The sequence below is a fragment of the Tiliqua scincoides genome, chromosome 5 (genome assembly GCF_035046505.1).
Source record: "Tiliqua scincoides isolate rTilSci1 chromosome 5, rTilSci1.hap2, whole genome shotgun sequence".
Classification (NCBI taxonomy): domain Eukaryota; kingdom Metazoa; phylum Chordata; class Lepidosauria; order Squamata; family Scincidae; genus Tiliqua; species Tiliqua scincoides.
Genome location: NC_089825.1, coordinates 134,041,544 through 134,103,066, shown reverse-complemented (window position 1 = coordinate 134,103,066; position 61,523 = coordinate 134,041,544). Strand labels below are relative to the sequence as shown.

General features: G+C 47.3%; 6 protein-coding genes and 7 non-coding genes across 15 annotated transcripts; 5 read left to right on the top strand and 8 right to left on the bottom strand.

Annotated features, from left to right (window-relative positions):
* Positions 1 to 924: 924 nt before the first annotated feature.
* Positions 925 to 13,310, top strand: LOC136653667 (vomeronasal type-2 receptor 26-like). The gene is made up of 5 exons (XM_066630553.1): positions 925 to 1,157; positions 2,549 to 2,840; positions 5,933 to 6,778; positions 10,107 to 10,233; positions 12,400 to 13,310. The coding sequence occupies exons 1-5, from the start codon at positions 925 to 927 to the stop codon at positions 13,308 to 13,310; spliced, it is 2,409 nt and encodes an 802-aa protein (XP_066486650.1).
* Positions 13,311 to 15,696: 2,386 nt separating this feature from the next.
* On the top strand, positions 15,697 to 15,768 carry TRNAM-CAU (transfer RNA methionine (anticodon CAU)). The gene has a single exon. It is a non-coding gene; the product is annotated as a tRNA-Met (tRNA).
* Positions 15,769 to 16,165: 397 nt separating this feature from the next.
* Positions 16,166 to 16,238, bottom strand: TRNAK-CUU (transfer RNA lysine (anticodon CUU)). Its single transcript has one exon. It is a non-coding gene; the product is annotated as a tRNA-Lys (tRNA).
* A 499-nt stretch (positions 16,239 to 16,737) lies between these two features.
* Positions 16,738 to 16,810, bottom strand: TRNAM-CAU (transfer RNA methionine (anticodon CAU)). Its single transcript has one exon. It is a non-coding gene; the product is annotated as a tRNA-Met (tRNA).
* Positions 16,811 to 18,697: 1,887 nt separating this feature from the next.
* Positions 18,698 to 19,087, bottom strand: LOC136651456 (histone H2A.J-like). The gene has a single exon (XM_066627854.1). The coding sequence runs from the start codon at positions 19,085 to 19,087 to the stop codon at positions 18,698 to 18,700; it is 390 nt and encodes a 129-aa protein (XP_066483951.1).
* Positions 19,088 to 19,452: 365 nt separating this feature from the next.
* On the top strand, positions 19,453 to 19,932 carry LOC136651590 (histone H2B 1/2/3/4/6-like). Its single transcript, XM_066628138.1, has one exon. It carries the CDS (start codon positions 19,473 to 19,475, stop codon positions 19,851 to 19,853), a length of 381 nt encoding a protein of 126 aa, XP_066484235.1. The 5' UTR covers positions 19,453 to 19,472; the 3' UTR covers positions 19,854 to 19,932.
* A 1,653-nt stretch (positions 19,933 to 21,585) lies between these two features.
* TRNAI-AAU (transfer RNA isoleucine (anticodon AAU)) lies at positions 21,586 to 21,659 on the bottom strand. The gene has a single exon. It is a non-coding gene; the product is annotated as a tRNA-Ile (tRNA).
* A 2,432-nt stretch (positions 21,660 to 24,091) lies between these two features.
* Positions 24,092 to 24,174, bottom strand: TRNAL-CAG (transfer RNA leucine (anticodon CAG)). The gene has a single exon. It is a non-coding gene; the product is annotated as a tRNA-Leu (tRNA).
* Positions 24,175 to 24,403: 229 nt separating this feature from the next.
* On the top strand, positions 24,404 to 24,476 carry TRNAK-UUU (transfer RNA lysine (anticodon UUU)). Its single transcript has one exon. It is a non-coding gene; the product is annotated as a tRNA-Lys (tRNA).
* A 1,026-nt stretch (positions 24,477 to 25,502) lies between these two features.
* TRNAM-CAU (transfer RNA methionine (anticodon CAU)) lies at positions 25,503 to 25,574 on the bottom strand. The gene has a single exon. It is a non-coding gene; the product is annotated as a tRNA-Met (tRNA).
* A 3,331-nt stretch (positions 25,575 to 28,905) lies between these two features.
* On the bottom strand, positions 28,906 to 31,171 carry ADAT3 (adenosine deaminase tRNA specific 3). Of its 3 annotated transcripts, none has more exons than XM_066630965.1 (2): positions 31,108 to 31,171; positions 28,906 to 29,967 (listed from the first exon to the last, which is right to left on the bottom strand). In XM_066630965.1, exon 2 carries the CDS (start codon positions 29,937 to 29,939, stop codon positions 28,908 to 28,910), a length of 1,032 nt encoding a protein of 343 aa, XP_066487062.1. In that variant the 5' UTR covers positions 29,940 to 29,967; positions 31,108 to 31,171; the 3' UTR covers positions 28,906 to 28,907. The 3 variants fall into 3 exon arrangements, with proteins under 3 accessions (XP_066487062.1, XP_066487060.1, XP_066487063.1); XM_066630963.1 differs by having other exon boundaries at positions 31,090 to 31,127; XM_066630966.1 differs by lacking the exon at positions 31,108 to 31,171 and adding an exon at positions 30,077 to 30,299.
* A 222-nt stretch (positions 31,172 to 31,393) lies between these two features.
* LOC136651620 (dnaJ homolog subfamily C member 3-like) lies at positions 31,394 to 46,593 on the top strand. Its single transcript, XM_066628189.1, has 12 exons — positions 31,394 to 31,566; positions 34,476 to 34,586; positions 35,839 to 35,963; positions 36,862 to 36,936; positions 37,096 to 37,239; positions 38,122 to 38,303; positions 39,490 to 39,609; positions 40,583 to 40,688; positions 41,565 to 41,685; positions 43,247 to 43,379; positions 44,456 to 44,604; positions 45,173 to 46,593. The coding sequence occupies exons 1-12, from the start codon at positions 31,410 to 31,412 to the stop codon at positions 45,313 to 45,315; spliced, it is 1,566 nt and encodes a 521-aa protein (XP_066484286.1). The 5' UTR covers positions 31,394 to 31,409; the 3' UTR covers positions 45,316 to 46,593.
* Positions 46,594 to 49,069: 2,476 nt separating this feature from the next.
* On the bottom strand, positions 49,070 to 56,781 carry CLDN15 (claudin 15). Its single transcript, XM_066628190.1, has 5 exons — positions 56,565 to 56,781; positions 52,331 to 52,495; positions 52,034 to 52,115; positions 50,696 to 50,806; positions 49,070 to 49,473 (listed from the first exon to the last, which is right to left on the bottom strand). The coding sequence occupies exons 1-5, from the start codon at positions 56,779 to 56,781 to the stop codon at positions 49,350 to 49,352; spliced, it is 699 nt and encodes a 232-aa protein (XP_066484287.1). The 3' UTR covers positions 49,070 to 49,349.
* Positions 56,782 to 61,523: the final 4,742 nt, after the last annotated feature.

The following is a 61,523-nucleotide window of genomic DNA, read 5'->3' as shown; positions in this document are numbered from 1 at the left end:
CTTCAAGGTGCTGACTTCAAAATTAGAAGTTAACTCCTGCAAAATGAGCAATTAACTTAATAAACATTTATTCTGCAAAACAACTTGCCAAGGTGAACCAGAATTTCACCTTGGTTTTAGGTTTTAGGGCATGTTTTAGGTTTTAGGGCATGTACTCAAATTAACATTATCTTGATACAGAGCACTGCTATCCTTGGCAATGGAATATCTCTAAATTACACACTTTAATTACAGGTTTGGTGAGATCTCAGCGAGGGAAAAAACTTGTTTTTTCCAACTGCTTTTTGGGACGTGGGCCACAGGCCGGGGATGGAGTGAACAGCCTCCCTGTAATTTCTCAAATCACTGTGATTGAGTTTACTTCTTGACAAGTCCCAAGGGGTTGTCCAGGAGGGTCCATCAGCTTCAATTCCAAAATAAGATTGTGCTTTCTGACTTGGGTCCTGGAACTAGAAAATGGGTGGGCTTGAGAAAAAGGAAAACATTGCCAGTCTCAGGTAACTACTACTCCTACACTTAGATAAAAACCCAGGTATGCAATACAAATCTCTCTGATTGTTTACTCCAAGGTAATTCCCTCTGAGTTCAATTGGGCTCACTCTCCAGTAATTGCGCACAGAATATGCCTGTATCCCTGATTAAAAAGACTTCAGGCAGCGGGACTGGAAATCTCTTGGTTTGAAGAACTGATGCTACTCAGAGTAGGCACAGCCCAGTGAGAGGGAGCAAAGTTCTAAGGGGAGCCTTATATCCTCTGACTGCAACTCTCGGATTTCAAAAACGAGGATTCATAAACTAGGATTCGGATCTCATATTGGCAGTTGCCATTCAAAGCAAGATGTCATGACTCCATCAACTCCAACAATGATGCCGTAGTAGACAAAAGAAAGGAACCTGTGTCCAGGTGGGAGAACTTGTATAAGGATGGCAGCAGGCTCCCTGTTGCTGCTGCTGCTGCTGCTATTGCCACCGCTGCCTCACTCTGTGAGCAGAGCAGCCACCAACAAGGGCACCATGAGTGAACCCATTCCCATTCCCCACAAGTTTTATCAGCCAGGAGACCTCATCATTGGCCAGATCACGACTCAGATGTACTTCATCTATAGCACGATTTCCTTCCATGAACACCCCACTCTGAATCGGCGTGAGGAGCCACTGTAAGGAGTCAATTTGCGTCGAGTGCCCACATGGTCAAATCATAGTGCATTTATGTGCACATACACAGGCGTTCTATAGGCTCAGCTCTCAACTTGTGGAAGCTACCAGTGGTGGAGAGACTTCCTGAATGAAAGATCTCTGGGCAGGAAGGGAAGAGAAGGGGGGCTTAGATCAGTGGCAGAGCACATATTTTGAATGAAAAAGGCTCCAGGTTCAACCCTTGGCACTTTAAGGTAGCACCAGGTAAGCCCAAAGGTATGACAAACCTTGGAGGGTCACTGACACCCAGCGGAGACAACACTGAACTAGAAGAGGCTCTTGTCCGAAGACAGCATTATAGAACCATGGCTTCAATCCTATACACCAGGGCTTGTGAACCACATGTAGCTGTTTTACATGCAGCTCTTTTCTACACATTATATGTGCAGCTCTTGAAAATATGTTGGCTGAGCTCCTTTTTGCATCCCAATTTATATTAAAAGTAAATAAGAAATTTTCCAGCTTTATAATTATTTACCTGGTATAAACTGAGAGTTCACAGGATTAAAACATAAGTGGAATGTTCATGGTGGGTAAACCTATTTAAGAATTTAAATGCTTCTTAAATATTGCAGCTCTCAAAAATTGAAGTTTATTGTAGGCGGCTCTTACTTTAAGTAAATTTGGCCACCCCCGGTATACACACTTTCTAGGGAGAAAGCCCAATTGAACAGGAGAGGCATCTCACCCATTCTTTACCTTTACCTTTGTCCTTCTTCCCTGACTTATTTCAGGTCCAGCTAAAATGTATGTAGCAATTGCATGCTTGGATCTCCCAAGGTTTAGATTTTTATTTAAAAGCAGCTGAAAGTGACCCTGCACAGGGCTGGAGGAATGGCACTGGGGAAGAGGGAAAGAGAGAGACCCACGTGTGACCCTCAGAAGAGCAAATAGCAGAATTGGGGATGATCTAGAACCGGAAAATGGTTAGAGGAAAGTTAAATACACGTACCTCAGTGCCGTGGCTTCAAGCCAATTTGGCAGGGGGGATGGAGACAGCAGTTCCTTTCAAAAGAAAATCAAAACATCAGCAGCAGTGACCACGCATGGGTGTAGTTCAGTGAGGATGTGGTTCAAGGAATGTGCAGTGAGGCTCTCCAACACCTTTGGGGCTCCCTCCTTCTTTACGAATTCCATCAAGTGCTCACTTCTCTGGAGCTCTCAATAACTGTGCATCACCCTAAGGTCGCAACTTTCAGAACGGTAGCCATGTTAACCTGTTCGTCAAGACAAGAACAAATACATTGTGATGCAAATGTTCACTGCATCTGATGAACACTTGTTATAGAATGTTGCATCTGACTAGCAAAAGCCCCATGCCCCAATAAATCTCTTGTCCCTTTTGTTGCAGGGCAGTGCCCAAAAACTACCAGCACCTCCTGGCCTTGGTATTTGCCATAAAGGAGATCAACGAAAACACCAAACTTTTACCAAACGCCTCGCTGGGCTTCCGCATCTATGACAGTTACGTCAGCGCGAGTATGACCCATCAGGCCATCTTGGCCTTGCTCTCCACACAGCAGAGGTTCACCCCCAACTACCAATGTGGAACCCAAAAGAATTTGATGGCCGTCGTCGGCGGGCTCCACTCAGACACCTCCCTCTGTGTGGCAAGCATCTTAAGCCTCTATCATGTGGCACAGGTGAGATGTGTTTGGAGAGCAGCTCTTTCACTCTCTTACTCTGGGTTGAACCCATGCGCAATTATGGGCTTGGTGTGTTTTTTTTAACTTTAAAAAAAACTTTAGCTGCCATGGGGGGATCCTGGTCTGGATCAGAACCATGATGTGGAAAGATGGGTTTTAACCCTCCTCCGTTTGACTGATTTTTTACTCTCTTGTCTTTAATCTTCTGTCTTGCCTGTTTAATATATTCTTGGAGTGCATTTTCATTCCAGCTTCTATCCTTTGGTGATTCTGCTTTGAAAACCAGAAAAATGGGGGTTTAAGGACCCAATCCAATCCAACCTTTCCAGTGCCGATGCAGCCGAAATGCAGCCTGAGTTAAGGGAACAAGCATTCCCTTCCCTTGAGGAAGCTTCTGTGGCTGCCTTCCTGCCACAGGACATGTCCCATTGGCATGACTGCTTCAGAGTTGGAAAGTTGGATAGGATTGGGCCCTAAGTGACCTTATAGAAACCTGATGATTTGCAGCGGCCCTGCCTCTTGCTGGGAGTCTGCTTGCTTCCAACAAACACTGCCACTAGAATCTCTTAGTTTATGGTATGTTCTTGATTTAAAATGGGTGTGCCCCATTTTTTATTCCAATGGGACTCCCAAAATGGCTTAGGCAACACAGTTCAACAGAAATCTTCCCTCTATACAGCGGTTCTCAAACTTTTAGCACTGGGACCCACTTTTTAGAATGTGAATCTGTCAGGACCCACCAGAAGTGATGTCATGACCAGAATTGACATCATAAATCAGGAAGAGTTTTGGCAATCCTAAACTGCAATCCTACTCACACTTACCCAGTAAAGACCCATTTACTATCATTGTTAAAAGCATATAAATAGTAGCATGTTAAAAGTACAGGTCTGTAACATTTCCCCAGATGCAATCACATGCCATGGTAGCATCAAGTCTAATATATTAAAAATAAAATTTTGAAATGAATGGGGACGCACCTGAAATTGACTCGCAACCCACCTAGTGGGTCCCAATCCACAGTCTGAGAAACACTGCTCTATAAAATAAGCAGAGTGATCAAACAAAAGAGAGGGTCATGCTGTAACACTGAAGGGCAGCTGAGCCAACATGAGCTTCATCTGCTTGCAAAGTGGGAGGCAATGAAACTTGAAGCATGGCCAGGCATGCATTACCGAAATGTGAAAGCAAAGAGAGGGACAAAGGAACAAGATTTATCCCAGAGTTTTTCAGTCTCGGGGTCTGGACCCCAGTGGAGTCTTGAAGCCTCAGTTGTGCGGTTGCCGCAACTTACAGGAATGACAAAGGTTGAAGATCATTAGACTAGAGCAGGGGCCTCCAAACTTTTTGAACAGAGGGCCGCATCAAATATCTGGCATGGTGTTGGGGACCGGAAAAAAAAAATTAAATATAAATTTATATAAATAAATTAGAGATGAAATGAGTGATTAAATGAATGAATGGGCTCATTCATTCCATCTCTCTGGCCCTTAGAACACCCTCCAGATGCAACCAGAGCATAGTTCCAGTCATGTTCAGCCAAGTGGGCCAGAGGCTTTCAGGGGACAAGAGCCTGGCTCCAGGCTGGATAGAGGCTCTCCATGGGCCGCATCTGGCCCCCAGGCCGGGGTTTGGAGACCCCTGGACTAGAGCATCACCAGGCCAAGAAGGAGGTTTCTAGTGTGGCCCTTCAGGTACGAAGAGACTGTGTGCCAGTCCTGCTCAGATTCTTAGCAATTGTGCTTTCACTAGTGCCAGTCTCCACTGGTGCAGTGGAGATGATAGTAGATGATGATGATGATGAGGATGATGATGAGGATGAGGATGACGGTGGTGGTGGAAGGGAGGGGGAGGGAAAAGATGACCCGGGCGGGCAATTTCATGCAGAATGTGTTCTATCTTTGTTCTATCAAAAGGTACAGCCAAAAAACCAGTAGGGGGCGGAATGATGGTACATCACCATGCCCACCACCTGGGGTGTTGCCCCACCCACCGGGTGACGTGAACCCTAGTGACGCCACTGACTCACAGCATGCTGGGGGAAGCTCTCCGCATGCCCACTTAGAGTGCCCCATGCTCTCCGCCCGCCTGCCTGCTCGGCTGCGCTGCTCCTGCAGGCTCTCCGACGGCAGGGCAGGTGCATGCTGGAGCCTCCGTGGGGCACAGACCTGTCCCTGGCTGTGCCCCACCCTGCCCCGGAGCCTTCCCGGAGCCCCTGGCTGGGAAGGAGACCCCTGCAGGGCAGCGGCACAGGGCAGATCCTGCCAATCCCCTCCAGTCCCCGCTGTGCCCAAGCAGCTGCCTGCTGCCATCCTGGCCACGCCTGCCCAGGAGTAAGCCCACTGGCCACAATGGCACTTGCTTCAGAGTAGACATGCAGGGGAGTGGGCTACAGGGCTGCGATCCTAGCCACGCTTACCCGGGAGTACGCCCCACTGACTGCAGTGGGTCTTGCTTCTGAGTAAGTATGCATGCTGGCTAAAGATATATTTTCTTTTGTCTGTTTTAATTCTCCCAACAGTCAATTTTAGTGGATGTCCCCTGGTTCTGATGTTGTGTGAGAGGGAAAAGAGCATCCCCCTGTCTACCTAGTCAGCAATGGGTGCCACCCCCCACTAATGAACTGCCTGGGGCAACCACTTCAGTGGGCCTTGTGTGTGTGTGTGTGTGTGTGTGTGTGTGTGTGTGTGTGTGTGTGTGTGTGTGAGAGAGAGAGAGAGAAGATTTAGACCACAAGGGAATGAGCAACAGTTTAATTGAAGTTAGCTTGAGAGGAGGTGGATTGGGGGAAGTGAGCTGCAGGAGATCCAGGCCATTGCTCTCTAGAAACCCAGTGCGGGGTGGATAATGATGTTGCCTCATGATGGGAGTCAGCTTCCTCTAAAACTTCTCTGCTTGTATATTTGTTAATAAACGGATAGTGCATAAGGCAGCAAAAGTCTCCGGTGCGCTCTCTATTTCAAGGAAACAAGCCCTGTAAAGAGCCCATCTCTGGAACTCCCTGCCACTCTGGAATGTGGGTTGAATACCCCACCACCACAATTCCTCCCCCCATAACTATGTCTCCAGATCTCTTCATTTCCTTTTAGCTGTCTTATGGGTCATTGTCTATCCCCGCGAGTGATAAAAAGGACTTCCCTTCCTTGTACCAGATGGTCCCGAATGAACTTCATCAGTGCTTTGGAATTGTCCCCTTGCTCCTGCACTTCAGATGGATGTGGGTTGGGCTCATCACCCTGGATGACGACAATGGAGAACACTTCTTGCAGGCTCTGTCGTCCATGCTGGTCCAGAATGGCATCTGTCCAGCCTTTGCTGAAAAGACCCCAAAACTAGCATTTCTATCTGACATTATTGGCTCTGTTTCTAAGTTGAACAGGATCTATTCAGTTCTTAACAACAGCCAGGCAAATGTATTTGTAGTCTATGGAGATCCCGAGGTTATGCTGGGATTGAGATGGATGCTAAAATTAAACGAGGCATCTCTTGGCAAAGTCTGGATTCTGACCACCCAGTGGAATTTGCAGAGCCTGACCTTCGAAAGAGCTATAAGCATCCAAGCCTTTGATGCTGCTCTTGCTTTCACGGTTCAGTCCCAGGAGCCTCCAGGCTTCCAGAAATTTCTGAAGATGGTTAATCCTTCCTGGGCAAGTGAAGACGGTTTTGTCAAGGACTTCTGGAAGCAGACATTTGACTGCTCCTTTCCAAATTCAAATGGGCACAAAAACACTCAGAGTCTTTGCACGAGTGAGGAGAAGCTGGAAAGCCTGCCTGCCACCTTCTTTGAGATGGCCATGACTGGCCACAGCTACAGCGTGTACAATGCTGCCTATGCTGTGGCACATGCTTTGCATTCCATGTACTTATTCAGATCCAAACATGGAGCGCCTACGAATGGGAGGAGATCAGAATCCCTGAATGTGGAACCATGGCAGGTAGTGATGGTAGTGGTGATTATTTGTGTACTTGTATTAAATCCTCCGTACACACAGTGGCATCACTTGGGGGGATGAGGGAAGTGAGGGCCGCACTGCGTGACTCACACGGGGCAACTCCACTACAGGTCCAAATATGTGTCAAGGTTTTTTTCTCCTTATACTTTGCTCTTGGAAAAAGGCTGAGAAATAACCCTGAGAAATAACCCAATAAAAGCTAATAGAACACCATGAGATACTCTCCCTTTAATACAGTGAACGGGGGGGGGGGGTGCAGTGAGAATTGAAACAAGCTTCTGAGCTGGACTATTTTCTCTTGTCATTTGCAGTTTATGAGCTACTACTAGGTGAGAACAGTGATGTCACTTCCTGCTTGATGATGTCACTTCCAGCCATGACATCACTTCCAGGTTGATGACATCACTTCCTGAACAGATCCTGAACAGATTGTCATTCTGCAGAGTAGATTCTGGTCTAAAAGTTGTGAGAACCACTGCTCTATTGTATCAAAATAGCCAAAATAACAGCAGGGACAGGGCAATGATTCGTTCACTACACCCACTGCCTAGGGCATTGCCCCGCCCACTGCATGGGAGGAGGTCCATTCAAGGGGCTGACATGCTAGCCTCCCACACCAGGTGAGGCAAGCCCTAGTGACACCACTGAGTACACGTGGTACCTTATGGTGTGACAAAACAAAATAGTTAAATTCCACCTTTGAAATTCCAGCTAATTTACAAGCTAAAGACAGCTTCCAACCACTGATGGTTTTTTAAAAGCCAATCTCTTGTTCTAAACAGAGTCAGTGACTTTCAACATTTTTCTTCTCATGGCACACTGACCTCTCTGGTCTCTCTGGTCTTTGGCTCTTGTGATGACACTTCCAGAAGACTCTTCTGGGTCCTGTGGCTCTGTTTCTAGGAGTCACAAAGTGCCGGCCCCACCGGCGGAGGAAGAGGGACAGACAATTTGCTACTACAGACAGTTGCCCTAAGAAACAGAAATGTAGAACCCAGAAGAGATTTTCAGCTCTTTTCAACTGCTGAGCTCCAAAGCCCCTTGGCACACCTGTGGATATTTCATGGCACACCAGTGTGCCACGGCGCATCGGTTGAAAATTGCTGGAGTATCACATTTTTTAAATGGAGGAGCCCCATCAAGAGTGGTAAGATGGCAGGGTGGGCAAAATGTGGCAGGGGGTAGAAGACCAGGGCAGAATTGGGGGAGGGCCAGAGGTATGTCAGAGGCAGGAGGGTGTTGCGCCCAGCATGTTGGACTAGCGCCAGATGCTATCCCAGAGCCAGCCAACATGCCCCCTTTGGTTCCTCGGACTTGCACAAGCTAAAGAGCTGGCGCAGGTCTGAGGAGACCCATTGGCGGTTGATGGGCTAATGGAAGAGTAAGGAAAGATATTTTTCCTCTCCCAGTTGCCCCCCCCTCCATAGTATTCAGTGCACCCTGTTTTGGCACGGCTGCATCCTATGGGAGGGAAAAGTACAGCATTGTGCTGTCAGTGCAACAACCCTTCAAGGTGAAGTGAGAGAAAGTGGGCAGCCCAATGTGGCCCTGTAAGCTTTGTGGTTGAGCAAAGATTTGGATTCAGCTCATCTCAGGATCGTTCCTCTTCCACTAGCCATCAGAGTCACCAGGATGAAATCTTACCCCTTCTCCATCTTACCCCTCCAAATTTTACTGGAAAAAATGTCATCTGTGGCAGCTTTCTCTCCCCACCCCCACACCCCACCCCACCCCATCCCTTGTTTTGGGGCTTACAGAGTGGAAAACATCAGTGGTCAGCTCTGTCATAACTCAGGGACTGCATTTTGGGGCCATTGCATCTTGATTAGGGGCTGTGGTTCAGGGATCTGGAAAATATTTTGTATGCCAAGGAGCCTGACTGCAACCCCTCTCATCTCTAACAGCCCGATCCTAACCAGCTCTGGCACAGCAGGGCCACAAGCCCTCCACTGTATTCAACGCTCATTAGGAGCAGGCTGGAGGTCTCCTTGGGGTAAGGGGATATTTTCTCTCTTACCCTGAGTAATGATCTAGCCAACCCACTGGGGCTGCTCAGATCTGTGCCAGCTAAATCACTCGCACAAGTTTGAGCAGTCCTGTGTCATGCCTGGCACTCAGATCATGCTGTAAGTTGGGAAAGATCTCTTACTTGAAGGCTTATTGCCAGCCAGTAGGCAAGATTGACCTGGATGGATTTGAGATAAGCAGATTCTTAAATCCTGGGTGAAAAAAGACAGCAGCTCCATCATGGATGGGTGTTTGCAAACCTCATTAGCAAGGTTCCAGCATTGTAGTGTTCATTTGCCCCTTTTCTCCCCAATTTCAACTTAGCTCAATGCCTTCTTAAGGAGCGGCACTTTCAACAACAGTGCTGGAGACAGAGGGTGTTTCAATGCAAAGAGAGAATTGGTAGCAGGATTGGACATCACCAACTGGGTCACCTTCCCAAATAACTCCTTGGTTAGACTCAAAGTTGGAAGGCTGGATTCTCAGGCCACTCCAGGCAAAGAGGTTACCATTGATGAAGACAATATCAAGTGGCATAGAAGCTTTACCCAGGTAAGGGCCAACAGACTATTTTGCAGTGATGCATGCTGGGCGAAGCCGCTTTTAAGAGTTTGCAGCAACTGAAGTGGTTGGAATGAGACTGTGGGCTGGAATTGACCCATAACCCCTTTCCAATGGATTTGCCTTAAAGCTATTACCAATCAAGGTCTGAGAGTGGACAAAATAATGTTGATGTACCTTAATAGACAGCAAATGTTTCTTCATGGGAGTTAGTTGTTAAAAAGGTGTCTGAGTGCAGCAGTTATTTTCAACCATGTGTTGTGGCACACTGGTGTGCCACAAATGGTCCACAGGTGTGCTGCAGAAGTTTGGGGAGGATCATATTTATTAGTAGAATCACTGAGAGATGTGAGCCCCCACCTCCAGACAGCAGCACAGGTTGTCTTGTCTTGTCAAAAAAAATGATGGACTGCCTTGACAATTCTAGCACCTTGTCAGTGTGCCATGAGACGAAAAAGACTGAAAATCACTGGGAGTACAGAGAGCTAAGATGTTTGGAGTGGGCAATGCCACCACATTCTCTCTCTCTCTCTCTCTCTCACACACACACACACACACACACACACAACACCACCACTACCACAACAACAACAACAACTTGGTCTTGAAACTCTCTGTTTAATCCACCCACCAGGCCTTCTACTGAAAGTGCACTGGTATACACTTCTACTGCTGCAAGTGTGCGTGTACAAATAAATCAGCATTATTGATTCATCATTTTTATCCTTCTGTTTCTGGGCAGGTCCCTCCCATCTCTCAGTGTAATGAAAACTGCCGCCCTGGCTATAGCAAAAAAAAGAAGGAGGGCCAGATGTTTTGCTGCTATGATTGTCTTAAGTGTCCAGAAGGGTTGATCTCAGATCAGACAGGTAGGAGCTGCTGGCAACAAACTGCCAAACAGCCATGTATATTTTCTAGCGTTGCTAAGAAGCGGAATAGGAAATTTCCTGTTATTTTTCTTTTCTTGATTTAATCTGGACTTGGTTATAAAAAAATCACTCTGCATTTGCAGGAAGTAAGAGATTTGAGGCGGAGAGACCAGAAATTTCTCTTGTTTGTCCCAATATTAGATCGCTCAGTTTGATTCAAAAGTGAATGTTCTTATATAGTCTGAATACATCCAAACTCTTCGGATCTATCTATTGCTACCCTGCCTTTCAGATTAAAATTGTCCATAGTTCTCAGGACCCACAAAAACCACTCCACAGAGGACTTTGTCTCTAAATACATGATGTCAGAACATGAGATCAGGCTCCTTCTGAACAGCAGGAACTAGTCTAAAATGGTGTCACAGTCAGAAAGCTAGAGATTTCCTCCATGCTGAATAGGTACCTCAAGAAAGTGAGCCAAGTCACACACGATGTACATTTGTCAGAAGATGAGGGCAAGCAGATTAGTTTGTGCCTGCACCAGTGGCATAACTAGAAGGGGTGCAAAGCACTAAGTTTTGCAGGGAGCCTCTCCGCCGCATGCAAGTGGCCCCTCCCCCTCCCCTTTGGAGACGTTCCATTCCATTCCAGGAGCAAAATGGAGCTCTCACAGCCCAGAATGACTCAGAAAGGGAGAGGGAAGGGCCGCTTGCACATGGTGGTGAGGTTCCCTGCAAAACCTAGTGAACTGCACCCCTGCTAGCTATGCCACTGGCCAGTGCAATGTAAACATGGCCAAACCAGGCTCCTGAGGGATCGGCACCAATACTCTGACTCTCTTCAACCTATGTTATAAGCAAAGGATCTGGCAAGAGAGATCCTTGTTTCCCCTCCTCCAAGTAAGTCAGCGCTGGGGGCGGCTGATTGATCAGCGACCCTTTCCCAAGTCTTCAGTCTCTGGTGGCTTCTAGCCTCCGTCATTCAGTCCTGGGAGCTGCCTCAAAACAGGCATGAGAGGGGAAGACAGAATGGGCATCGTTCAACCCCTGCTAATTGGGTAAGAGGCACTTTTTCAAGCGGGTGCTCCTATTTTTAGCAGGGGGAGAGTAACTGGCCCACCTCACCCCTCCTTCCGGAGGATGCAAAGGGGAGAAATGAACTGGGGAGGATTTGGATGGTAAATTAATTGAGTGAATCCAGACATGGGGTGATGGGGGTCCCTTTGAAGAGATGACTGAAGACTTCTAAGTTACTCTTAGCCTCAGTCTTCCCCATCTGTAAAATAGAGACAGCAGTACAGGGCGCTTTGTCTTCGCAGTGCTATAGCTTTTCAAGCCTTTTACAGGAGCACCCTCTGGCGGTGGAAATTGGAACTACAGTCTAGGATTTTCTCCACTTCCACCTCCCCTGACCACCTGGCTATGTTCTCCCTCCATCATTGCGTTGCCCTTGCTGAAGATGTGTGTGTGTGTGCCCACCCCAGTGGTTCCCAGTCTCTGCCCAGCAATCCCTCTCTTATTATTATTATTAACAGTATTTATATACCGCTTTTCAACTAAAGTTCACAAAGCGGTTTGCAGAGAAAAATCAAATAACTAAATGGCTCCCTGTCCCAAAAGGGCTCACAATCTAAAAAGATGCAAAAGAATACCAGCAGACAGCCACTAGAACAGACAGTGCTGGGGTGAGGTGGGCCAGTTACTCTCCCCCTGCTAAAAAAAGGAGCACCCGCTTGAAAAAGTGCCTCTTACCCAACTAGCAGGGGTTGAACGATGCCCATTCTGTCTTCCCCTCTCATGCCCGTGTTGAGGCAGCTCCTAGGACTGAATGATGGAGGCTAGAAGCCACCAGAGACTGAAGACTTGGGAAAGGGTCGCTGATCAATCAGCCGCCCCCAGCGCTGACTTACTTGGAGGAGGGGAAACACAGTCTCAATCAATGAATTGGAATGTAGTTTCCCCTTTTGGAGACCAGGTGGCAGACTGGCACACTCTGCAAACTCAATGTGCTGGTACAGTAGTTGGGTGGGGAAGGGGGAGAGAAGCAGGAGCAGAGACCAGAAGATAGATACTGTCCCTAGGAAATAGGGACAATTGTACATTTAGGGCAACTTCCCATAGATATTAACTAAAAATCTATAGACTTATACAATCTTTATCCTTTCAGACATGGAATTTTGTGTCAAATGCCCAGAAGATTGCTATCCACACAAGAACCAAGATCGATGCATCCCCAAAGTTATCAGCTATTTGTCTCTGGAAAATCCTTTCGGGACCAGCTTAGCCTTCTTCTCCATTTCTTTCACCCTGATCACAGCCTCAGTGCTTGGAATCTTCATAAAGCAAAAGGACACACCCATTGTGAAGGCCAACAACCAGAGCCTAACCTACATTCTCCTCTTTGCCCTTCTCTTTTGCTTCCTCTGCTCTTTGCTCTTCATTGGAAAACCTAAAAAAGTGACCTGCCTTCTCCGACAAACAGCTTTCAGCATCATCTTCTCGGTGGCCATTTCTTGTGTGTTGGCCAAGACCATCACTGTGGTGGTAGCTTTCATGGCCACCAACCCCGGGTCAGGGCTGAGGAAGTGGGTGGGGAAGAGGATGGCCAACTCCATTGTCCTTTCCTGCTCCCTGATCCAAGCAGGCATTTGTGGGGTGTGGCTGGCAACCTCTCCACCTTTTCCTGATTTGGACAAGAATTCCCTGGCCAGAGAAATTGTAGCAGAATGCAATGAAGGGTCAGTCATCCTGTTTTACTGTGTTCTGAGCTACCTGGGCTTCCTGGCCATTGTCAGCTTCACTGTCGCATTCTTGGCCAGGAAGTTACCTGACAGTTTCAATGAAGCCAAGTTCATCACCTTCAGCATGCTGGTCTTTTGTAGTGTGTGGCTGTCCTTTGTTCCAACCTATCTGAGCACCAAAGGAAAATATATGGTGGCTGTGGAGATCTTCTCCATTTTGGCCTCTAGTGCTGGCTTGCTGGGTTGCATATTTTTCCCCAAGTGTTACATCATCGTCCTGAGACCAGAACTGAATCACAGAGAGCAGCTGATGAGGGGAAAGAATCAAGGAAGTTAAGAGTGATTTCTGCTGTGTGGTCCTAAATTCTTCATGTGAGACAGACATTGGGAGGACGGTGAAGAAACCTACTGTTTAGGCACACCATTTCTCAGCTCAGGCCTCCCATTAACTGGGTGAAATGGTCCACCTCAGATGTCAGAGTGACCATTAAGGGTGGCAAATGGTCATGTATTTATTTGGTTTCCAATGTGTTTGACAATTAAAATCAATCAGATACAATAAAAGTTGTGTTTGTGCTCATAATGTTCACATCACTTTCATCCAACTCTATGATCTTAATTCAGGGTTGTCAAACTTGTTTCATACAGTGGACCAAATGCATTCATGATGACTACTGAGGGTCAGAAGTGATGTCATTAAACAGGAAGTGATGTCATTAAGCAGATTATGACCAGACATACTTTTTTCTCATTTAGGAACTCATTAGCTACAAATGACAGAAGAGAAAATATGCAAATCTTGAACATATTTTCAAGATTTGGGCGAGTACAATTATCATATGGGCTGCCCTTTCAGCAGTCACTCAGCAGCTGAGAGCCCAAGGGCCAGGCCCCCAGACCTTATGTTTGACACCCCTCTCTTAGTTCATATGCCTTGGGTTGCTCTCACAAGCTGCCCCAACCTACTCAACTGGTTTATTCCTTCTGTGCATTTTCAACAAAAGACCGTAACTGAATCTTCAGAAACACCACAATCAGTACTGTATTCTGACAATTGCAGTGGGATGTTTGGGCTTCCATTATTTTTCACATGATAAAGTGTGACCAAATCTGGCAGCATCTGTTAGGGGCTGGTGGAGAAATGGAGAAACTGGATCTATATGTAGTCGCTGATGGTGAGGCGAGCATCTTTGATGCCAGGGGCTTGCTCACTAGCTGGTGGGCCTTATACTGCTGTGGTCACAGTACAAGGGCTGCCCTTCCTGAAGTGTACCCCCAATAAAAACAAACCAAGCAGCACCAATGACTTCCCCCCAAAAAGGACTGAATAACTATTTGGGCCTAATGGAACACAAATCATTAATCCAACTACTTTGTTATAGATCTACACTAAGTGACGATCCAGGGGAAATACTTTTAGGGTCAAACTAGAATATACAGTGACCCAGAATATACAATGTGCCTCTTTGATTGGCTTGTTCCCTTCTTTTTTCATAGCAGGAGATCAGAATAGGGTGACACCTTGGGGGCAATTCAGGATCTTATGGTTGCTATGCCGCCAATCTCTGCTACCCCCACATTATTCTAAGTCATTTCTTCTCAACGTTGCATATACACAACAGGGATAGAATGTGTACACGTGTGGGCTGGGCAGGGCCTCTGAGAGGAATTTTAGCAGGGGGTGCAAAATTTCTTTTGGGCCCCTTTCAAAGGGGGAGGAGTGAAACAGAACAGGGGAGGGTGGTGATGGTTGAGCAGAATAGGGGCAGGTAGGGGCAAAGAAGGGTGAGGGAAGGGCAGAGGCAGCTGGAAGAGTCTTTGGAGCCCAGGTCTACTCACCCATGTGGCATCAGTAGTATCCCCAGTCATGTAGTGTCCCCAGCATCCTGTACAGACATGTCTGAGTAGAGGGGAAAATATCAGATCCCAGGAAATTTCTGGGCCCCCTCCTTTGGCTCCTGAGCCCCCCTTTTGACCCTGGGCCTGGGTACAAATTACCCCCTTTACCCCCCTATCCTAGGGCCTGGGCAGAAATGGGTTCATTAATATCTTCCATTGAAAGTTAACATAAAATCAGTTAGAAGGCATTGCTCATTTTCTTGATGAGCAGAAGCCAAACTGGTGGTCCACCATGGCTTTTTGACTTCTTTGGGGTTTTCATATCACAGTCCTCAAATACATATGCAAATGTGTATAAAAAGTGTATGAAAATATTTTCCAAGAGGGTGGAAGCAGAGAAAAACTTAAGAATATACTGTATGGCAGTGTTTCTCAAACTGTGGGTTGGGACCCACTAGGTGGGTCACAAGCCAATTCCAGGTGAGTCCCCATTCATTTCAATATTTTATTTTTAAAATAGTAGACTTGATGCTACTATGGTATGTGACTGCATTTGGGGAAATGCCAAGATCTTTCAACTAATGTCACAGATGCTTTTAACTTTTAACAGGCTGTTGTGTATATGCTTTAACAATGATAAGCAATGGGACTTATTCCTGGGTAAGTGTGGATAGGATTGCAGCCAAGGACTGTTAAAAATTTTCCAGCTTGATGATGTCACCTCTGGTCATGACATTACTTCCAATGGGTCCTGACAGATTCTCCCACTAAAAAGTGGGTCCCAGTGCTAAAAGTTTGGGAACCACTGTTTGTAGTTTGTCAAGAGGGCAAGCATCACACCTTATTGTCATTATAAGAAGAGATGCCAGGTTCCCTTTGCAGCTAGCAGAGTGGCGCAGCGGAAGCGTGCTGGGCCCATAACCCAGAGGTCGATGGATCGAAACCATCCTCTGCTAAAATGACAAGAGTGTCATTTTTAAAAGGAATTCCTATACATTCAACTGCATTTTTTTTCTCCCATTGAATTCACAGCTCTCCTTGCTTGGCTCCAGCTTTATTTTCCTGATGCAGTTCGAATTACCTCTCTCTCTCTCTCTGCCAGTTTAACCCATTTCTGCCCAGCCCACCACTGCACACATTTGATTCTGTTGCGTATATACAACGTTGGGCAGAAATGGCTTAACAGAAGTCACCAAATCTCTTACCGTTTTACAAGGAGCCCATCTGTTGCAGAACAAAAATCAAGAACAGGAATGGACAAACTCCAGGCTCTGGAATGCAACGTTTTCTGCTGGTTTTATCAAATCTTGATTGCATTGCTTTCATCTGCAAAAGCAATAAACAAAATTCATACGCCCAACGTGGGGCTCGAACCCACGACCCTGAGATTAAGAGTCTCATGCTCTACCGACTGAGCTAGCCGGGCTACTACGCACTTAGGCGGCACTAGTAAATGACAGAGGAAAGAGGAGTTCTGCTCAACAAGTTTAATGCTTCAGAATTAAATCTATGCCTTTATTTCACAGCCTTCTTTAGTCTTAGAACCTTTCAGAAGATATTTGTGCATTGGAACGGTGCACACTACAGACAGAGGTTGACATTTCCCCCAAAGCACTCCTGTTAAAAGACAGTGCATAGGGGATCCAGGGTTGCTCTACTCTGCAAAACAGAGCACTGGGTCCCCCCCTAGCAAAAAGTCAACAGAATATTGTAGGAGATCCAGGGCTGCTCTGCCCTATCAAACAGATCTGTGGGTCCCCCCCTAGTAAAAAGCCAACAGAATGTTGTAGGGGATTTCAAGGCTGCTCTGTCCTGTCAAACAAATCTGTAGGTCCCCCGTCTCATAGCAAAAGACCAACAATATTGTAGGTCACTAAAAAAAAAAAAAAGGAAAACTCTCAGTTTCAGTGATTCAAAAATGAACATGCCCTCTCTGAGGCTCGAACTCAGGACCTTCAGATTATGAGACTGACGCGCTGCCTACTGCGCTAAGAAGGCACATGGTAACGTTTTCCTACTGCCACCAAAAGTACACAAGTTACATAGTTTTTAAGTAGTTTGGAACTAAAAATGTTATTCTCCCCACCCAGGAGCTGAACATTTGGGGACATTCAATAATTCCCCCTAGCTGAGGAGATGGAGCTTCACTGCCTCCCCATCGCATGTAGCCCTGTCTAGACTTCGCCTTTGATTGCTAATGCTTTTGAAAAATTGCTTGAAACCCTTCCATGTTGAGCTACTCAACAAATTCCCTCTTCTATAAATTGGTTAAAGGTATAAGCATTTTGTCCTCCATTGTAGCAGGTGTCACCATTCGGTCTCTGTTGGGTATATGCAACGTTGAGCAGATATGGCTTAAGGTGATCTGCTCTTTTTGTTGGGGGGGTGGGGGGCTACCTAGAGGCTTTTGGGGTGGCCAGCTCTCCAGGACTGCCCCAGAGTCTGCAGGAGTCGGCATCCATCATTCAGGGGACCACTGAAGGCAACCTAGGGATTTCCAAAATTACAGCGTCTTTCGAGAAGATGGTGATCATCACCATCATCTCCAGGATCAGCTTAATTAAGAGTTGGCAACCTTATTAGATGCTTCATATTTTTACTTGTCAAGACCACCAGGGGGAGGGTGTCACGGGGGGGGGTCTCTACCCAATTAGGGGAACCAGTTAATTCAATCTTAAAAGAAAAAGAAAAAAATCCCGCTTAAAACCGTGGCAATTATGAACAAGGCGGATCAAAATGCTTGACTTGGAACTGAATGGTCCACATCCTTTTTTCAAAACTCCCGCGCCTTGAGGGGTTGACCAATCACACCATCGCCTCGCCCTCCCTGCTCTAGAGTAGACTCTCATGGAACCTACGGTGGCGGGAAGATTTCTGCGGTAGTTTCAATGCGACTTTTTGGAAGGAGGAGTCCTACTCAGAGTAGTTTTCATGACCATCGCTGTTAAGAGTCTCCATTTTACAAATACCTACAGAATTCAACTCTTAAAACTCTTCCAACCAGTGGAATAGCTAGATAGGGTGCAAAGCACTAAGTTTTGCAGGGAGCCTCACCGCAGCGTGCAAGCGGCCTCTGCCCCTTGAACGCTGCGGTGAGGCTCCCAGCAAAACTTAGTGCTTTGCACTCCCCTGGCTACGCCACTGCTTTCAACTACTTGACTCTTGTTACTAGAGGCATTTCAATTTCAGGATGTATTCCTCCTGAGAGGAGCCCCTGTGAGCTTGCAATTTAGTAACTCATGGGAAAATGTATCCTTAAGAGTAACTTATGTTACTCTTGGGAATACATTAACCCAGGCATAGCATCAGATACCGTGTGTCTAGAGAGCAGACTGCTCTGAAAGGAAAAACACGAGACCCCAACTCTGGAAACTGACCATGAAACTGAATCTGCAAGAGGCAGATTCCCCTCAAGAACGTAAGAGTCCCCTGGATCAGGCCATAGGTTCATCTAGCTCACCTTCTTGCATCTCAGTGACCCACCAAGTTCTACAGGGAGCACACAAGTCACAACCTGCGCCCTCCCCTGCATCTGGCACTCTGAGGTAGCCCACTTTTAAAATCAGGAGTTTGGCATACACCTACCAAAGACTTGCAACCCGCGATGGACTTTTCCTACAGAGAATTGTCTAATCCCCTTTTTAAAAAGAATCTAGGTGTGATGCCATCACCGCTTCCTGTGGCAGGGAGTTCCACTGACCAACACGATGAACTTTCTTTTGTCTGCCCTAACTCTCCCAGCACTTCTCATGCCCCTTCTTAGCTCGAAAAAGCATAACCTCAGCTCTTTCTTAAGAGATTGTGGGTGGCTCTTAAAAGAGCCTTTGGTTGCGGGGGGGGGGGGCCTACAGGGAAAGCCTTGCTCAGTCCAGTGCGAGAAGGCGCCTATTTCCCTTTGGCTTTGTGGCTTTCAGTCTTCTTGGGCAGCAGCACAGCCTGGATGTTGGGCAGGACGCCTCCCTGGGCGATGGTGACCTTGCCCAGCAGCTTGTTCAGCTCCTCGTCGTTGCGGATGGCCAGCTGCAGGTGGCGGGGGATGATCCTGGTCTTCTTGTTGTCCCGGGCGGCGTTGCCAGCCAGCTCCAGGATCTCAGCAGTCAGGTACTCCAGCACTGCGGCCAGGTAGACAGGCGCTCCAGCTCCAACACGCTCAGCATAGTTGCCCTTGCGCAGCAGGCGGTGCACGCGACCCACGGGGAACTGCAAACCTGCCCGGGAAGAGCGAGTCTTAGCCTTAGCCCGCACCTTGCCCCCTTGCTTCCCACGACCAGACATATCAAAACCCCAACAACAACTTAAGCCTCAATAGACTGAACCTTTACCAGACTTTATATACTTTCAGCTGGCATTGCAGGCTCGTGCTCTGATTGGCTGGCCTGGGCACATCCAATAAGCGCGTGGATCCTGAGTCTGGCCAATGGCACAAAGGATTCTGAGGGTAGCCAATGGGAGATGGACTGGGGTCGCCCACATTGGCCAATGCCAACGAGCACGAAAATTCCGTCCCGCTCAAAAAGTGCCTTTGTGACGTCAGTGCGGGTCCCAGCCAATTGGGAGCTGCGCAGCGGTTGCACCAGGGCTGTATAAAAAAGAGAGCTCTGCCCCGCACCCGCATTAGAAGTTACTTTTCGTTCTGTGGTTTAAGTCTGAGGGTTGGAGCATGCCTGAGCCTACCAAGTCAGCCCCTGTTCCCAAGAAGGGGTCGAAGAAGGCCATCACCAAGACCCAGAAGAAGGGCGACAAGAAGCGCAAGAAGAGCAGGAAGGAAAGCTACTCCATCTACGTCTACAAGGTGCTCAAACAGGTGCACCCGGACACCGGCATCTCCTCCAAGGCCATGAGCATCATGAACTCCTTCGTCAACGACATCTTCGAGCGCATCGCCGCTGAGGCCTCCCGCCTGGCGCACTACAACAAGCGCTCCACCATCACCTCCAGGGAGATCCAGACCGCAGTGCGCCTCCTGCTGCCTGGGGAGCTGGCCAAGCACGCCGTGTCCGAGGGCACCAAGGCCGTCACCAAGTACACCAGCTCCAAGTAACTTCTCTGCTGGAAGAAACTCTTCATGCAAAGCCCAAAGGCTCTTTTCAGAGCCACCCACCTTCTCACTGAAAGAGCTGCCCTCATTACTAAGAATCAGTAAATATACAGAGGCTGCAATCCCATGCACACTTTCCTGGAAGTAAGTCTTATTGAACGCAATGGATCTTGCTTATGAGTAGATATGCATAGGATTGTGGTGTCAGTTACATGTGGATGGTATTACAAAGTGAAACAGCAGCTGTGTGCATTTCTGAGCTGCTGTAACCTACAATTAAACTGACCAAATATAACTGATTCAAGGGCAAAAAGTAAACTGGAATCAAAGTCCATCTCACCCTGTTTTCTAGTACAGTTGTTTTCAAACCACTGGTGTGCTATGAATAGTCTGCAGGTGTACTGTGGGAGTTTGGGGGAGGGTCGTTTATTTGTAGGGCCATTGGGAGATGTGAGCCCCCCACCAACAGCAAGGTGCACCTTGACAATTTTAATGCCTTGTCAGTGTGCTGTGTGATGGAAAAAGTTGACAATCACTGCTATAATACGATTAAATAGTTACATATGCAGCCTGCTTGGAGGTAGGCTGTGCAGCATGGCCTTTCCCAGTTTGAAGAGACACTTGGCCAACAGTCTGAGGCTAAGAGGCAAAGAAGGAAGGCCTATAGCCAGGGAGACACACCAGGGACAGACTGCACTTGCTCCCGGTATGGAAGGGATTGTCACTCCCAAATTGGCCTTTTCAGCCACACTAGACGCTGTTCCAGAACCACAATTCAGAGCGTGATACCAGAGTCTTTCGAGACTGAAGGTTGCCAACAACAAGATACATATGATTAAATAGATACATACATGATGAAGGCAACTGCTTTTTTGTCACCCTAGCTAATACCCTAGCTATTAAGTTACCCCTGAACATTGTCTCTATCATTAGCAGTAACAAAGATCCATTAAGTGGTCTAGCCCCTTTTTATGTTTAAAATCTCTCTCTTGGGAAACAGAGTTCCAAACTTTAATTGCATGTTTAGTAAAGAGTGTGTTCTTTTCTTTGACTGTCCCCCACTCTGTTTGAATGGAACTGTGTTCTAGTGGGGTGGGAAATGAAGGGGGGGGGAGAATTCATGATCTGAAAATAAGAGCTGATTAGAAAAGACCAGATGTTTAAAGACATTCTGCTCAGTCTGAAAACTTTTTTGACATTTTTAATTATTTTTGCAGAGCTGTAAAAGCACAGATGGGGTGAAAAAAAATGCATAAATAGAGGAAGAGGTCTGTGATCCCTCCAAAGAAATGCCTAGTGAGCTCTCTGTATAATGAAAACCTTATCAGCTTTTGCCTATTCATATAAGGCACATTTTGGGGGGTTAGTAGAAAAATAACCTTGCCCTCTCTGATGTTCGAACTCAGGATCTTCAGATTGAGACTGACATGCTGCCTACTACGTGCACTAAGAAGCCATATAAACTGTTTTCTCTTTTCTTAATGAAAAGACTAACTATGAAGTTAGTTTTCTATGTTGAGATGCCTTCTTTATATTTCCAAGCAACAGGTTTGGGTGTAGGAGCCTCTACCTATGCCCAAAATGATAGATGAAATTCATAAGAGTCTCTCTTGAGAATTGGGTGAGAAAGAATTGTGCACTGACATGCAAAGAGGGTTTATCAACTATAAGAAATGCCCAGGAGCCCAGAGAGGGCTGACATGTACATTGTAAGAAACTCTCCAAAAACTATTGCTGGCCCGTACGGGGATCGAACCCGCGACCTTGGCGTTATTAGCACCACGCTCTAACCAACTGAGCTAACCGGCCAGTTGCTATTCAGTTTGTTAAAATTGCTGCTGAACGCAAGATAGATAATCAGCAATTCTCTCAGTGAACTCTAGATGGCACTATAACAGCTTTAATGAAACAGAAGAGAGAAGTCCTCATCATTTGGTTCAGCTCTTATGGTGGACCAGGGTGGGTCAATGGTAGAAAATCATATAGACATTTTGTACATGACTAAGAATTTTCACAATAGGAGAAAAACATTTGGAGCTGCAGGGCTACTTGCCATCCTCTCTCTCTGTCTCTCTCAGCTGGGCAGCCTTGTTGTTTGCCCCCAAAAGGAAGAAAGTTAAGAACATAAGACAAGCCCCACTGGATCAAGCCAAAGACCCATCTAGTCCAGCTTCCTGGATCTCACAGTGGCCCACCAGTTCATGGTGGAAAGTGTGGGGATGGTGTGTTGCAGGCCCAGCCATGAGGCCAGTTGAGACAGATTGCACCAGCAGCAGATTGCAAGGAGTCCAAAGGGGTGGATGGGTGACTCAGGGTTCTCTTCTCCCCAAATCTCCCATTGCCTTCCTGCAGCCAGATGCTTACTCAAGCCTCCAGGATCCCCTTTCCCTCTAGAAGGTGATCATCACCCTGTTTTCCTTGCATCTCATGAAGTTTCCTTAAAACGGGAAATGTAGGTCTTCCACCTTTATTTACAGGGACACGATCCATTTAAATAAACCCTGGAGTCTTGCACTTCCGGGTTTGACAAAACTGTGTGAAAAGCACAGCAAGGAGATTTCTTTGCTTTTTCCCATACAGTACAGATGGCTGCCACAGGCATCGGTCTGGGGCAGCCCTCCAGGTCACACTGCCCCTGTGGAGGTCACCTGTAATTATGATGCCTCTGGGTTCAGAGTGCCAGCTGGAATGTGTGGGTGGTCCAGATGTGGCCTGCAGGCCATAAATTGGGAACACCTCCTATAAGGCAAGGAACTCACAACATCATGCTCACACAGAAAGGGAATCTGTGTGATTTGGCCATCTTTCCTCCAGGTATCACTCTGTTATTTTCAGAGGAAACGAGTCAAACAGGACTCCAAATGTCAGGTTTATATAAGGAGTCACCCACTGAATGAGATGGAATTAAGCCAGTGTAGTAGACTTCCAAAATAAATATTTTGAACTGGAAGGAAGTGAAGAGGCTGCTTCCCCTCCCATTTTTGTTCTTATGCTCTTATTTTATTCCCATAAGAACTCTGTGGGTCACTAAGTTTGAAAGATAGTCTAGCACAGGGGTGGGCAAACATTTTGACAGAAGGGCCACATCCTCTCTCAGACATTGTGTCAGGGACTGGGGGGGGGAGGAAAGAAAGAATTTAGATTTCATTTGAATAACTTTACATAAATGAATACATTAGAGATGGAACTTATATGAATGAATGAATTTTACTGAGTTTATTTATAATACACATGAGAACGATAATACAGGCATGTAGAACCACATGAGAACTGTGAACTGTTTGCCATACACCTCTTGCACAGTGAAAACATATAGACCAAGCCAGAAATACATAGAGACATAAGTTGTCCAGAGGCAAGGGGGTGGGGAGTAAAATAATGCCCAGGAAATGTAGATAACACATGGAGACTATAAAAGGCCTTGCTCTAACTCAACCTGCAGCTCATGTCTGGTGGTCATGACTGGCAGTCATGGGCCAGTGCGGGCTCCAATAGTCTGTGACAGGCCAGAGGTTCATTAGAGACTGGAGACTCCCTGAAGGCTGGATTGGGGGACCCCAAGGGCCACAAAGGCCCACGGGCCAGGGTTTGCCCACCTCTAGTCTAGCACAGCGTTTCTCAAATTGTGGGTTGGGACCCACTAGGTGGGTCGTGAGCCAATTTCAGGTGGGTCGTGTAGCACCTAGCTCAGCCACCATTGAAAATACAGAGATGAACATACAGGGTACAGAGCTCCTGGGCAGGGCAGGCTCCCAGCAGGAGAGAAGCCTTGAAAAGGTGGGAAGATGTGGCACTGGAAAGGGGGTGTTCTGCTTTGACAGAGCAGCTGGAATGTTTGAATTGGGAGCTATGCAAAATAACAGCATGAGTGTGCTGTGTAATGGGACTTTAGGCTGATTGAAGCTTAGGTTTGAAGCCTAAATTGAGGATGTCACTTCCAGCCATGACATCACTTCCAGGTTAATGACATCACTTTGGGAGCGTCCCGAAATGTACTTCTAAAAAGCGGGTTCTGGTGCTAAAAAGTTTGAGAACTACTGGTCTAGCAAGCTTCACACCTCAGCCAGGAATTGCCCCCCTTCCCCACCTCTACTTCTCTTAAGATGATCAGACAGTGACTTGAAAATGAAGACACGTGTTTCTTGGCAATGTTAACCTTACTCAACAGTTATACTGTACACAATATTTTAAATGAAGGAACATATTCAAAATATATTTGAGAAATGGTACAAAACAAGTCTTGTCAGGAGTGGGATTCGAACCCACGCCTCCAGAGGAGACTGCGACCTGAACGCAGCGCCTTAGACCGCTCGGCCATCCTGACACTCAAGCATTTTTTCCCCCACTCATATAGCAGCAACTACCCAACTATTTTAGTCCTAGCCTAAAGGTTATTTTATGCCATTCAGGAAGCACTTTTATAGCTGAGCGACAGTTGCAGAGCACAAAGAGAATTTGCCTTTGCTTCAAAACCAAAGAGAAGAAGCAGGAAGACCCAAAGAGAGGCTTGCAGCTCTGAACTACACTGGATCAAGTGAACATAGTTTGCAAGAGCCCGGATAGCTCAGTCGGTAGAGCATCAGACTTTTAATCTGAGGGTCCAGGGTTCAAGTCCCTGTTCGGGCGGTACTCTTTTGCTTCTAATTTCCAAGACCAGACAAGCTTTTAAAGTTGCCGGAAGTGTTTGCCCTCAAGTCCTGGTACCCTTTCAGCTGCATCCCAAATTATGCGAATCATATATGGAGCAGAATCAACTGCTTGGGGGGCACTGCTCTTCCGCTAGCTGCTCCCTAGAGATGCCTGGGCTGCTGCAATCCTATGCACACCTACCTGGGAGTAAGCCTCATCGAACACAATGGCACTGACTTCTGAGTAGGCGTGCATAGGATTGGGCTGTGTGCCATCGGTTTGGAAGAGCTGCAGACTTGGGCTGCAATCCTATCCTCACTTACCTGGGAGTAAGCCCATTGACTATTATGGGGTTTACTTCTGAGTAGATATTCATAGGGTTGGGCTCTTGGTCCTTATGCATCAGGGACAGAGAAGGCATTGCAAACCAAGGATGCACTGAAAAAAAGTGACTGCAGGATTCACAGGGGCTGGGCATGTTTTTCATGGCAGGGACAGAAAATGAGTAAGTGTTGGGTGGCTCTGTGTGTGTGTGTGTGTGTGTGTGTAATTGTAGTGGAAATACTTCAGTGGAAGTTCATCATCTGTATGGTTCATCATATAAGCGTATATATACATACGCACACTATACTATATATACACACTAATTATATTCACACACACACACGACACTACACACACACTATACTATATATCTATATATATATGCACACGCACACTATACTATAATTATATACACACAGACACACTGTACTATCTATCTATACATACATACATATATATACATACACATATATAGATAGTAGAGTGTGTCTGTGTGTATAATTAGTGTGTATATATATATATAATATAGTGTGTGTGCGCATATACGTATACAGATATAGATATATGCAAAATTTGGGGTACAATTTAGAGGGTTCAAGGACTTGAGGGAAAATACTTAAGGTAACATATATATACACACACACACATATAAATTTTCTTCCCTCTAATCAACTTCATGTCAGTCAAGAAAAATGAAACTAGCAGAGGATGGTTTCGATCCATCGACCTCTGGGTTATGGGCCCAGCACGCTTCCGCTGCGCCACTCTGCTTCTTGGTTTAATGAGGTGCATTCCATGTCCAAATACCGAACGATGTCAGGGTTTGCATGGACTGCGTACATCATGCTAGACAGGAACCAGGCAATCTTCCGGCTCAGGAGGCAAGGATTTGGAAAGGACTTTGCCTAAGCCCCGAGGAACCTCCAATCTATTCGATATACCGTTTCTGAGATATAAGGTAGTGGTCAACTTTATTCTAACAATACCTGATTCGCAGCCCAATCCTATCCACACTTTCCTGGGAGTAAGCCGCATTGACTCTAATGGGACTTACTTCTGAGTAGACATGCATAGGATTGGGCAACTTGGCTGCAATCTTATGCACACTTTCCTGGGAGTAACCCCCACTGAACTCAATGGGACTTACTTCTGAGTAGACATGCATAGGCGTGGGCTCTTAGAGGAAGAACAGAAGTGATGTTTCAGAGGTTCAGAAGAGAGAGATGCTCTGCCTTTCACTGAGGGCAGTGTTTCCCAAAATGTAGGTCGAGAGCCAATTTCAGGTGGGTCCCCACTCATTTCAATATTTTATTTTTAATAGATTAGACTTGATGCTACCGCGGTCAGTGACCGTATTTGGTTCAACCCCATGAAGGACCTCCTCCTGTACCAGACCATACAGAATAAATTGCAAAATCATGCATACAGCCTAAATTCAGAGGCATCATTAGGGTTGCTGTCACTCCTATTAACTTTATTTATTTATTTATTTATTTATTTATTTATTTATTTATTTGAATCTATAACAGTACGTGTCACCCAACAAATCAGTAGCCAACAAAAGAAACCAGTGGCCAACTTGATGACACTCACACAGCTGAATAAGAGTTTTAGTGTTAGCTCTGATCCATGGAAATGAGAGCTGCCTCATCCTAACATTTGGTTCCCTGCTGTATCATAACACTTCATTGGCTTTTGGAACAATCAGTCTCATTGGTCAGTTTTGGGTTAAGCCATTTCTGCTCAATGTTGCAGATATGCAACAGGGATTAAAGGTGTATACCTGAAGGCTGGGCAGAAATAGCTTAAAGCAATCCTCTTTTTCTAACATAAGGCAGTTGTGTTTTCCTTTTCTGGATATTTGGTCATAATATTTGATAGAATACAGGTATTTCCACACGGTTTGTTTCATTGTATTCTGCATTAAATTCCACATCAAATAGCATATAAGATGATGGTATTAGTCAAAAATACTGAGAATTTCACATTTTTGGCCAGTAGTGGGGTCACACAACCCTAAGTGTGTCATGGTGCAGTCTGCACCCCCTGCACCCCCCCCAGCGATGCCACTGTTCCTGTGGGCGTTATCACAGAAACATAGAGTTCTGCCTGTGGAATGGAACTTCTCTGCTCCCCCGTTGCAGTCCCTTATTTACTGACTCATGCCTCTCCCCCAAAGGTTAAGGGACCCCTGGAGCAGTGTGGGCTGGGGTATCTGGGGTATGGTGGAGACTGTTGTAGCTGATGCATGTGACAGAAGTCTTTGTACACTGAGGGACCCCCCCCCCCCCCGTTGCTTGTATGAACAGAAGCAGCTTCTGGCCAGGACCCCCCTGGTCACCATAATTCCATATGTGCTAGGCCTGATCTAAACATGCAGTAATAGGAGATGATAGAATATCAGTGCAGTGCAGAATGGCCTCTACCACTGTAGGCTTGGCAGGTGTAGGGGCAATCACATTTTGTAAGGCTCTTCTTCAGGAAACACTCCCTGTAAGCAGAAAATGAGCACAGAAGGCCAAGCTTGGTTTAGAACTTCTCTGCCCAATGGGTTAATTACCTATTTGCAAGTTAGATTTTACTGGGGGGGAGGGGCTCATTTAAGAGAGGGATCTCTCATCTGAAGTTAGTCCACTTTACCATCTCAGCTCCTCCCCTCTGTAGGGTATGAAGCCCTGGTCTGAACTGCTGGCTTTCAAACTGTGCCTGGGTAACTTCAGAGGTTCCTCAATGAGAAGAGCATCGCTGAAGACCAAATTCTCCAAAGGACACTTTAAATCCACCCCAGCTGATCTTCCCCTCCATGGGCAGAGCTGTATGAAGTGCATACCTGGGACATTATCTTGGTGGCATTGGCAACTCAGCCAAGCCCTAGTAGAAGCCTGATCATCACCACTCCATGCAAGCCGAACAAGTATTGCAAATTCCTTGGAATGCACAGGGGGTTTCCCCACAGCTAAAGTTCCTGGGGGGAGGAGGGGAGGAATGGTGTTTCCTCTTTTTCTAGACATGAAACTGAGACTGGGCCACTGGACATGTGCAAAGCTCCATTGCTAGGGCCGAACTGCCAGGCTTCTTCATTATACTCACTGATGGACTACATCTCCTACAAATCCACCCTTGGAGTGGCGCAATATGGGGAACATGGGGAACTCCTCACATCTCTCTGAGCGAAAACAGACGACCGCAGGATTGCTATTTTAAGACATTCCTGGGCTCATTGCAGCCCAAAGCTCCTGGAACTTTTGGTGTCTGTTATGGGCGGATGCGGGAAGTGGCAAAGAGGGTCTATAGCTCTGTGCGAGAGCACATACTTTGCACATCAGAAGTCTCAAGTTCAACCCTGGCACCTCCAGGTAGATTGGCGGAAGCCCTGAAGCTGCTTCTAGTACTAGCCTGAATCGACAGATGGTCTGACTCAGCGTAAAGGTGGCTTCATGTTTTCTGTTAGTCACCTGAGGCTAGATTGGCTGGGGTGGTGGGGTATAAATCTGTTAGTGAATGACAGTTGTTTGAAGCAATTGTGCAAAACTTGTGATCCATCAAACTAAATACAGTTCATCACTCCTGTGTAGTGGCTTGCTAAAGATTCAATGCATCTCCTCTTTCTGCTGCCTTCCTGGAACTGAACCAAAATGGAGGACACAGTTTAGCCCACCACGATGACTGACTCATGATTGGAGCATAACTGAATCTATGGGCTCCTGCCAAGCAGCGACACTAAGCATCCCACTGCTCAACTGTAGTTCCAGAGGATTGTGGCATTCCTAAGCCTTGCTGTAAAGCTTACAAGGCAATCCTATCCTCACTTACCTGGGAGTAAGCCCCTTTGACACCAATGGGGCTTACTTCTGAATAGATATGCATAGAACTGGGCTCTATAGCCTACATCCCACACACTGCCCATTTGAACACAGTGGCAACATGGTCAGAGCTCTACCCATTGTTTATTTCCTACTATAAACCCATGCGGTTTCACTGATCAATTACAAGAGCACCAAATCATCAATGTAGTAGACACATGCCTGTTGTTCTTAAAATAATTTATTTAGAAAATAATAATTGTAAAAAGAAGCACATAAAAAAAGACTTCTGTCTTGCAGACTACTTGAGAGCTAAAATGGGTGTCAAGCTGTGGCACTGGTCCTCGAGAATGCCCCGGAACACCTCATAGCGGTGGTTAAGGTCTTTGCGGCTGTGGATGTGGTAGTTGGTTCCCAGGGCTCCATGAGAAGACTGCACCCCATAGAAGACCCTCTCAATGCGCGAGTGCACCAAGGCCATGGCACACATGGTGCAAGGTTCCCGTGTTAAGTACATGTCGTAGCCAGTGCAGATGTATGGCAGCCCATCACCCAAAGGGGAAGACTGAGCTGAACTGCTGTCCACCTGAAAGGAGCTGCAGGCAGGGTAATCCTGATAGCTGTAAGCTCCACCTCCCTGCCCATGGGCCACCAGATCAATGCAAACCATGGCAGCATGGAGGAGTGGGTGGACGCCATTCCTGCAGTCATGCCCCACTGCCAGCACTCTCCCAGTGGTGGAGTCAACCACTACAGCCCCGACTGGCTCCATTCCCTGCCTTGCCCCTTGCTTTGCGGCTTGGATGGCCACCTCCATGTGGCTCTGCATGGCAGCTTTCTCCAGGGGAGCGAAGAGACACCCACTCAAAGCCTGGCTGACACGTTTATTCTCATGGAAAGAGACAGGCCAGTGTGTGACAGCTTCCTCGTACTGAGCTCGAGTCAGGGGTGGGTAGACTGGCACTTGAGCCAAGAATGGCTCCCCCAAACCACACAGGCTCACTTGGCCATCAGGGAAAAGTTCAGTAAGAGACAGCAAAGGTCCTTGCTTTTGTTTGGGACCTGCAGGGCACAAGATAATCTCCAGCGGGTGCAGGCTGCTCACAGAAGCACAGGCTCGGACACGCTTCAGGTGTGGGTAGTCCCCCAGGGGGTAGACAGCAGAGACCTCCTTCACCAGTCGAGATGCCTCCTTCTTGTCCAGGACAGGTGCAGCGTAGACTGGCATTAACACAATGTTTTGCGATTCTCTCTCGGAAAGAACTGGCACCACTTGCCAAGTGAAGGCATCTTTCGGCTCCACCGTCTTCCGGCGTTTGCAACTTGGCTCCATTAGGCTAGATGCATCTCTGCCACTCTCTCTGAGAAACAGGAAGGGGAGAATCAGGATGATGAACATAAGATACAATGGTTGATTTCCACCTATTGGAAATACCACCAGATGTAACTGGTGATGACATCACCGCTTACCTCGGGGTTAGGAGGCAAGATGCAACGCAACAAACACCAGCTCAGGGCAGACGGGAGGGCTTTTTCAAGAGCACATCAAGCATGTGTTGAAGTTCTGCCTGCTGAGCCAAGTCTCCTACCTCAGTTTGTCACACTGTGTCAATGGTCCTGCTGCCAGGTGTTGGGTGACTGGGGCTGCCACACATACCACCGGACACCACCTCAAGCATTGCTGGTGGTATTCATGCCATCAGTTGAGAAATGCTGATATAGACAAACCCTACCCAAGGAGATTCCAATCTAAAGTTCACCAGTGGGGAGAGACAAGAGAGATAGGAGGAAAAAGATACTGGAGATGGTATACAAGGTGGACCTCTGCCATCACTTAACAGGCAGTAGGTGCTTGTGGCTACCTGTTAGGAAAGAGTGTAGGGTGTAGGGGAGGGAGAAAGACCTGCAGCTCTTCAAAGACAAGATGCACGTGCCCTCTACACATGCCCAGAGGCACCCCCTTCTTCATGTTTACACCACACAAGGTGGACCTCTGCCATCACTTCACAGGCACTGGGACCTTGTGGCTTCCTGGTGGGGTAGAAAGTGTACGGTGGGGGGAGGGAGAAGGACCCTCAAAGGTGAGCGAGATGCACATGCGCTCTGCACATGCCCAGAGGCACTCCCGTCTTTATGATTACACCACACAAGGTGGACCTCTGCCATCACTTCACAGGCACCGGGAGCCTGCAGCAGCTGCCCAGGGGAGCAGAGAGAGTGCAGGCTGCAGGGGAGGGAGAAGCGCCTGCAGAGGCGAGTGAAATGTAGGTGCACTCTGCACATGCCCAGAGGCACTCCTCTCTTTATGCTTACACCACCATAGGGGAGCTCTTGTGTAAGCACTTCCAATGCTCAAGCCCAGGCAGGTCTACTCAGAAGGAAGTCCCATGATGGTCAATGGGGCTTACTCCCAGGTAACTGTGGCCAGGCTGGCAGCTTCAGCCTGTTCCTTGCTTGCATCGCCCCCCGTGTTGGAGCCTCACCTGTCCTGGAGCCCTCACCTGCCCTAGCCGGGAATCCCGAGCTCCCCTCGCGCTGATTGGCTGTCGCAGTGCCCCGCCTCCGGGACGCGCAAGCCGATTGGCCGTCGCGTACTGCAAGCGGATTGGCCATCCGATACCGCACGCTGATTGGCTAACCTTTTCGCTCTCCGACGCGATTGGAACCCATAGAGCGTGAAAATCCCAGAGTGGTTTCGTGGCGGTGGGAGAGACAAAAGGAGACGGCTAGAGCGGCCGGAAGTATTTTCTCCCTCGCCGACCAGGAAGCGGAGGCGGAAGTGAGCTGTTCCGGAGCCTGGGACATGGAGTCCGGGCAGCAGCGGCAGCCGCTGTGGCGCGGCCTGGGGCTGCTGGGGCGAGGCGGCGACGGCAGCCCCGGGCTGGGCCCCGGCGCGTGCGAGAGGCGGTTGTTGTGGGTCGCGTCCTTGCTGTGCGTCCTGCTGGACCTGCAGTTGCCAGGTAACCATGGCAACCGGGAGGGGCCTCCGCCCCTCTTCCCCCTCCCCTCTGGGGCCCGCCCCTTGTCCTGGTCCTTCCCCTGCTCTCTCTGGGCCCCGCCCCTTGCAGCCAGGCTCCTCCCTCTTTCTCGTTCTCTCTCCTGCAGGCTCCTCCCACTCCAAGTTGTCTGAGGCCACGCCCCCTTCTGCCCTGTAGGATTCTTTCTCCTTTGCTCCTCTGGTTCAGCTGGAGCCCTCAGTGAGGTCCTTAGGCTTCTCCCCCTGGAGCTGTGCTGCTAGTCCTCAGTGAGGTCCTTAGGCTCCTCCCCTGGAGCCATGCTGCTTAGTCCTCAGTGAGATCCTTAGGCTCCTCCCCCTGGAGCCATGCTGCTAGTCCAGGGTTTTTCAAGCTGTGGGTCTGGACCCGCTAGGTGGGTAGTGAGCCAATTTCAGGTGTGTCCCCATTCATTTCAATATTTTATTTTTAATCTATTAGACTTGGGATGTGATTGCATTTGGGGAAATGTTACAGACCTGTACTTTTAACAAGCTACTGTGTATATTCTTTTAACAATGACAATCAGTGGGACTTACTCGTGGGTAAGTGTGGGTAGGATTGCAGCTTAGGATTGTTAAAAATTCTCCTGCTTGATGATGTCACTTATGGTCATGGCATCATGGGTCTGTGGGACCACCATCAAGTGGTCCAAAATCATGGGCATAAACATGGGTCCTAACAGATTCTTATTCTAAAAAGTGGGTCCTGGTGCTAAATGTGTGAGAACCACTTTCCTTGTCCTCAGTGAGGTCCTCAGGCTCCTCCCCCTTGTTTTAAGGGAGCTTAAAATCTACTTTTAATGTGTCACTTGGGCCATTTGTTTTCTAGTACCTGGTATGATAACTGCCCACCTTTTCAGCCTCAGTGGCTTCTCTCCCTGCCCCGCCCAACTGATCACCTGTCACATTCCCCCCCCCCCCTACAAAGAGGAGGATTGGTAGGAAAGGGCACCTGGTCAATGGCTGGAGCACCAAACTTTGTCCCTGACAGTGGAAATCCTTGCCACAGCACATGGTGATGGTGTCTGGCCTGGATGCTTTTAAAAGGGGATTGGACAGTCTGATGGAAGGTAGAGGGTGTTTGGCCCTATCATCTGTGGCACACCTTGCCACAGGATGTGGTGATGGCATCTGGTTTGGATGCTTTTAAAAGGGGATTGGACAGATTGATGGAGGGCGTTTACCCCTTTCATCTGTGGAACTCCTTGCCACTGGATGTGGTTATGGCGTCTGGCCTGGATGCCTTTGAAAGGGGATTGGACAGACGTCTAGAAGAAAACTCTATCACAGGGTATGTGTCATGATGACTGTATGCAGCTTCCTGGTTTCAGAAATGGGCTACCTCAGAATGCCATGTGCAAGGGAGGGTGTCAGAAAGCAGGTCTCTTGTTGTCTGATATGCCCGCTGAGGCATCTGGTGGGCCACTGTGAGTAACAGGAAACTGGACTAGATGGGCTTTGACCTGATCCAGCAGAGTGGTTCTTATGTTCTTAGGCCAGCAAGAGAACCTGATGAAAGTCAGATGTTTGTAACCAGGACAGGCAAGAGCATATTCCTGTGCAGCCAATTATCAATGTAGAGCAGCATTTCTCAAGGTTTGTCTTCTGCTGTACCACTTCACATGGTCCCTCTACTCAAAGGACCACTGGAAGTAACTGGTGATGAAATCACCGCCAGTTACTTCTGGGTTGGGAGGCCAGATGTGACTTGTCAAACACCAGTAAGAAGCTCAGGGTGAACAGGAGGGATTTTTCAAGTGCAGAAAAGCATGCTTTGGAGCTCTCCCCGCGGAGCCTCCTACCACTCTTTGTTGCGTCACATTCCTGGTCTGCTGCTGGGCGGCAGGTGTCCAGGGGTCACTTGAGTACCACCATACATCACCTCAAGCACTGCTGGTGGTACTGGCACCACTGGTTGAGACACATGGCTCTGAAACATTGTCTCTCAACGTTTGTCCTGCCATACCACTTCACATGGTCCACCTATTCAAAGTACCACCAGACATAACTTGCGATGACATCTTCCCCAGTTACTTCTGGGTTGGAAGGCCAGATGGGATGTGAAAAACACAAGTAAGAAGCTCAGGGTGGACTGGGGGGCTTTTTCCAGCATAGAAAAGCATGCTTTGGAGTTGTGCCCACTGAACTGAGTCTCCACCACTGTTTGTTGCGTCACATTCCTACTCTCACCATGAAGTGGCAGGTGTCCAGGGGTACCTATGAGTACTATCATAGGGTCCTATGATCTTATGAGTACCATCCTAGGAGTACTCGTGATCCTATGAGGATCCTATGATCCTATTGATCCTATGAGTACCATCAAACACTACCTCAAGTACCACTGGTGATAACTGTACTGCAACTTCAGAATGTGTTGCAGTAGTGATATATATGTTCTTAGAGCTCTGGGTCCCCCAGTACCCCAACACACTAACTGCACCATTACACTCATTTGAGAACTTTCATGGGTGCTTTGTTTTTAAAAAGATGCACGATTTAAATTGGATTAAATCAAACCTGGAGTTATTTGTTCTGTAGGCATACAAGCCAGAAAGGGTATCAGCGGATAACTATTGAATCGGCAACAACAAAAGTGATTACAAAGGCCAGTGCATAGAATCAGGAGAGGAAGCTGGCGATTCTTGCTGTGACAGGACTACAGTCATAAGTAGACCAAACAATTTGAATTTTCTGTATACTGCATCACCCTTGGCTCTTTCTTTAACTCTTCAAAGGGGGAGGGCACCAAGCCTGGTAAGATAGCAAGTGTTTGAATCAATCACTGGGAAAAGGTTGCATTTTGAAAATTTGTGCTCCTGTTCCTTTTTTCTATCTTAAAATTGGTTTTTTCTTGTCTTGACCTTTATTCTCCAGGTTTGTTGGCTGCTGGGCAAGCAGAGATCGATAATCACCTAGAAATGGGGCGAAAGCTCTTGGCAGCTGGACAGCTGGCTGAGGCACTTTCTCACTACCACTCAGCTGTAGGTAAGTCACCTAGATAGGGAAGGCACCTAAATCACTGGTATATTAGCTGATGGTGCTATGTTAAGCATTACAGCTTTGCGTAGTTTTCAGCTCATACACTGGGAACTCCAGGTCTCTTGCCAGATTTGTTATTTCTAGTATTTTAATAACATGGCAACCATCAGTCTATTTAATCAGAATAATCAATACCTCTTTTAATTGACCTAAAAGACACTCCCCAGTTAATCAGAGCTCGCTTGCTCGCGCTCTCTCTCTCTCTCTGAAAATGTTAATTATTTTTTAGTCCTCATAAAAATTGCTGGCAGGACCCATTTTCACTGTAGCACAAAAGGGGGTTCCTCTTCTGAAGTGGTGCGCATGTACATCGCAATGGACACCACCTAAAAACAAGGTGTTCTTCCCCCCTCCAAAGCTGCTATTTTGTCACTTGCAGATTTAACTGTACAATTTGATTAATCAACTGATTTCTTTCATCTGGTAAGAACCCTAAATCCTAGTCTGTATGAGAAATGAGTTCAGAGATTATCAGTTTCTCACTTTAACCCACCACAACCCTGTGAATCAAGACAGGCTGGTCATCCCGTCAGCGTCAAGACAAAACAGAGATTGGAATTCAGGACTCCCCAGTCCTAGTTTCATCCTATCCTCCCAAATCACACTGGTTCTACTGCTTTTGCGGCAACTGTTAAAAGTTCAAGACTGCCTTCCTTGTAAGTGTAGTCTGTGGCAAGTAATTATCATCGCCAGATGACCAGGCAGCTCTTGTAAACTGGGAGAAAGCTCGTGGTCCTCATTTTTTATGCTGTCAGAGTGTCACAAATGGCCAACAGAGAGAGGTGTGGACTAACAAGAGAACCAGGATGATGTTGTGGTTCTGAAGTTGGAAAATCCAAGTTGAAAACCCTGCTCAGCCATGAAGCTACCTTGGTGGCCTTGGGCCAGTCGCTATTTTTCAGCCTAACTTATCTCACAGGGTTGTTGTGAGTACAAAAGGAGGGTAGGAACTAAGTACACCATCCTGAGCTCCTTGGAGGAAGGGCAGAACACACATGTGGTAGATAAACAAAGAAGAATTTCTGTAGGCCATTTGTCTTTTGGAGGCTCATTTGCAAGGCTGGTAACAGCTGTAGTGGAAGAAAGAGGTACAGTTTCTTCCAGTATTGTCATGTAACCCTGCATAGTACAGCTGAAGTGTAAACATAAATGCAATTGTGTTTGCTCTGTTTTTGTCTGACTCATCTATATCTCTTAGAAATTGATCCCAAAAATTACCTAACTTACTACAAACGGGCAACCATCTACTTGGCCATGGGCAAGTTCAAATCAGCGCTTCCAGACCTCTCGAAGGCCATTGAACTCAAGCCGGATTTCCTGGCTGTAAGTCTTATTGTCTCTGTTTTCCTCCAAATCTGAGTTGAGCAGGAAGGTCTTCTGGGGGATTTGTGGTAGGGGACAGAGAAAGGGAATCAGACACTGTAGCTGCTAATTGCCCTGCAAAGAGCTCCGCTCCTGCAGTCTGCAAGCATGCATTAATACCACCCTGAGCTTTTTGGAGGAAGGGCGGTATAAAAATGTGAAATAAATGTTTGAGGGTTTGAGGGTTAATAAATGTTAGCCGCCCTGGGTCCCTTTAGGGAGAAGGGCGGGATATAAATAAAGTTTATTATTGAGGGTCGATAGAGTGGGGTTTTACAAAAGTGGGTCTCAGTGCTAAAAAGTTCTGGAACCACTGTGTTAGTGTGTTCATTGTGTGTGCACACAAGACTTCAAATATTATTTATAGTGTGACTTTTTACTTTTACAAGCCACAAAGTAGCATAAAGCAGTGAAAGCAATGTGTCTACATACACGATAAACACAGTACATTGCAAAGGAGCAATTGCTCACCCACAATTCCAGATATCCTCTGAAAGAACCATGTCTTAATCTGTCTTCTCAATCCTGCTAGTGATGGAGCCACGCAGGCTTGCACTTGAAAGCTGTTCAATGGAATAGGCACTGCCACCTGTCCTCTGTGTAGCCACCCACTCACTGCAGTTTCAGACAGCAGAGGGATATGGACTAGGACATCAGAAGATATGAAGAACTGATCCTTAAGAGATTCTGGTTGGAGCACATGGAAGGCTTAAAGGACCTTAACCAGCATTGTGCTCTGAAACCAACTTGGAGCCTCACTTTGTTGCTACATGGACAATTTATTCAGTTAGCTGGTGGTTGTTGCCCCAGAGCTGGGCTTTGCATGATCCTTGACCTAAAGAATATTTCTGCCTTGCAGGCCCGTCTGCAGCGAGGCAACATCCTCTTGAAACAAGGCAGCACAAAGGAGGCCAAGCAGGACTTTGAAGCTGTGGTAAGCAACATGCCCACATCTCAAAACTGGTAATGGCTGCATTAGCTGGTGACCCTCGCTACCTACTTCAGCATTTGCCCACATGGTCAGGATTTGGGATTCGCCCGTATCATACACACTGACCTAAACATTAAAAAAAAATGTCTTTAATTTCATCAGCTCAGAAGCAATCCGGATAACACAGAAGCCCAAAGCCAGCTTGCAAAGGTCACCGAGCTAGAATTTTCCATGCAAGAAGGCCGGACTGCCTTTCAGAGGAAAAACTACCTGGGAGCCATCAGTATTCTAGATCAAGCAATTGAGGTACCTTGTCTGTAACTTGTCCTTATTGCAGAAGTGAGCCCCTGAAGGCAGACATTTGCACTTGGTCCCAGGAGATCTGGCTTGAAGTTTTCAGTTAATCTTGACTGTGTCTTGGGACAAATCACTACCTGAGTCTGCCTGAGGACAGTTTCTACATTGTACTAGGACTGCAATATTGTATATAATAATCAGTTGGATTAATCCATTAAAAAGACATCCCTATTTGGGTGCATAAATTCTTTTTAATGGCAAGTGCTCAGGAAAAAATAGCTGAAGAGGCACTTCCCCTTCGATCCCACATAGAAGGGGATACTTCTTAGGGGGGCACCTGCCTCACTTAATAAGCAACTTACTGCCATTCATTCAATAAGAGCAGATTTGATTGATTGTCCTTGAATTGGGGGGAAGCCCCGCATTATCCTCACTGATGATGTACAGTAAAATCTGCCATTTCTGGTCTCTGCAAAGAGAAACTAGGTCAGTCACGACAACCTGACATGAAGTCATTAAGACAGCTGACTCTCTTGAAATAGGCCTGTGTCTCCTGAGGCAAATCAGGAAATGTTGCTTGTACCTTGGCTAAGATGACTGAGAGAGGAGAGAAGTTGGAGATAATTGTGAGAGTCCATAAGCAAGTGAAAGAAACCCCCTTTCTGGCATGCTTCTCTTCTTACTTCTCACTAGTGATTTTATGTGCAACAGAATGGGAAGAGAACTAACATTTTGGAGGGAGTTGATGGCTGGACTTTCCAATGAGCTGTTTGGGAGTGGCAGAGAGGTTAAAATAACTTTCACTCTGCCAGAATGGTGCAGACTAACTGCTGACCAAGGCCCTAAACTCGAATGGAATACCCTGCCCTCAACCCCATTGCTTTTCTTCAGATCTCCCCCTGGGACCCAGAAGCAAAGGAGCTGCGTTCCGAGTGCTACATTTTCCTCGGTGACTACAACAAGGCTATCCTGGACCTGAAACCCACCACGAAGCTGCGTAATGACAACCGGGCAGCTTTCCTGAAACTCAGCAAACTCTACTACAATCTGGGAGAGCATGAGGAGTCTTTAAAGTGAGTGAGTGCATTCATGCACAAGAATCTTAATAACGAAAAATATTTTAGTATAACGATCCGAAGTCTTTATCTCGTGTAGCTTTAAAGTGATGCAAACTGGAGCAGTTGAGGCCGGATTCTGCACAGAAACCCTGGTGTAGTGGTGGGCCCAAATAACTATAGTGCCTGAAGATGAGGGAGGGTGGAATTTGATTAGCTAAACTGAAGCCAGTCCTTGGAGTGGGGGAAGCACCTCCCAGCCCTTGTTCGAAACCCAGCACCCAAATGGTGTCTCCCCACCTCTTACATCAAAGTTGAGGCAGGCAAGATGGGGACAGGGCCAGTGGCATTAGGAGGATTCAAGAGATGTGAGGAGGACTTAGTGGCAGGAGTTGGCCTGCTGCACACTCATTCTTCCCTCCCCTCTCCGCTCTGTACTCTTTTCATTGTCTTTTCCTGGTAGTCTTGGGCTTTCAGGCACATGGGAAGGCTAAGAACCCAATCCTGTGGTCCACGCCACGCCTCCGCGGCGCAGACCACAGTCGCCAATGTGCTGTAAGGCATGTTTGTGGGGCTTACCGCCGGGCTCCCGCCGGAGCTGGCTCAGCTCCAGCCGGTGCTGAGCCAGCGTGCAGCGGGCACCCGCATTCCGTGGCTCGGCAGTCTCTGACCGCCGGGCTGCAGAATGGGAAATGAGGGTGTGGTCGGGGGCGTGGGGGAGGCATTCCGGGGAGGGGGGAGGCGTGGTCAGGGGCGTGGGCGGGCGTTCCCAGGTGCGGAGGAGAGGCGGGTCCGAGAAGCCGAGCTCCACAGGATCCAGGGCGCTCGGGTAGGGCTGCTCACCCTACACGAGCGCCTTTGCTTTAGCGGCGACCATACAGTTGCCGCTAAAGTGAGTAGTCCCATTCCTGAAGTGAGTAGCCCCTTACTCGGGGGAAGGGGACGAATTTCCCCTTCTCCCGAGGAGCCTCCCGTGGTAGTGTGGGAGGCTCTGGATTCAATGGGGGCCCTTTGTGGAGCAGCCGGGTCCCGCAGTTCCGGGAAGCTCAGGATTGGGCTGTAACTCAGTGATTAAATTTAGGGTGTCTTTGGGTGTGTTGCTTCATCCCAGTGTTAGTTCCCTCTTCCTGCCAGCTGCATCTTTGTTGTAGGCCCTCTCCTCCCACAGCTAGACTTTCTCTAATCTCTCTCTCTCTCTCTGCAGCCATGTCCGTGAATGCCTGAAGCTAGACCAGGATGACAAGGACTGCTTTTCCCACTACAAGCAAGTGAAAAAGCTGGCCAAGCAGCTGGAGTCTGCTGAGGAGCACATCAAAGCTCAAAGGTGATGTGTCTGTGGAGTCCCCTTCCTGACTGGTTCTTTGCAAGGGGATACAAGGCTGAAGAGGCAGTTTTTGCTAAATATCCTCTGCATAAAACATTGATTTTAGCGTACATGCAACAAAGAACCTGCAACCAATATAAACCATGTGAGTTAACCCAATTTGCTTCCTATAATTTATTCTGCTACTGTGAGGAGGGGCTCAGCTTTCTATAAGACAGCAAAGATCATCCTCCTCTGAGGTTTCATCAGGCATTGCACCCAGTTGTCTTCGCAGCACTAAAGGCTCAAACATGTAAGCTGAGGTTCTTGGGGAATAAATGTTAAAAATTGTGAATTGCACAATTTAGAAGCCAAAGCTACCTGAAAAGTGGTATCTCGGAAAGGTAAGAATTGCTTTTCTGGACCAGATGCCTCTGGGAAGCCTGGAAGCAGGACTGGTTGGCAAGAAACCCCCTCTCCTGATGTTGCCTTCCAGCAACTGGTATTCAGAGGTTCCATCATCGGCAAGATCCGTCCTTGGCAGAACAGAAATGCTTTAACAAGTTAATAGTCTAACCTTCTTCCCATTGTGTGAAGTATTGTCCACGTTCTCTCCTGAATCTACTACGCATCAGTTTTGTTGAGATTATCTCCCCCGCCCCTCACAAATTCTGTTATGGGAGAAGTAGGAGGATCACACCTTCCCCATATTTTTCATAAGTTATCATGTCTATATTTGTATCATGTCTATAATTGTCTCTTGTTCTGTAGGAAGATACTACCTGCATCCATATTAATTTCTGCTCTTGAGTGTTCTGCTTTTGGAATACATACACCCCTTTTCCTCTTCCAGCTAGACCACAAAATCAGACTGGTGTGATCTGTGGCTTGTGGTGCTTGTTCTCCCTTCCCAGCACAGGTGCTTTTCAGAGTCTCAGTTTTCAGCTAGTTCTATTTTTTTGCCAAGGTTTCTTCTTCTTGTATCCGGCGACAGGTATGAAGATGCCATTGAGAAGTATAAAGCAGTCATGAAAACAGAGCCCAATGTGGAGGTCTTCGCTACAAAGGCAAAAGGACGCATCTGCCACTGCTTATCTAAGGTGAGCCAGGATTGTCTAGCTAGCTTTGAGAGATGGGTTGAGAGGAAACCAATTTAGCTATGCAAAAGGCCATGAACAATTAAGTTTGGCAAGCTGTATATCCTGTTGAGATTTCTTTAAGACTGAAAACCACCCAAGGTGCTATGTGATATCAGATTTAGAATGGCAAGACCCTGTGCACAAGTTTGCTATCTAAATAGACACCAAAGTAAAAAGGCAGCCAGGGAAGTGGTGTATGGAAAGACAGAGGACGAAAGGCATTAAAATCGGTGCACATTAGGAGCAGCCTTGGAGACCAAAAATGCCTTGGGCTGCTTCTTAAAAAGTGGAAGGGATTAATTTATGCCTATATGAATCCATGAATGGCCATGAATCCCAAAAATAAGGGACTCCCAAAGGAAATGGATGAAGGCAGGAAGCAAATGTAATTCTTTCCATTAAAATTAATGAAACAGTGGTAGGATAGGCTTGTGTTTCATGTTGCAGCATTAAAAGCTTGCCAGATCATGAGCGTATTTTAGCAACCTCCACTTTAAAGTACCTGATTATTTATTTTATATCCTGCATTTCCACCCCGCTTAAGGGCCCTCAAGGCGCGCCCAGAATTTTGAAATCTGGGGATTTGTATCCAGCTTTCCTGCTCTACCAGCTCCCTGTTTGTCCTTGGTCCCGTTACACAGCTTTGTCGAGCCTTGACTTCCTACCTGTAAAAACAGGGCTTGTAGGCTCACACCTGAGAAGAGGTTTGCTTTGCAAAGCATTGCTCTGTGCTGATGCTGCCCAGTGAATTGGAGCAGATGGCAGAACAGAATGTTGGGGGGGGGGGTTTTGCTGGGAAGTCAGTTGCACAGAGTTGTTCTCCCTGTCCCACCATAGAGCAAGCGACCTCAGGAAGCCATAGATGTCTGCACAGAAGCCCATCAGCTTGATCCCAGGAACATTTTTATCTTACGTGACAGAGCTGAAGCCTACATCTTGAACGAGGAGTTTGAGAAAGGTAAGAATGATTGATGGTTAGTGGGTGCATGTCTCATAAGGGTCTTACTGGATCAAACCAAAGACCCATCTAGTCGAGGATCCAGTTTCCCACAGTGGCCAACCAGATGCTCCTAGGAGGTGCACAGGCAGGGCTTTGTTACTATAGTGGGTCCTTATCCACGGGCTTGGCTTCCAAGTATGCTGAACCACAGCTTTAGGGCCTGAGAGGACCATTCGGATGTGATTGAAAACCAGGTCTCCTGTGCGACTTCTGATCACATCCAGGAGGGCTACTGAGAGAGCCCCTCCCCCATGGATTTAATTATCTGTGAAATTAGGTATTCACAGGAAGTCCTGGAATGGATCCCCTGTGGATACCGAAGGCCAACTATATTTGTCATTCATGTAGTGCCGTCAATGTGACTGGTGCTTTGCAAAGAGCAGGAAGTTAGGTCCCTGTCCTTGAGGGGCTTGCAGTCTAGAATCCAGCACCAACAGGGGAAGGAAAGGGAAATGGAGGCCAATATAAATAAAGAGAAAATGTATTTCAGTTATGTGTACTTAGGCTTGATTATAATAGGTTTATGAGGCCAAGAGGTTGTGCTCAAGCTTCTTTGTTTTGAAAAGGGATTAGGAGGAAGTAAGGGTGGCAGCCTGGAGGTCCTCTGGGAGGCAGTAGCCTTTACCCAGTAACTGATGTTCCTGGCAGCCTTGCCCTTCCTCTGAGCACACAGAATCATTTAGTAGTCATTGATAGCTCCAGACTCATTCTGTCTCCCCCCCCCCCCCCGATGGTGGCAAATGGACTAAAGTAGTAGGCTTTCATTCCAGTAATAAACTAGGCCAGCAAAGGCTAGCCCTTTCTGGATGTGGTTGTAACATATACAGATCAAGATTATGGTATGAGTCTGAGCTTTCTGTCTGGGTATGTGAGGAGCAATAGCAGTATATGAATTGGGGGAATATTGTGTTAGGTGGCAAGGGTCGTTCAGGGCACAGAATTGTCCCTCCCCCCAGCTTGGGAATCCTGTAGCAGTAGTTCCCAAACTGTGGGTCTGAGACTCACTAGTGAATTGTGATCCAATTTTTGGTGCGTCATGAAACTGACAGGGCAGATTAGGCTATGTGCAACAAGGGTTAAACAAGTTTCTACTTAGGGGAAGGACTTCTGCCCAATCACCATTATAGCCACACCCCTTGGCATTTATAAATTGGGCAGTAGCCTCTAGGGCCTCTAAAAAAAAAATGCTTGAACTTGGAGAAGTCTCTCTAGAGCAGTGGTTCTCAAACTTTTTAATCTGCCTGGGATTTTTTACGTAGGATCAGGCATTTTTTTTATAGACCAGGTGCACTGAGCAAACATGGTACAGCTGCCTAAAATTCTTTCAAATATGTCTTTGCAATCTTATGGGCTAGTACTTTGCTTGCTTCTTAAAACAAAGAACACAGGCAAGATTGAGTATCGGCTGCATTCACTGCCCCTTGCCAGGTCTCATGAACAGAGATCTTACCCAGTTCTTTTTAAATATATCCTAAGAGGTTATAAACAAAGGCTGCATAACTTCTGGTTTCCTTTGCAGCTGTTGAAGACTATCAGGAAGCCAAAGAGTTTGATAGTGAAAATGAAGAAGTGAAAGAAGGTCTAGAGAGGGCACACAAGCTGCTAAAGCAATCCAAGAAGCGTGACTACTACAAAATCCTGGGCATCCGGAGGTATGCCTGTCAACTTCAGAATTCCTTTGTGTACTGCAAGGACACATGCAGACCTGCAAACGTTTTTGCTAATGCAGACAGCAATAGTGACATAGTTGGGCATGTCACTATTTGGCACATAGTTGGGCATGTCATGCCAATAGTTGGGCATGGGAGAGGAGCTGGTCGGTGGCAGATGGCAAGTGCGTGTGCAGTCCTTGACTTGAGCCTCTAGTTTAAATGATCTTGGACAGCAGGGCTGGGGACTGCTTATTTTCACCTTGGTGAGCTTCTGCCTAAGCACAGCTTGAACACATGAGGCATCCTTCAATTGAATCTAACAGCTCGACCCCCCCCAACCCAGCTCATTATGGTCTGCCCAGACTGGAAGCAGCTCTCCAGGGTTTCAGACAAGGGTATTTCCAAGCCCTACCTGGATATGCTGCCAGGGACTGAATCTGAAACCATTTCACCTGCAAAGCAGTTTACCACTGAGCTACTGTGCTAAATTATAGCTTAAATATCCATTGATATGCTTTTCTGTGGGAGAAAAAGGATGAGCTTATGCATGTCCTATTGAAATCATAGTGTCTTGTTGAATTTAGTAGGAGTAAACTCTGCCTATATAGTTTGGTCTTGACAGCTGTTGACTTTTTTGGAAGTCTTGGTGGTGAAAGCATCAGAATCAGTTGCACAGTTTTTGACAAGAAATTGCCCTGTGTTCCTGGCAAACGTGGTGTGACAAAGAGGAGGGAGGAGGTTTTGCAAAGCATGACGTAGCAAAGTAAGGCAAAGATATTTCTCTTACAAAGCAACTTGGGGAGGTGGAGGAAGAAGCCAACTTTTTGCATTCTCGGAAGTCTGTTGGCCAGGCAGTGAAGATCCCTGTGCACCTTCAAAAATTCTGCCTTCCCAAGTTAGCCAAGTAAGAGATGGTTTTACCTCCTTTGCATCTTCCGTCATTAGAAGGCATCAGTGGATTCTGGGGTCCACACCACGTGTTGGAGTTCCACTTGAATGTTCTTGCCGTCCTTGCTTTGACAAGGCATTTTTTGTAGAACACAGGCACAAACTCCATTTGTGTACATTTCTCCTAGGAACGCAAACAAGCAGGAAATCATCAAAGCCTACCGGAAGCTGGCTCAGCAATGGCACCCCGACAATTTCCAGTCGGAAGATGAGAAAAAGGAAGCCGAGAAGAAATTCATTGACATTGCAGCTGCTAAGGAGGTCTTAACAGATCCAGGTAAAGTCCACCTGATCCAGCTCAGTATGGCGCCTGCTCTGCCCTAAACAATAAACAGTGTTTGCCTTCTGTGACCTGAGCAAGTTGCACGAGGCTATATAGTGGTCCTAAGAACATACTGTTTGTGCTTGTCATGGAGGATGGGTAGGCACTGGGCAAAGCCATGAAGCCACACCTCTTGGCCAGTAGAATTTTTTTTTCTCATAACATCCCATTTGTTACTGCCATAAGGGTAAGAATAATTTGCTTTTGAACAAAAGTGGCAGTATCTGAAATGTCAGAGTCTGTGACCTTCACCACCCCAGTGTGCTACAATGCCTTCAGAAAAAAACATCACTCACTATGCTTGAGAAAGTAAAGCCTACCTAGACAGGGACCAGGTGTTATTTGTGTTGGCAGACCAGGAATTGTGCACAGTGGAGGTAGTGTTACCACCAAATGAGCAGCAAGTTAATTTTTCAAATTTAAAAAATGCTGTGAATGTGTAAAAGCCATCCTTTGTCTGTTCCCAGATAGCCCTCACAGTGCCTCACTACTACCACCAACTTTTTTATTCTTTCCCTTCCAGAAATGCGACAGAAGTTTGACTCTGGCGAAGACCCCCTGGATCCCGAAAACCAGCAAGGAGGGGCAGGGCACCAGCATCACTGGCCATTTGAATTCAACCCGTTTGGTTCTGGGAACTTCCAGTTTAAATTTCACTTCAATTAACATGAGCCAAGCGCAGAACAGAAAGGCGGGACTGTGTCAAACAAAAGGGCACATGGACCTCCCGGCTTGGTTTGATGGACAGACTGCAGGTGTGCTTGTCTCTGCTGGAAATAAGTGCTACACAACAGGTGGGCCCGCCTCCTTCCTATGCTCAAACATCCCTTGTCAGATGACCAGATGGTCCTCGCCTGGAGAGCCAAGGCCTGCAAAAGATGGCAGCTTTTTCTTCATACCGCGATTCCCAAAAACACAGGAGCAGTGAGAGTGGGATGTACCCTGCATGCAAACCCAGCACACTTCTCTGAAATCCGACCGTCCAAAGCAACTGTGAAAAAGAGAGGCTGAGATTAATTCACCTTGCCTGGTGTTGCAGCCAGGGTATGGCTTCTGTCTTTCCTTTTTTTCAGAAAGTACTTTTAGGAAGTGGGTGCGCAGGGGGCAAGGCAGTGGTTCCTCCCCACTCTCTCAGCTACGCAGACAAAAACCTGTGTTACCTGAGCTCTGTAGCTCATCTTCACTTGCCTAGGATTGAAGATTTTCCCATCTCTCTTGCCCCTGCTTTTATTTTTTTTTTTCAAGTGTGCCTGTTGAATTGTTGATATCATGTGTCCAAGAATAACATATGCAATGTATAGGGTGGCTTCTGTAACCGATAGGATGAGAAGGCACCGCTGAGTCCTGAAATGATCTTCCAGGTGTCTCAGCAGCCATTATTTATTTTGGAGGGTGTATTAATCTTTAAGAGGCAGACAAAGTGCCCCTCTGAATTAACACTCCTTAGGCCAAAAATGGTTTGGAGACTGCAGCCCTGACTTCACTGTTGCAGGTCACCCTCTTGCTTGGATAAAATACTTTTGACCACGATGTAGTGCTCAGTACTCAGAACGGTGACTCATCTCTCCTCCAAACTGGAGTGATGGGGTGTGGCCCAGCAACCTGGAATCCAGTTTGGCTTTGAGCTGCCTTATTTCCCCCCTAGCTAAATTCTTCTTCCCTTCTCACTGCGGTTTGATTGTTTCCAGCATCTGATTTGCAAGATGGATTTACTGCAGTGGTAGAACGATGCTTCCTCTTGCCACTCTCTTCCGTTGTTAGGTGGTAACTTAATTTTGCCTTTTCCCTCCTCTTTCTGGGAAGAAGGGAGGCATGGCCATCCTCTCTACCCCCAGCACAGTAGTTGCTTAAAGACTGGACTTCACCATCCAGAAATGTTAAGGAGGGGTGTTACCTCCATCTTTACCGAAAGTGTCAAGATTAAACGTTTATATGGCAGAGCAATGGGTTGTTGTTCCTTTTCCTGACTGTTCTGCTGGCGTGGGGAGGGTTGAGGAAACAGGAGCCTATGCTTAGGTGAGGGGTTCAGCAGTGCCCTCTTTGTGAGGTCCCGCCCTCTTATGCCATGGCCCTGATGCAGAGGAAGTGAATAGTGTTGGTTTGGTCAGGGAAGCTAACATAGGGTGCAATCCTAACCCCTTATGTCAGTGCTTTCCAGCACTGGCATAGCAGTGCCAATGGGATGTGTGCTGCATCCTGCAGTTGGGTGTCACTCACGGAGGCCTCCTCAAAGTCAGGAAATGTTTGTTCCCTTACCTCGGAACTGCATTGCCCTTATGTTAGTGCTGGAAAACACTGACATAAGGGGTTAGGATTGCGCCCATAGTGTAATGAAGGGGACTGTAGTGACAGTGTCTTGAATTGTGAACCAGGAGGTTCCTGGGTGAACCTTCTCTCAAGCCTTCTGCAATGGGGCGTGGGGGGGGGAGGCAGTGTGAGAATATGGACCTACTTTACAGGGTTTGTATAAGGATTCCTGAATTCATGTCCACAAAGCAGTGTGGGCTGTTCATAAAGCACTTTGAACAATAAGTATTCCCCCCCTGTGTGTATGCGAACAGTCCTTATAGAGCCATCTGTATAACGCTGTATAACGTTATATACATGCATGGCTGTATAACACATCCTTCAGTCTCAAATTTTTGACCCCACCCACCTGCTCTATTTCCATTTGTGTTCATCAACCTCATTTACACATCCAGTTGAATCCAAAGGCCGCACCCCCTGGCTGTTGCAATTCCAAACAGTTTTTCTTTTCATACAAAACAGTTTTGAAAATACACAAACAAGTGATTCTCCTGCCCAGGCCCCCCACAGCTGGAGCCCTTATTAGAAATCAATTTTTACACAAACAAAAAAAAACTCTTGAGTTGTGCCTTTTCATCATCACATGAACAAAGACTTTTTGGTTCCAAGTCCTGATAGAGCTTAAATTCTTTTGATGATGGGAGTCCAACCACTCTTGGCCATTGGGCGGTGGCCAAACTCCACTTCCCACTGCGTCTCCAGGCCGAGTGTCTCTTGAGTAATATTTTGTCCAGAGAGAAAGTGTGCTCTTGAACTTTCTGTACAGGTCCAAGGTGAGATTCCATATGAACCTTCTTATGTGCAATTGGCAGAAGTCGCATTCCCTTAAGCATGGCTCTTGAAAGTAGTTCAGCAGCTGGTGTTGAGTCTCAGGGTGTGAATAAGTGATTTTGTGGGAGTGTCATTTTTGGCCTCTATAGAAGTTGACTTACAAGGCCTTCTGTGTGTCCTTTCAAACCAGCAATTCTGCACACCTAGTAGAGGCGGCAGGTCTGTGTGAGTACAATACCAGGCCTTTTGCTTAAAAGGTTAATAGACAGCAGGTTGTATTGATGTCCATATGGACACTTACTCCCTCATAAGAGTGGTGACTTAAATACATGTATATAGGAATGTAAGTGTCAATATACAAGTCTGCTAATTCTATTTGACCAACTGTGGCTTGCCAGGATTTTGAACAGAGATCCTTCTCAGAGCTCCAGGTACCTGGACTCCTCTCATTAGAAAGATTTAAGTTTAAACCCTTCGCACCATCCTGTGGAGGTGTCAGCATGACTTGTGCTGTACACAGTGGAGACAGAGGAGTGGACATGTAGCTCTATAGCCACAGTAAAATCCTAAGAATAAAATTAGCACTTGCTACCCTGTTAATGGCTCTTCTAAGCTGATGCCCAGAGCCTGTCCATTAGAGGGCTGTGAAAACAACCTATAGGGCTTATAACCAGAGGAGGACTTGTAATTAACCCCCAAATAAAACTGCAGGACTTAAGGGTTTCTGTGAGATTTGGGACCATCTTGCTCTTTTGAGATTCTTCAAAAGCTAGTACTTTAAAAGGAAAAAAAAACAACTGAATCTTAAGTTGCCAGGTGAATGTCAAGGTAATCAGAATATCAGCCTGCTCTAATCAAATTTGTTATACTTCTTTTGCCATAAAAGCCCATAAAACTAAGTTTTTTTTAAGTGCAAGCAAAACACAAGAAGTCAGGAATTTTGCCTCGCTTAGATCATTGTCAAGGCTCAGTTTTGGAATATCGGAAGGAAATGGGTTCAAAGCCCTGCTCAGGTGGTGATCTTGGGCCAGTCACACACACAGCCCAACCCTGTGTCAAAGGCTTGTAACATACATAAAAGGAGTGCATCCCATCCATATATGCTGTGCTGAGCTCTTGTGAGGAAAAATATTCATTCTGCTGGGCATATTCAAAAAACTTTCTCCTGATCAGACAAGAACTTCTGCAATTAAGGAGAGAGATTCCCCCCTTGGAGGGTACAATTTCTAGTCCAGTTTGAGCCCTGACACTTCTTGTGTTGGAAGTCAAGTACTACTAGCCCCAGAGCACCCAAGAACCAGCAGATCAGTTCCATGTAGAGAGGAAAAAGGACAATATCCTTACACACAGAACCCCTCCTCACCAATAAATAAGCACCTGCATGCAGCATCTTCCAGTGCCATGATCTCGCCATGCTCAGAAATGTGGACTGGATGCTTTTGTCCAGTTCCCAGCATCTTCAGAGCTTTGAGAATTGTCTGAAAGGGGACTGAGGGAAGAGAGTCTGTCCTCCCCATAAATGTCCATCTCTGTAAAAACCATTGGTGTTGCAGGTAGCCTGAAAAGCATCTGTAATGTCTTTTTTTTTCTTAGATGGTCACACGACCCCACTCTCCACCTTGTTACACATAAGCATTCTTGCCGTACTTTCCAACGCTGCTGGTGTTAGAGTCTCTGCGGGCCTGGGGAGGCGACTTAGCAGGAGCTGTCATCCCACTCTTGGGGGCCTGGTATGAATAAGTGTACCTGTGGAGACACAATGGTGGAGGGAAGGAGTGGGGGACAAGAGAGAGGTTTACCACTGAGTTTCTTTAAATGTCTGGTATTTGTAATTGTAGGAATTGTAACAGAACCGTCTGAGGAACCTTTTGTTCAATAGGTGGAAAGTCTACAGCAGGTCACTGGGACTCTGGCTTCGGCCCCATCATATCTCCCCAACAGACCTTTCCTTCTCCATGAATTGGTCTAATCTCCCTTTAAAGCCAACTAAGTTAGCAGTTATTGGCAACCCCATCAGTGAATTCTGAGTTGTGGGGAAAAGGACTTCCTCTGCCTGTTCTAAGTTTCCCACTGATCAGTTACACTGAGTGACCCCTTAGTCCCAAAGAGAACCCATCTATCTGCCCCCTTCACATAAACGGTGTGCTCTGTCATTCATGCTGCTCCACTCATTATCCTTCCCCCCCCCCTAAAAGCCCTCCACATCCTAGCTGTTCCTACTGGGAAGGTGGTCCAGATCCTACACCACTAGTTGCCCATTCCTGTTATCTTTGCTGGCTCTATCATCTTTTGAGATGGGGCAATATTCCCAATAAGGTCATGCCATATAGATACAAAGGCACCACTATGTTCCTAGAGAGGTTGTTTTTATCCTAATAATCCATGTCATCTGCTAGACCGAATGAGGAGTGATCCGTACTGGGCCATGATACTCATCTGAGCACTTCTATGGCAGAAGCAGCCTGAGAGTTGGAATAGCTAGAGGGGGTGCAAAGCATTAAGTTTTGCAGGGAGCCTCACCATAGCATGCAAGCAGTCCCTTTTGGAGCAGTTCTGAGCTGTGGGAGTTAAATATAGGCAAATGCTCCCATTGCCTGGAATGGCTTCGAGGGGGAGGGACCACTTGCATGCTGTGGTGAGGCTCCCTGCAAAACTTAATGCTTTGCACTCTGTCTAGCTATGCCACTGGTGTGTTGCAGAATTCTCAGCCCTCCTGCAGCAGTGGCAGGAAGGAATTCTAGGCCCTCTCAGCTTGGCTGTAGCCCCTTCCAGGCCAGAAGGATGCCTCTGGCTCCTTTGTGATAAATTGCAAATGGAAACTTCCAGTCTCGCCAAAAGTTCTTGCCACTTTCTGCTCATACCCACAAAATATCCTTTGGTGTTATCTCTGAACCAGGTCCATGGCGTCTCTTCCTCAACAGACTTTTTTCTCCACCCCACCCCAAGGTCTACGCGTGCTCCATCTCACCTCCTCTCTTGCGGTGAGCGGGTTTTGCATGAAGAGAACAGGAATCCTCCTCCCATGATCACTAGCAGTGATGCACTCCAGCCCAGATAGAGGGCAGGTCCGATTTCATACCTAGGCAGTCAAAGAAGAGGTGTTGGAATCCATCCAAAGGCATCTTACTGGGGGGCAGCTTCTAGCCACCCAATGACCTTGAGTTAGTTAATAACTGAAGAAGGGGCCAGGGAGAAACTAAAGGCTAAAGCAAATGGGGCTTTTTTTTTTTAATGGACCCTGTCTGATCCCAGTGATGTGCCTCAGCTTTGCAGCCAAAGTGAACCAGGGCACTACAAGATCACAAAAGCCACAGGAGTACACTTTGGAGTGCTAGCCTAGTTGATACCTAATATCCTTGCTGCTCTAGACTAGAGAAGGGGGGCAAGCAAGAACAGAGAGAGCACTAAAGCTTTGCTGCAGATCGCTGAGCACCTCCTAGGATGCTGAAACCAAGGGGAGTCTGAGATCTACTCTAGGCTGACCCTAGATCAGTGTTTCCCAGACTGTGGGTCAGAACCCACCAGTAGATTGCTACTGGTCTTTGGTAGGTTGTGAAAAGTGTTTGAAACATCTAAGAATTAAAAAAAAACAAAACTTTGCAACCGGTTTGCAGAGAAGAAAATTGTTAGCTGGAATGTTAACTTGTGGTATGAGATAATTTTCATACCCTCAAAATGTCATGTTTCCCCATTTTCTTTACTAATTGGCATGCTGTAGATCACGTGTGAACCCAGTTTCAGCCTTTTGTCTGACCTAGAAGCTCCCAACTGCACTTCTTGCTCTCCAGTTCAGCGTTCTGGTTACCCTGAAATGACAGTAAATGTTTGGGGGAACAGTCCTTGAACCCCATTTCTAGGGAGAGTCTAGCAAGTGCTTAAACACATGTACTTTGTGTAAGGTCTCTAGCAGCCTTGGGAACACAGGACCCCTATTGTTGTTTATTTATTTATTAATAAAATATGTATTTTTTTTTGTCTAGTGGTCGCAATAGATTGTCATTTTAAACCATCCTCAAAAGCTCCAGTAGGAAAGGGCCGCCATGCTCATCTGTGCTGAGAACTGGAGGCTCAGGCAGTGAGCGCACAGACTAGCTTGGAGGGGAGGCAAAAGAGGAAGACCTGAGAGAGGGAGGCAGGAGGGATCTGCTTGCGAGAGTGAGACAAGCACCTTGCATTTCCCTAGCAGATCTCGCAGATGGAACTGCACCCCTGTAGCCAAATTTTGCCCCTTCAGCAACTGCGTCACTGAGCTGTGACTCGCCTCATCATCATAAAGCCAGCTCTGGCTGCCCCTTTAGAGACTTACTTTGTGCCCACAAAGAGCGGGTTGAAGAAATCACGGGTGATGTTGGCAGCATACCAGGAGACTGTCACCATCCCACAGATACCTGAGCAGGGAGAAGGAGAAAGGGACATTAGGAGAGGAAGTGGCTTCAACAAGGCAGGGTGCACCTGTGAGCCACAGAGAATCATGCGCTTGGTAGCTCAGGAGAGCAGCTGCAGGACCCAGCTGTTGCCACTAGAGGGGGACAAAGCCTTCATGGGAAATGCCCAAGGAGAACATTATACCTGCAATAGAGCAAGTCCCTCTGTCCCCACTTACCAGCCAAGATGAACAGGCAACCCGCAAGAACAGCCATCTTGGACTTCACATTGGGGTTCTCTTCGGCCACCTTGGTACATTGCAGCCCCAGCATCCCGCCCAGGATCCCTAAGAAACCCAGCACCAGCGCAGTAATCATGAGGGCTCGGGAGGCCTGCAGGTAGGCTACAGAGGAGAAGGAAAAACTGTTTTAAAAAAATGAGATTTTTCACTCCATGAAAATACATAAAATATACAATGTGGCCTTCGCACTGAAAAGTTTGGAGTTCCCTATTCCAGTCTGTCTATAATCCATCCGTCCTTTTTAATCAGGGACTGACTCTATTTTCTTGTTAGAGTCCTTGGTAAATCACTGCCCATCTTGTGTCCCTATTTTGGGCTAGAGCTGTCATTCATCAGGGCTTGACTTCCTGATCTTGTCTGATCTTGGAAGCTAAGCAGGGTCAGGCCTGGTTAGTAATTGGATGGGAGACCGCCTGGGAATGCCAGGTGCTGTAGGCTTATACCATAGTCTTTTGAGACTGAAGGTTGCCATCAATTTAAGACTTCCTCCCCTGAGACTCTAGAAGTGGCTTCTTTGAGTGGGAAATGAATGCATCTCATCTCTAATGCACATGTAGGTAAGGGCATATACATTAACACTAAGGCACCACATAGTGCATAGTCTTCCATTCAAATACACGGTGGTCAGCCATTGCACGCCACATATTCACTGATTGCAAGAAGAGGGAGTGGGCTGCACTCTCTGGCCATGCTTTGACCTCCATGCATTCAGATGAATGCAAGAAAAGAGCCTCTATGCACACACAACTGCACGCACTTAGGGATATTTGCATTATCAGGATATCCACTTATATAGAATTCCCAGTCATATGGATGCATCTTGTTGAGCAGGCATAGGCTTTCTTCATGCATTTATCAGCATGTGTTCGTCACATTCTCACACTCTCTCATTGCCCTCTTGATTTTATAAACCAGTGGTGAGCAAAATTATTGCACAGTGCACACTTCTCATGAGGTGGAGGTTTCAGCCATGTTCACTGATGGCATGAGGAGGATGTGGGCAGTGAACTTTAGACTGGGGATGTTCCCATTGACACCTGTGAAATGCTGAAGCGGATGAGATCCTCAGCCAGGGCTAAATGTGATCAAAGAACCAATCTGAGACCAAGGTCTGCCCTACTCAGAAGGCATAGGAAGCACTTATTCTGAGAAGCAAATTCAAGACAGGTTGAGATTTTCCTGCCTCTGACTGAAAAATATGCTCCAGTTCAGATTTAGGGTGTCTTTGACTCTTACATACTTTCACACATGAAACTGCTTGACCCTGAGTCAGACCACTGGTCTGTAATACTCAGTGTTTTGTTTTCAACTCAGGCTGGCAGTATCTTTCCAGGGCTTAAGACTGGAACCTTTTTCAGCAGCTCTACCTGAATCTTAGCTTCTGGGACCTTCTTCACACAAAGGAGGTACCCTATCCCTCAGTGACAGCTACGGTTCCTCTCTTTTTATTTTCTTATATCAAAAATCATCTGTGTGGGGAGGGGATCTGGATTAAGATCCTGGCGAGGGCAGATGGAAGCTTCCTCTGTTCCTGATCCGCTATTGGGGGAACCTCTGGCACAATTTCCCCGAGGGGAAGGGATCATTCCATTGGCACCACCCCCTGAGGAAATAGCAGTCATGGGCTAAAGAGCCATCCAGATCCTTTACCCCCACAATGATCCCAATCCAGATCCCTCCCCCCAGAGCTTGTCTTTTAACAGCAACAAAAACAAGCACCCTTGAGCCATATGATGCATTTAGTGTAACATGTAGTTTGGTCTTCAGACACCTTGCCTACTAGCCGTTGATAAATTAGCCTAATCCTGATTTTCCGTGAGTTGCCTTTAAGGCTTTCTAAAACATGGCCACTGCTACATCTTGTGGCACCAATAACCATCAATGAAGGACACGCTCCATGAAGAAGCACTTTCTTTGGTCAAAAGATCCCAAGTTCTAGGCTGATGCAAGAGGGAACATAAGAAGAGCCCTGCTGGATCAAAGGTCCATCTAGTTCAGCTTCCTGTATCTCACAGTAGCTCACCAGATGCCTCTGGGAGCACATAAGACAACAAGACCCTTGTATCCTGTTGTCACTCCCTTGCATCTGGCCTACCCCTTAAACATGGAGCTTGTACACATTCATCATAACCTGTGTCCTGTGATGGACTTTGTCTCCATAAATCTATCCAACCCATTTTAAAGGCAGCTAGCCAAGTGCCATCACAACACCGCAGCTTCAACGTCTGGAAACTCTGGAAGTGTAGTATAATTCCTGTCTTACCAAGCACCTCATCAAGGCACAACTGCTGGGGCTGTCTGAAAAGGTGACAACTCTGTTTGCCTCATTGTTGCCCTATCCTTCACCCTGGAGAGGAATGTCAAGATGCCACCCTACCTCTGCCAGGGTGCCAGGTCAGTATACATCTGCACTGCACCTTTGCTTTCTAAGCAATAGAAATCTTCTGCAAACAGCCTACCAGGATGCTGACTAGCACAATAAACCCTTTGGCATTTGGGACTAGAGTCACAACCAGAAAGCTGTTTGTCAGTGTTCTTGACCATTTTCTATCCACAGTTGGATAATTGCTTGTCACTGCCCCCTGATTCTTTCTTTCTTTCTTTCTTTCTTTCTTTCTTTCTTTCTTTCTTTCTTTCTTTCTTATGCACTTATGCACTTATGCACTTTTCACATACTCCAGGGGATGGAGCATGTGGAATCTAACTCAATTCTTGCATATCCCAAGCATCTCAGTTTGCAAACCACAAAGGAAGTACTGCATATCTATACAACAGCATTTAAACAGTGTTGTTTGGAAAGGGAAAGCATTTAACATGCAAAGAGAACCCTATCACTATAGGGTTGAATCTGCCAATGTTTTCACTATAGCTGAATCTGCCTTTTTTTTACCTGTTATACAGCTCTTAAAGGTACACAGGAGAGAAAAAGTGTCAGTCCTGAACAGAAAGATATAACATTAAAAAAAATCAAAGAGTCTCTATGGAAAACATCCCCTCTGGACTACCAGTCAGAAAAGAGTTGGCTGTAGCTATTCAGTGGTAAAGGCAAATTACTCTGCACAAGCTCAGAGGAGCCCGATTTATTTCTATAATACATAACGGTCATATATCATGAACAATAAAATGCATTCCATAGAGATTAAGCAAAGTCAAACAATCACAAATGTGGAAACAGTGGCTGAATAAAAAAAACACTTCAGAAAGGCTCCTGCATCAACACCACTGGAGAAAGAACTGTCTTAACCCTATAGACAGCTGACAGTGAAAGGAACAGATGAACTTCTCTTGGGAAGTTTGTTTACTGAGATGCTACCTCTGAAAGGCTCTATCTCTAATACACAGCGGTTGGCCAGGGAGGAGACCATTTCTGAGATGCCTTGGTCCCAAGGGATTTGCGGGTTTAACAGTCAAAACCAACATTGAATTGACCCTGGAAACAAATTCACAACCAGCACAGCTAATAAAAGAGTGGCATAGTGCAGTCCAAACTGTTGGCCCTTGACAACTGCATTTCAAACCCACTGAGGTTTCTGGACTGTCTTCAAGGGCAGCCCCAGGTATAACACATTGCAGTAATCTAACTCAGAAGAGACAAAGCATGGATGACTGAAGCTGGATCGCACTTTCCCCAGAAAGAGTAGCTTTAGTGAATAGGGTTAATCTGTAAAAGGTACTCCTGGTCAGCACCAGCCACTTAGGTATCCAGGTGCAATGGTGAGCTCTGGCAGGGGCAGCGTCAGAGGTTGGTGCAGTAGGACACTAGCCAAGGGCCCACCCCTATCAGAGGATCCTGGTAACCTCAGTACCAGTGGCAGTGCCCAAATGATCATAAGGGGCCAGGCCAACTCCAGGCCAGACACCAACACCACATCCTGTGGCAAGGAGTTCCACAGACTTGGCACCTATGAAGATGGACTTTTCCTCCATTAGTCTGTCCAATCCCCTTTGAAAGGCATCCAGGCCAGATGCCATCACCACATCAGGTGGCAAGAAGTTCCACAGACTCCTGACGTGTCAAGTAAAGACATATTTCCTTCTGCCTGTTCTAGATTTGGAGAGCCTGCCAGGGAGGCAGGAAGGAAGGGGAGCCCAGAAAAGAAGCCGATGCCAGGGGCAGGGGCAGCCTTCCTGCAGGGAGGGCATCGCGGGGGGGTCTGCCCGCCCAGCTCACCTGGCAGCTCCAGCAAGGACTGGAACTCCCAGCAGTTGTAGACGCCGGTGGAGTCGGTGGCACAGCTTTGCCAGAGGTTCTCGAAGATGGTGGAGGTGGTGATCACGTTGCCCGAGACGGTGGAGACCCGCCAATAGCTGTTGAAGAGGGTCACGGCCAGCATCCCCCAGCCGATGGTGCCCAGGAAGAAGCCCAGCGTCTCCAGCAGGACCGACATGCTGCTGCCGGGGAGGAGGAGGAGGAGGATGAAGGCACAGTAAGGAGGCAGGCAGCCCTCGCGATCCTCCTGGACTGGGGATGGACTGGCACCTGGAGGCAGAGGCAGCCCCCTTTGATCCTGGTCGAAGTCCACCCTCCTGCGGGGGGGGGAGGAGGAACCTGGAGGGCAGGTGGGGAGGGCGGGGGGGGCTGACACCTTGCATGCTTGGGCGGGCAGGGGCGGTGCTCCTCTCAGTGGCGTAGCTAGAGGGGGGGCAAAGCGCTGGGCTCTGCAGGGAGCCTAGTGCTTGCCCCCCTCTAGCTACGCCACTGGCTCCTCTCATCATACTCAGGCTGTAAGCTTGGGCGTCCGAGCCTGGGAATACCCGGCTTGCCTCCAACACGTGGGGACCCTGGGGACCCCGCCACGTGTCGCCCTGGGGCTGATTTCACAGCCCTGCCCTGTGATGCTCAGGCAGGTGCCTCCGTCCGGACTCAAGGCGGCATCACCCGGCCCCAGTGAGCTCTGCCCCCCCAGCTCCAGCTTCTGATGGGATCAGTGGCGTAGCTGGGGGGGGGCAAAGCGCTAAGTTTTGCAGGGAGCCTCACCGCAGAGGGAAAGCGGCTCCTCCACTTCAGAGCCATTCCAGGCGAGTATCTCCGTTTTGCTTCCCCCCCCCCTTTCCTGGAATGACTTCGAAGGAGAGGGGCGATTTGCACGCTGTGGTGAGGCTCCCCGCAAGACTTAGTGCTTTGCCCCCCCAGCTACGCCACCGCATGGGATAGAAACCGGCCACGTGCTGCTGTGCTGCTGGCTTCTGCTCTGCCCCTGGGAGTTTGTTGTGGTCCTAGGCAAATAGTGTGTGGGGCGGGAGAGGGGTGATCGGGATCGGAACCCTGGAGGAGGGAGGGGTCGTGCCCCCTACTCTTCCCAGGGTCCAGATCCTCTAGAGAAGGACGCGCTGCTGATCTGGCTGGGAGATCTTTATCTTGTTTAAAGACGTGTTTCAAGTAACGTCTGATCTGAGCCTTCATTGGGTGCTTCCTTCTGTCTCCTAATCGATCCCAGTGGCCTTTGGTTCTGAGCCATAAACCTGGCGCGCGTGCGATTGCGTTATCTTCCTTGCACTGTATTGCTTTCAACCTGTTGTAGGACACCTCCCAGAAGGGCTGGTCCATCTGTGAGGCCAGCTGAGACCATTGTTTCAGGCAGCAGATTGAAGGGGAGCGCTCATCTCCATCCACCCACTTGCCTGCACTCCTGGGCTGGAAGAGGAAGAGGACGTGGGGTTGAAGAGCCGGTAGTGGTGGGCTCTAGGGCATGAGGGATGACGCTCTGGCCCACCGCTCTCCTCTCTCCCAGGCTTCCTGTTTACCCCCCTCTTCCTTTTTCAATCTAGGGCAGCCATTTTCAACCACTGTGCAGTGGCACACTGGTGTGCCGCGAATGGTCTTCAGGTGTGCCACAGGAGTTTGGAGGAAGGTCGTTTATTAGTAGGGCCATTGGGGGATGTGAGCCCCCCACCAACAACATGGTGTGCCTTGTCAAAAACCTGATGGTGTGCCTTGACAATTTTTGTGCAATGTCAGTGTGCTGAGATGAAAAAGATTCAAAATTGCTGATCTAGGGAGTGGAAGGAGCAGAATCTGGCATATCATCCAATGGAGAGGGGGAAGAATTTGGTGTGTTGTGTCAGGTGTCAGGAGGGCTTAGATTGGTCTCGTCTCAGAGGTGACTTGCACAATATTTTTTAGAATCAGAAAAATAAATCTCACACACACACAGAAAGAGAGAGAGAGAGAGAGAGAGAGAGAGAGAGAGAGAGAGAGAGATGTGGGCACCTCATCTCAAAAAAGATCACATAGAATTGGAAAGGATGCCGAAAGTGGCAGCCAAAATAATTAAGGCTCACAAGGCAGGGATGTTGCCATACTGAGTTTATCTAGGGGTCAAGATGGAGTCTTCCCATCAACAGTAGGAGTTCCTTCCCAGCCAGAAATGTCAAAAGCATTAGGCTGTTTAGCTTAGAACAGTGTTTCTCAATGTTTGTCCTCTGCCGTACCACTTCACATGGTCCACCTATTCAAAGTACCACTGGAAGTAACTGGCGATGACATCATCAGTCACACCGATGACATATCAACAAACGTCAGTGGATGGGAGGGTTTTTTCAAGCGCTGAAAAGCATGCTTTGGAGCTCTCCCCACCAAGCTGAGCCTCCTACCACTGTTTGTTGTGTCACATTCCTGGTCTCACTGCCAAGCAGCAGAGGTTCAAGGGTCTTGCCAGTACTACCAGATACCACCTCAAGTACTACTGGTGGAACCCATACCACAGGTTGAGAAACACTGGCTTAGAAGGAAAAAAAATATCTTAGGGGGATATAAGGGAGGCTTATGTGTGGTGTGGGGAAAGTATAAAGTTTTTCTTCCTTTCCCACAGTGCAAGAAGCTGGGGTCACCCAGTGTGATCAATCACCAGTTTCTTCCTCTCTCACATTACAAGAATCAGGAGTCGTCCAATGGAACTGATTGATGGGGCGATTCAAGATGGGCAATGGGAGTTCCTTCTTCAGACAGCGTGGTGATGACCAATAGTTTGGATGACTTTACAGAGGGATGAACAAAGTCATGGAGGACAGGTCTAGCAATGGCTACTAGTCGTGATGGCTATTCATGTCAGCCATTTTCAACCACTGTGCTGTGGCATACTAGTGTGCCGCGAGTGATCCACAGGTGTGCCACAGGAATTTGGGGGAAGATCATTTCTTTGTAGGGCCAATGGGGATGTGAGCCTTCACTGGCAAGCATGGTGTGCCTTGTCAATTGTCAAAAAGCTGATGGTGTGCCTTGACCATTTTAGTGCCTTGTCAGTGTGCCGTGAGATGAAAAAGGTTGAAAAATGCTGATTTATATAATAATTTTTTTTTAACCAACTCTCTAACAGTGCTCAGGACAGTTTACAAAATCAGAGATAAAACGGATAACTATAAATTAATCAATGCAAATCATGGCAGCCACGTGCTACGTCCCGATCAAGCAGCATAAGAACATAAGAGCAGCCCCACTGGATCAGGCCATAGGCCCATCTAGTCCAGCTTCCAGTATCTCACAGCGGCCCACCAAATGCCCTAGGGAGCACACAAGACTACAAGAGACCTCATCCTGGTGCCCTTCCTTGCATTGGCATTCTGACATAGCCCATTTCTAAAATCAGGAGGTTCCACATACCCATCATGGCTTGTAACCCGTAATGGATTTTTCCTCCAGAAACTTGTCCAATCCCCTTTTAAAGGCGTCCAGGCCAGACGCCATCACCACATCCTGTGGTAAGGAGTTCCACAGACCAGCCACACACTGAGTAAAGAAATATTTTCTTTTATCTGTCCTAACCCGCCCAACACTCAATTTTAGTGGATGTCCCCTGGTTCTGGTGTTATGTGAGAGTGTAAAGAGCATCTCCCTATCCACTCTGTCCATCCCCTGCATAATTTTGTATGTCTCAAGCAGGATGCCTCTGAATACCAGTTACAAGGGAGGAGTGGTGGGAGAGAAGTGCACTTTTTTCTCCTGCTTGTGGCCTTCCCAAATACAACTGGTGACCACTCTAATATAGGATGCTGGGCTAGATGAACCTTTGGCCTGATCCAGCAGGCCTTTTCTTATGATAGGATAGGCCACAGAAGGTACATCTTCACACAATGCATACTCTCTTATGGGCCTTGCTCTGCCAGAACTAGTGTTTCACACAGCTGGGAAGGGAGGGAGAGGAATTGGGTGGAGACTGGGGCAGGGAGGAGGGCGGCTCAAGGCTGGGAAGGGGACAATATCAGTGGCAGAGGCACTGCCAATATCTTATCTCCTCTTCTGGCTTTGATCCTCCTTCCCAGGTTCATTTGGACTTGTAGGCCCAGTACACAGAGTAGACCCAGTTGAGCAGCAGGGGCTTACCCCTGGGCATGAGAGCAAATGTTCTCTTATCCAGAGTAGACCTCTGGAGTTGCCCACCCCCACCCCAGGATGGAGCATGTGCTTTTTTTGTCATGGCTGTACCAGCAAGGGAAGGATTTAGGTAGGATTGAGTTGTCCACTTGAAGTCCATGTTCAAATCCAAGTTATGTCTAAATATTGCCAGTTGCTGAAAACAAAAAGCAAAACAAAACTAGGGAGGGCTATTGGCATCAAGCCACTGGGAGAGGCCTGGAATAGGGCCAGGTTACCCCTTTGTCTCATCCAGCAGGGCTCTCCTCTTGTGCCGGCATTTGGATGGATCACTGTCTATATTTACTCTTTTGGAATCACCTTTCTCTTTCCCTCGCTTTGAAAGCAGAAGCAGCAGGACAGAAAGTTCTCGGTCTGAACCACATGTGCTGGATGACCTGGTGCTCAGAGCAGAGGGGGTGTGATCTCCTGCATATGTGGCCATCTGCTTCCTACTCAAATGTGTTTCATCCTGGTAGGGGTGTTGCATTTGTTTCCATTTATTTTATTTTTTTTTCCAGAGAATGTTGCTGCATGCCACCTGATTTCTTCCTTGCAGAGTGTTTTGTTTTGAAAAATGAGTCACCAAAGTTTAACTGTTTAGCACTAGGCAGTTTCCAGTGCCAGGAAAATATTGTGCTGTGAACGTGACACACTAGAGCAGTGATTTTCAACCTTTTTCATCTCACGGCACACTGACAAGGCATTAAAATTGTCCAAGGCTTTAGATAATTTTTAGATAATTTTAGGTTTTAGATAATTACCAAGGCACAGCATGCT

What these genes read in the sequence shown, in the direction of transcription:
- LOC136651590 (XM_066628138.1), top strand. Translation starts at nt 19,473, where the DNA reads ATGCCTGAGCCTACCAAGTCAGCCCCTGTTCCCAAGAAGGGGTCGAAG.
- LOC136651456 (XM_066627854.1), bottom strand. Translation starts at nt 19,087, where the DNA reads ATGTCTGGTCGTGGGAAGCAAGGGGGCAAGGTGCGGGCTAAGGCTAAG.
- LOC136651620 (XM_066628189.1), top strand. Translation starts at nt 31,410, where the DNA reads ATGGAGTCCGGGCAGCAGCGGCAGCCGCTGTGGCGCGGCCTGGGGCTG. An exon ending in TCAAGCCGGATTTCCTGGCT is followed by an intron (nt 35,964 to 36,861) that starts GTAAGTCTTATT and finishes TCTGCCTTGCAG; the next exon opens with GCCCGTCTGCAGCGAGGCAA. An exon ending in TCTGCCACTGCTTATCTAAG is followed by an intron (nt 40,689 to 41,564) that starts GTGAGCCAGGAT and finishes GTCCCACCATAG; the next exon opens with AGCAAGCGACCTCAGGAAGC.
- LOC136653667 (XM_066630553.1), top strand. Translation starts at nt 925, where the DNA reads ATGGCAGCAGGCTCCCTGTTGCTGCTGCTGCTGCTGCTATTGCCACCG. An exon ending in GCCTCTATCATGTGGCACAG is followed by an intron (nt 2,841 to 5,932) that starts GTGAGATGTGTT and finishes ATTTCCTTTTAG; the next exon opens with CTGTCTTATGGGTCATTGTC. An exon ending in GTTGATCTCAGATCAGACAG is followed by an intron (nt 10,234 to 12,399) that starts GTAGGAGCTGCT and finishes TTATCCTTTCAG; the next exon opens with ACATGGAATTTTGTGTCAAA.
- CLDN15 (XM_066628190.1), bottom strand. Translation starts at nt 56,781, where the DNA reads ATGTCGGTCCTGCTGGAGACGCTGGGCTTCTTCCTGGGCACCATCGGC. An exon ending in TTGCCTGTTCATCTTGGCTG is followed by an intron (nt 52,116 to 52,330) that starts GTAAGTGGGGAC and finishes CTCCCTGCTCAG; the next exon opens with GTATCTGTGGGATGGTGACA. An exon ending in CCGCTCTTTGTGGGCACAAA is followed by an intron (nt 50,807 to 52,033) that starts GTAAGTCTCTAA and finishes TTGACTGCCTAG; the next exon opens with GTATGAAATCGGACCTGCCC.
- ADAT3 (XM_066630965.1), bottom strand. Translation starts at nt 29,939, where the DNA reads ATGGAGCCAAGTTGCAAACGCCGGAAGACGGTGGAGCCGAAAGATGCC.